The sequence below is a fragment of the Lissotriton vulgaris genome, unplaced genomic scaffold (genome assembly GCF_964263255.1).
Source record: "Lissotriton vulgaris unplaced genomic scaffold, aLisVul1.2 SCAFFOLD_211, whole genome shotgun sequence".
Lineage (NCBI taxonomy): Eukaryota > Metazoa > Chordata > Amphibia > Caudata > Salamandridae > Lissotriton > Lissotriton vulgaris.
In genome coordinates, this window is record NW_028251874.1 from 1,569,264 (window position 1) to 1,641,352 (window position 72,089).

General features: G+C 47.6%; 2 protein-coding genes across 2 annotated transcripts; both read right to left on the bottom strand.

Annotated features, from left to right (window-relative positions):
• Positions 1–23,975: 23,975 nt before the first annotated feature.
• Positions 23,976–49,178, bottom strand: LOC147662730 (uncharacterized). The gene is made up of 2 exons (XM_086950943.1): positions 49,097–49,178; positions 23,976–28,284 (listed from the first exon to the last, which is right to left on the bottom strand). Exon 2 carries the CDS (start codon positions 27,567–27,569, stop codon positions 26,301–26,303), a length of 1,269 nt encoding a protein of 422 aa, XP_086807069.1. The 5' UTR covers positions 27,570–28,284; positions 49,097–49,178; the 3' UTR covers positions 23,976–26,300.
• A 16,726-nt stretch (positions 49,179–65,904) lies between these two features.
• Positions 65,905–68,033, bottom strand: LOC147662731 (uncharacterized). The gene has a single exon (XM_086950939.1). The coding sequence runs from the start codon at positions 68,031–68,033 to the stop codon at positions 66,363–66,365; it is 1,671 nt and encodes a 556-aa protein (XP_086807065.1). The 3' UTR covers positions 65,905–66,362.
• Positions 68,034–72,089: the final 4,056 nt, after the last annotated feature.

A 72,089-nucleotide genomic window follows, 5' to 3' on the forward strand; every position in this document is an offset into this window, starting at 1 on the left:
TGGAGAACAGTAAGGTCACGATATTCCCGGACTACACCCAAGCGGTCCAGAAGAATAGGGCATCGTTCCTAGCGGTGAAGAAGGAGCTCAGGGAGGAAAGCATCCAGTACTCCTTGCTCTACCCGGCCAAGCTGCGGATCATAATGGATGGCACTACGCACTTTTTTCAGACTCCGGATGAAGTTTGGCAATGGCTGGAGCTGTATAGAGCGGGGACAGACAGATCGCATAAAAGTAGGCGAGATCAACCTAAGCCGCCCCGGGTGAGGCAATCGCAGCGCATCAGGTCCCGCAACAGGCGCCAGCGGGAGAAACGGGAGGCTCAAATGGTGGCGGAGAAGAGGGATGCACTCGCAGTGACGGCGGCCATTACGGGGTCGCAACAGACCAGTGAACTGGCAGAATCGGACTCAGGCGGGGAAGGCAGCAGAACGGGAGGAGAACTCTCAGAGGCGGAAAGCTCGAAGGGGCCGATAGTGACCCCACAGACATCGGATGGCATATTTTGCGGCTGAGACTGCCTTGGGACTTGATTGAGACTTCATGGTAGGGTGGTATCCTGTTGGTGGAGGGCGGGTTGCCGGGTGGGGGGGCTGAGTGCTTAGTAGGGGATGAAGACGCGGGGCGCGGGCTCCGCTAGCTGGGGTCGGCGGTGACTCACCCCCCTTGGGCCCTTAAGGCCGACTGTGGTGGAGACCACAGGGTAGGAGTGTGGGACGTTGGATAAAGGTTTGGATGGGGGCTGACATTGGGTTTGTGTGCTCTGTCCTGGGGAGTGGGGTTTGGGGAGTTTTTCTGTTCTGGGTGTGTTCGGGGGGGGGGCAACTGCATTGGGGGGACTATGAACATACGTTATTTGAATCGGACTGCTCGAAGTTGGAATGGGGACATTACCTAATTTGAAATGCCTGACGTGGAATGTCCGGGTGCTGCGAACTATGATAAAACGCCACAAAGTTCATGCGTACCTAGTGCGTAGGGGGGTTCAGATTGCTATGCTACAAGAGACTCATCTCACCAAAAAAGAGTGCACTGCTTTGCAGAAAAGATGGCGGGCCAGGTGTTTGGTACCACTTACTCGGCGTATGCCAGGGGGGTGTTGATCTGGGTGAGGGCGGGGATACCCTTTCAAGTGTTGAATCAAATGGTGGATCCAGATGGCCGGTTTGTGGCGGTGGAGGGGAGGTTATATGGAAGGGATGTGGTTCTCTGCTGTGTGTATGCACCGAACACTGATCAAGCTCGGTATTTTGATGGCCTCTCGGGGTCCTTGGCCTCTTTCCTGGCGGGCCCGATAGTGTTAGGGGGGGACTTCAACTCGATCACGGATGTGGCTCTGGATAGGTCCCATCCCCCCCTGGTGGACTCCCCGGTGCGCAGTTTGGCCGCGCACAGGAAGGACTGGCAGGATAGATGGGGGTTGCTGGATGTCTGGCGGGAGCGGCACAGGGACGCCAGGGATTACTCCTTTTATTCTGCTCTCCATGATCTGCATGTCAGGATCGATTCGGTGCTCTGCGGTGGGTCCCTAGCCCCATTGATCTCTCATACGGAGTACCTGGCTAGGACCATCTCAGACCATAACCCCCTATTGGTACATATTCAGTGGCAGCGGGAGCGCTCAGCGATACCAACATGGCGGCTTCGGCCGGAGACGCTTGAGGATTCTGTGTTCACCGATGCGGTTCAGCAAGGCTATTTCGGAGTGAATGAGGGCACGGCCACGAGTAGGTCCACTGAATGGGATGCAATGAAAGTGGTGGTGAGAGGGGTGTGTTTGGGTAGGTTTTCGAATGCTCGGACGACTGTGTTGAATGCACTCATGAAAGCGGAAGAGACTTTGAGGGACCTGGAGCGCCGTAGGCCGGCTAGGCCGGATTTGCAGACCCAGTTATTGGAAGCGAAGGAAGTGGTTGCCACCGAGACAGAACGTTTAAGGTGCTACGACTACAGGCAGTATATCATCAGGGCACATGCGGAAAGGGACAAGGTGGGCACCCTCTTGGCCAGACTAGCTAACCCGGAACTTAGGGGCTGCCCGGTCCTCAGTATTAGTAATGCGCGGGGGGAGATGGTGTACTCCCAGGCAGCGGTGTTGGAATGTTTTAGGGGGTACTATGAGGAATTGTACCAGAGTCAGCTGGGGGTGGGGGTTCAGGACATTGCGGAATACCTAGGGGAGAGGCAGCTTCCGGTCCTGGACGAGGAAGACGAGAGGGAGCTGGGCGGCCCGATCACGCTTGCAGAAATACGGGTGGCCATCAAACATATGGCCCGTAACAAAACGCCTGGGGTGGACGGACTGCCGATTGAATTTTACCAACAGTATGTAGACAGCTTGGCTCCCAGGCTTCTGGGGGTGTACACGGAAGCTTTTGAGGCTGGCGAATTGCCTGGGTCCATGCGAGAGGCCTTGATTGTTCCGCTCCTAAAGCCTGGCCGGGATGCGACGGATGTAAGGTCCTATCGCCCGCTATCCATGTTGACGGTGGATTACAAGATTCTGAGCCGAATTCTAGCCACCAGGCTGGCCCCACACATGACGGGTTTGGTACACAGGGACAAGGCCGGGTTTATACCCACGAGGAGCACGGCACTGAATATTCGCCGCCTGGTGGGAATCATGGACGCCGTCTTGGACGGGGAGGGAGCTCCGGCGGCCCTGTCCGTGGACATTGAGAAGGCCTTTGATAGTTTAGAGTGGCCTTTCCTGGATGGAGTGTTGGAGAGGTTTGGCATGGGCGAGGGGTTCCGCAGGTGGACGAGGGTCTTATATACCTCGGCGACGGCGAGGGTGCGTTTGGGTGGTCTGGTGTCTGCAGCGTACCCGGTGGGCAGGGGCACGCGACAGGGGTGTTCCCTTTCCCCCCTATTGTTTGCTCTGGTGATGGAACCTTTGGCGGTCCATGCGAGGTCGGGTGACAGGTACGCGGGGATAGCCAGCGGCGGGCAGTGGCACTATATATCGCTATATGCGGATGACCTGCTCCTGTACCTCGCTGACACGGCGCGGGCACTGGACGGGGCGATGGACCTGTTGTCGGAGTTTGGCCGGCTATCGGGCCTTAAGGTCAATTGGGCGAAGACCTGTGTGTTTCCACTGAGAGCGGGATCGCCCGACCCCGGCGGCGACTTAGGCGTGGTCTGGGAGCCATCTTATTTCACCTATCTGGGAGTCCGCATCTACCACGCGACTGCGGACCTATTGGAGGGCAACATTGGTCGATGTGTCCGGGCACTGAGGGGCAGCTTGTCCTTCTGGTCGACCCTCCCGCTGACGGTGCTGGGTAGGATCGCACTTCTAAAAATGGTGGCGCTCCCCCGCTTCCTCTACTATTTCCGGACGCTGCCTGTCTGGATTCCTCAGGGGGTCTTCAGAGACCTGAGGTCAATGATTATTGGCTTCCTATGGGGGCAAGGACGCTGAAGAGTGGCCCTGAGCACGCTACTTCGCCCCAAGATAGAAGGGGGCATGGCTGTGCCCGATTTCGAGCTGTACTATCTAGCGGCGCAGTTGCAGGTCCTTACGCAGAATGTGGCTAGGGTGTTTCGGGGTCCAGAGGTGGACCGGGATCGGGGGATACAACGCCACATACTGTCCTATATTATCATGCAACAGAGGCTTGAGTTGCGGGGCCTCACTATGGAGGAACGGACACTCCGGCTGTGCTGGCAGAGAAGCCTTCGGAGAGCGAAGGCCTCGCGGCCTTATGCCCCGGAGATCCCGATCGGCATGCTGACGGCCTTGCCGCACGGGGGAGATTGGTCCCCATTGCTGGATTGGGAAGAGGCGGGACTACAGGTAATAGGCGACCTATACATAGACGGGGCTTTGGCACCGTTCGAAGCGCTCCGGGACCAGTTTGGGCTGCCCGACGGGGGGTTCCTCCTGCACGCGGCGGTGGTGGCTGCCATACAGAAGCACTGGAAAGGGGGACTCACGGAACCGACAACGACTATGGCGTGCCAGTACGTGGTAATGGCGGCAGGCACGTTCAAAGCTGTGACGTGCCTCCATGGTAGGATGCTGAACGAGGGACTGGAACCGCTCCAGGGGCTCAAGTCTAAATGGGAGGAGAGTGTGGGCCGGCCCATACCGGACACGGCGTGGGGCCATATCCTGCGGCGCACGTGGAAGGGCACGAGAAATGCGCGCTTTCAGCAAGTACATTTCTATGTGCTTCATAGGGCCTACTTAACCCCTGAGAAATTACAGCGGCACTTTCAGGTACCGGATGCCCGATGCCCACGGTGTTCGTCTCTGGGAGCAGACATGGACCATTTGTTCTGGGGGTGCTCGCACTTGGAGGCCTACTGGGCGGAGGTAGGGGACCTCCTGAACGAAGTGACTGATAGGGAGGTGGAATTCGATATGGCGGCATGCCTGCTGCTCTGGTTCCCGCACACCAAACACACCAAGGTGACGAGCAAATTCATCGATCTGGGCCTGATATTGGCGCAAAGGGAAATATCATGGCATTGGAAGTCCAGGGGGGGACCCTCACTGCGTAGATGGAAGAATGAATTGCTGCGGTGGTCTGACTGCGAGAGTGTGCTCCGGATGAGGCAGGCCGTCAAGATGGGGAATGAGAAGGCATTGGATGCGGCACGTGCATGGGAGTTAGTGGTGCAGGCCTTGCGTGATTCTATGGTGGAAGATGAGGACGGTGAGACTTAAGCCGGTGGACACCGCGGGGCGAACACAAACAGTATCATAACTCGCACTGTAGTGGATCCATCCAACTTGTTGGGACGAGGCATACACCTTAGCAGTTGCCAGGGGGGGTTTGGGGGGGTTGGTTGATGGGAGTTTGGGGTGGGTCGGAAGCCGTATGGATGGTGGCCCGCCAGGGCACCTTGGAATTAATAGGTTGGTGGGGTACTGCGTGGAATGAGGAATGGCTGGGGGGAGCGGCCAGGCAGGATAGATATACAGCACCTGGGGCGGGTCCCGACAGGGGCGGTACCACTGACTACCACTGGGATGGCTGACGGGAGCAATGTTGAGGGTGGGGGGGTAAAAGCAGATACGTAAAACGACATATCAACCATGGTCCCTATGGGACGTGCACCGTGATGTTTTCCTCTTGAGTGGAGTATTATGCCGCCCGGCCTCCGGGATGCGGGCTGAATGGCTGTGTACGATATGTGTTTTACTACTGAACGGGGGGATGTCACGAGTGAACTGGCTGACTAATTGTATCCTGTGGTTTATAACTCTGCAATAAAAATATATTTAAAAATAAAAAAAGTATTACAGTTAGGAGAATTAAGCACAGCAACTTACTTCTATGGGGCAACAGACGGGCACCGTTCCCGCTCGCACTCGTGGACTTTCGTTGCAACCAATGCCACGCCACAATCTGGCTAACAGACTGACTGGACTCAGATTAACCACTCCTGCAGCCACGGTCCGTGCTTCATACTTCGTGACCCTCAGCCTGCTTGCCACCTGTGTCGAGTGGGTCGCGTCAATGACATTCCTTAGCATAATTAATTAATAAATACCGCCGCTGTGTGAGTGGCTCTTTCATGTTGCCAGCAGGAGGTACTTTCACGAGGAGTCTGCCCTGGAAAGTTCTGGATAATTATCACGCTTCAAAAGAGTTCACACTTCTGCTTCAAGCCCTAGTGGGAACCCCCTCTTCTCAGGGCGTGCTGCGCCACAGCACCCACCACACCGTTCGATTGTAGGGGCTGAGCATAATTATCTATTTTATTTCTTTGGACTGTCTTTGTCTGTTGTCTTTAGCCATGCTGGACCTTGTACATGTATTTATATAGCGCAAATCACCGACCCGGTATCTAAGCGCTTGCTTAGGCAACCCGTCCTTGTATTCCCCTGTGAGATAACCCCGGCAGGGTATCCACAAGGTGAAAGCCAGGCATCCCACCGTAAGGGGCCGTTGTGGAGATTAAGCAAGCTATTGCCCAGAGTCGCAGAGTGTGAACCCGTGAGTCGAGTAGGCACCGGAGCGAGAATTATCGAGTCCGTGGAATTTTGAGCCCAAGACCCGCCGAGGCGGGGAATTGAACCCTGGTCCAGGGCCGATCTCAGCTTCCGGGTCTGCCGCCTCTAACCCCTGAGCCACACTTCTCCACTACACTTCTCCACACTTCTTCAATACTTTGCCCCTAGCTGACAGTCTGCAGTCTGCAAGCGCCTTAATCCACGTGGTGCCCCGAGTAGCCATCTCCAATGGGGCGCCACAAGGACCCGACACAGCTCAATGTTCAATACAGTTAGGGGGCCCCCCTGTCAGCCCCAGGCTGCCACACCATGGTCCTGTCTCGGGGGCCCTGCCAAGTCCCAGCACTCCCACCTCTCAGGTACCATGGCCCGGCCTCAGTGCTGGTTAGACTTACTGTGGATCCGGACCATAAAATATTTGCCCCAGTTGAGGCCTAGTGACCTGTACATGGGTCATCTTCAATTAGTTTAGCCACCGTGCTTCAGTCAGGCTATGTGGGACACAGCTCGGGCGGGGTACTCTCTCCCCTCTGGGTGCCGCTTTGCTGTCCTGAAACTCCTTTCGACAGCCCCACCCCGTGCTCACAATCCCTGGGCATCAGGGATCTCCAGCGGCGGCCTGGGGCTCTGGTTTCACTACGGTCCGCGGTGCCTCCATCGGGCTTCACTTCCGCCCGTAACTTAAGAAGGCTCAGTCCAGCATCCTCGTGGTCCATGTGTTTATTTGCGCAAGACATTCATGACTTCCAGTTTCAAAATGTCTGTGCTGCGGTGCAAGCAGTAGTGCCAAGACTTGCTGCAGTTCCACTCGTCTGCCTACTCAACCATGACCCCCGCTTGCTCCAAAGGTGTCAGCAGAACGTAGCGTACGTACTGCCCAGCCCCTGACGTCAGGCTGTGACAGTGGCGCAGCGGTGGGCGGGAATGCACTTTTAAAAAGATACATTGTAGCAGCCTCACTGCTGTGCTACTGGCAACGCACGCCCGGCCTGGCAAGTGACTTCTGTGGGAGCAGGCGTGTATGCAAGCTAGCAGCCTCGAGTGGTCAGTAGTGTACTTTAAGCTTTTGTGTGACAGCAGAGAGAGTGGCATAAAATGTGTGACAATGCATTGCAGTGCGGTGATGCGGATCACCATGCTGAAATGCGTTAGTGTCACATCTGATGCGTGATACTTGACAGGACTGATACTTAGGCGAAGAAGAAGAGGAAAGCATATAAATATCAGAAATGACACCCATCTGAGCAACAAAAACTAAAACGTTAAGTGCTGCAAAGCACCAGAAATGAAAGGGAACTAATCTGGTGCACTTGTACAGTCCGAGGCACAACACTACTGTTAACTGCTGCGACTATTTAAAATATCTAAAACAATTCATAAGCAATAGCTGTGTCACCTATGGTTTCACCATTCCTTTTCGCCATGCGTGCCATGATGTAAAGCTGTTTCTGTGATATCGACTGAGGGAGCTAAATCTGTTTGTCTATTTCTGTATTACACATGCAGCATCAATGGTGTAATTCATAAAGATTCATGCGGACTGCTGTGATTTCTGTCTCGAATCAGGAGGTACGCTGGACGTGAGAGGAGCTCCCTGAACAGGTGGATGTCACCAGCTTCAAAGTACTAGTGTTGCCAGGCGACAGCAACAGTTCCAAGGGGCCCGGGCAGGTAGGAAATTGAACTAGGGACATGTTGCCACACCCTCAGATACCTGCTGGAGGATGGGCCGGGGGAAACATCCTTTACAACGCAACTTTTACCACGCAGTGCTTTTACAACGCAGGCTTTTCAACGCAAGTCATTACAACGAATTGCGCTGGGGGGGGCACTCTCGGATAGGTAATAGTTTAATTTACTATCCAACACCTTCCCTACTATCCACGGGGACTGGAGTTGGAATAGTAAATTAAACTATTCACTATCCAGCCCCCCCCAACGCAAGTCGTTGTAACGACTTGCGTTGAAAAACCTGCGTTGTAAAAGCATGCGTGGTAAAAGCATGCGTTGTAACAACGTACATCCATGGGCCGGTGTTCTGCGGGCACAAAAAGACGGGGAGCTCAAATCAACGTTACACTCGCAGAAAAGCAATTAGTCATTCCAGCTTTCACCAGCCTTAGTACACCCACTGGGCCCTAGGCTTTTTGCTGGCAATCAATCGAGGTAAAGGAGGAACATCACTGGCCAGGCGGCTCTCTCTGTCCCGCACGGGACCCGGGTCCAGTCTTGTAGGATGGGAGAGGCCCAACAGAGATCTCCGCTGCCTCACCCTTCATAATTATAGTCAGCGAACAGCAGTCTAGGTCACAGCCTGGAAAGCTGCTGATTTTCAAAAAACACTCACTGACAACTCACAGAAGCAAAATAAAAATCACTCATTACAGCTGAGATTCCGACTGCCACGTGAGCCGGCGCGCCACGTGCCCACGACCTCAGTTTAGTTGCATCACTATGGCCAGCCCTGCCACGTACCATGCATCAGGCATTAGACTAACGCATTTAAGTGTGGTGGTCCGCATCACCGCACTGAAATGCAAAGTCACGCATTATAGTGCCTCCTCAGTTGCTATAATGCACCATGGCTGAGTGGCAATGCATGTTGCGCGCTGTTCCCGTTAGGATTCAGGGACGGGCTCATGATCTGCTCCTCGCAGCTCTCTGCTTTGTTACAATGGATTGGGACTGGACACACCACAAGCTGATACAACGCGGCATCACTGAGGAGTCACTACCCAATGGCTTGCCTACTTAGATACTTAAAATATGATTGTGAAGCCTTGAGGCATTTTAATGAGTGGGGGGCTGAGTCATGGGGTCAGTCCTGCAGTGTTGCCGGCCCTCGCTACCTGCAGCGTTCCAAGTGCGTGGCATTTCAGGAAGTGTCCACTGACACTTGTCAGTGTGTTGGGCAAATTAATGGTAGCTCAGGTCCTCTTCGCCGCTCGCACCACGGCATTGTGGATGAGGATCGATTCCCGGAGCCAAACAACTGAACATGCTGTGTGGCTATAGAAAAAACTTGATGAACGAAAACGTAGGAGAGACACGAGTTAATGCAAACCTTAGTTGTAAGAACACAGAAGTACCATTAGATGCCAGAAATCCAATACAAGTTTACTACACACTACCTAGAGGAACACCACAGAGTAAATGACCTATCCTGGACGGTGCTGAACTAACCCAGAATCAAACCATCTACAGAAGATAAAAAGAGATGACTCCTGATGAGGGAACAGAAGTGGGTGTACAGACTAAAAAGCCACGTGGTGGGATTGAATGATGATATCCATTGGAACACCCTGAATATATAAAGTTGACCACTATATAGACTCCAGTTTTGATTAGCAGCCCCCTTGACCCATGAGCATCTATCTGTAAATAAAACTAAATAAAATATAAGAAATACAAACAACTAAACATGCTAGGCGGCAATAGAAAAAACTTGATGAAGGAAAACGTAGGAGAGATACCCGTTAATGCGAACCTTAGGTGTAACAAGGTACCCTACATTTAACATTATCTATGTATTATATCGGTTTAAACATGTATAGGAATTACCCCCTTGTTAGTTCGACTAATAGACTTAATTACACATCAGGTACAGTTCTTATAATTTATAACACTACAATGGGTCACCCCCAGCCAGAAACAACATTCCTCCCTAAGGGAATCTGTATATTACATTCACGCTTCCAGCTGATCATAATTTATCAGGAATGAGCTGGGGTACATATATGTTTATATATCGCCATGCAATCTTGAGTAATAGACAAGCATTCAATATAGTTATCTTTCCAACAACCTGTAAAAAAAAATCACAGTATAGATCTGAAGATCGGACGCATAACGCCATAAACGTTGAGATCATTAGGTCCCCCACGTGACAAAACGTCTCCCGTCTTAGGGTAGGAGTAGGACAGCAACTCGCCACCTACATGGAAAGAGTTTGAGAATGTCCAGGAAGAGTACCCACCTTGATGAAGTAAGGAGCTAGGGGTAGGATTCTGTGGGATGGAACATCTACAAGATGTGGACATAGATTACGGTACTGGGTGTGCAGATACACAGACAAAGTAAATACATGATCGCTTACTTTAATCATGACTATGTGTGGTGGTATACGCATGTATATCATGAACTGGAGCATTTCCACTGGAATCCAGGCGTTTTTCCAGCATCATGACCCTTACGACTGTGTGAAACGACACTATGAGTTACTTCGGAATTAATTTATTTTCCACCTTTATACTGGGTGTGCAGTTACACCGACAAAGTATAAAAGTGAACGCTTACTTTAATTTTGACTATGTGGGGTGGTCTACACATTTATATTGTGAACTGGAGCATTTCCACTCTAATCCAGGCATTTTTTCCCCGAGTCATGACCCTTAGAACTGAGTTAAATGGCACTACGAGTTGCTTCCAGATTTATTGATTTTTCCCATTTAAACATATCAAATAATCATGCCTATTTATAACACCATTATGTATATGTTTTATCTCCTTATAGAGCTTGACTATAGAAGGTCACTCCCAACCCCTCGCTAATTCTAGCGATTCACATGTTGAAACTCAGTAACTGAGATTTTCTTGCGCAGCATTAGTGGGTGCATTTGATTGAAATCGTTTTCGGTGATGGTAAAAGCATTTTCCTGAGTGTTATGTGGTGCGGACTCTGTTCCACGATGAATGTTTAGACCGATTTGGACGCAATGCTTGAAATATTATTCCAGTAGGGTACTGTGAGCTTTGAGGGAAGAAGTACCCAGGGGTTTGGATTTTCCACTCCCTGATACTTTGTGGAGGATCAAATGAAATCTAGTAATAATTCTCTCCCCTTCATGTGCTTTTCCCACAGATTACGAAGTGTGCGTGAAATAGGGAACTCCATGTGGGAAGGAATTAATTCCATGGATACCTAAGCCAGGATTAGAGGGTACTACGTTTTGGGATCCGGAGGGTCCTGATGAATGCCGGAGTGACCTGACTGTGTGGGCACGATTTAAATGGCAGAATCATGTAGACGCCTTGGCAGTAAGGAGGGGTGAAGGAATCTTAATCTTCTCCTGTCACCACCATCCTTCACGTTTTAAAAACTAGCCAGATGACCCAGGAATAAAGTTTCGAGTGGGTACACAACCAAGCTAGTTTTAACCTTCACTAGCTGCACTTTTCTTCAGTGATCCCAAATTTTCATTGTTTGTATTGCTTTCCCCTCCCCTTTGCTCTACCCCAGGCGTTGGTCTGCGCAGGGGTGTTATTAACCAACCCTATGATGAAGCATGTCACAATTTTGTGAGTGAGAGCATTTTTTTCTCTACCTGTGCACGTGTCACCTTTTATTATCCACTTTCCCACTCCTTTGTGCATGTTGCAGTCATAAATTGGGGAGGTCGGAGTAGGGATTTCACCTCTCCCCCCTTCAGGTTGTGTTAAAGTGAGTACTGTCACCATCAGTGTGTGTACAGTTGCACATGACCATGAATCATGCAGGGGTGGTGTTGGTTGCACCACAGGCCCGGGAGTCCACGACGAGTTGTTGCAGGCTGGCCATGCACGGGGTCCACCTGTTGCAGCAGCAACAATGTTCCGTTGTAGAAGTTAGTAGCTGAGAGCGAGCCAGCATTCATACGTCTTCATGTAAACTTGTTCCAAATCTGTTATTTGCTTTTAAAAGACTATCCATACATACCTACCAAGGTTTCAGGTTGCTATATGTGACATATTTCATATTTTCTGTGTAATTATGAATGACATTTCAATGACTATGAGTACCAGGTCTCTAAGGATTGGAGGGCCTGATCCTTGCAAAGCTTTAAACACGATGCAAAGGGATTTAAATTTTATGCGAGCTCGGATTGGAAGCCAATGCAAGGCCTTGAGAGCAGGCTTAGCTGATGATCTTTTGGCAGTACCAGTGAGCATTCGTGCAGCCGCATTCTGAGCTCTTTGGAGCACATTCAGAGTGGATTCTGGTGAGCCAAGGAATAAGGCATTGCTATAATCCAGCCTTGACATGACTAATCCTTGCACCAGTAGTTTCCGGGAGTTTTCAGGGAGTAGCGGGAGGATCTTCCGTACTGACCTAAGCAGTCCATAGCAGGTCCCTGCCACTCGTTTAGCTTGAGTGGTCATTGACAGTTCAGGTTCTAGCCGACCCCCAAACTTTTTATTGCTTCTTTGGGAACTGGGGGGGCACCTAGACTATCCGGTCACATGGATCTGGGGAGTGTTGAACATAGATTGCCAAGAAGCATCAGCTCCGTTTTCGTCCCATTTAGTTTGAGCCGGGAATCCGACATCCATGACATGATGTTAACTAAACATGATGCGAACTTTTCCCCCTGGCTTTCCGAGAGGGACAGCGAGACGATCAATTGAGTGTCGTCTGCGTAGGTTGCGATTTTCACCCCGAAGGGTGAAACCACCGCCTCCAGTGGGGCCATGTAGATGTTAAAAAGCGTAGGGCTCAATGAGGAGCCCTGCGGTACTCCACACTGAAGGGGGGTAGGCAGAGATCGAAGATTGCCTTCGCAGACCTGATAAGTCCGGCCACTCAAGTACGACGCGAGCCATTTGAGGGCCGACCCTCTCACTCCAATCTTCCCCAAACGGTTGATCAGGATATTATGGTCAACCGTATCAAATGCAGTGCTTAGATCCAGGAGGACCACCGCAGCGGATCCTCCCGAATCCAAGATGCATCTGCCTTCCTCCACCATTGAAATCAAGGCCGAATCGGTTCCCTGGCCAGGCCGAAAGCCCGTCTGAGTACGACCCAGTAGATCATTAGATTCCAGGAAATGCGAAAGCTGGCGATTGGCAAACTTCTCGGCGATCTTATTCAGCCCGGGCAGAAGCGAGATGGGACGGTAATTCGCCAAATCGGCCGGATCAAGGCCTGGCTTTTTCAGAAGGGCCTTGACAATGGCTTGCTTCCAACTAGGTGGAACAATGCCATGGGTGAATGAGGCATTCAGCAGGTCGATAGCTGGGCCTGCAATGATGTTCGTAAATTGCTTGAGGATCCGAATGGGCATGGGGTCCGAAGGGGAGCCGCTCTTCAGGGCTGAAAGCTCCTCACAAAAAGCCTCCTTTGAGATGGAGGGGAAGCTATCAAACACCTTTTCATCCAATGCGGCCTCTGGAACTGCTTTGTCTACCCTACCGGTACTCAGAGGAAGGCTGGCTAAGATGTTCTGTATTTTGACATCAAAAAACTGGGCCAGTTGATTGCATTTATCAGAATTTACCTCATGAGTTACCGGGGGAGTGGGGACAGTGAGAAGCTCTTTAAGGATCTGATAAGTTTCTCTAGAAGAGTTACCTGCCATTCTGATTCTTTCCTCAAAATGGGCGGCTTTGGTCAAATTGCAAGCCACCTTGTATGGCTTCACGATAGTTATCTTTTTTGGTGGTCGCCCAGTTCTTCCGCCATTCTCGCTCCAGCTTTTTACATTTCTTTCTCATACATCCCAGTTCAGGGGTGTACCAGGAGGACTTGGGGCCGCTCCTTTTATTTGAGATGGCTATGAGAGGTAGTTCCATATCTAATGCTTGGCGGAGCCAGTCATGGAAAGCAACATCGGCTACCAGGGGATCGCATCCAGATGGGGGGACTGATTGTTCAAGAATAAGGGAGAGATTCTCAGTTGATAGTCGTGACCAAATTCTCTTAAAGGTACGGGGTGCCCTAGGACCGGGAGGAGGAGGAGGATCCCTCATAAAGTTCAATTCAAACGGCACCAGGAAGTGATCCGACCAGGGCATAGGGAGAGGAGGGCTCGTCTGAAGATGTGAGATATTAGAGAACACACAGTCTAACAAGTGTCCCTTCACATGTGTAGGTTCCCGATTGTGGAGCCTGAGGTTAGCTGTCATAAGTTCCGATCTCAGGTCAGATGCTATTTTATCCTCCTGTAGGTCAAAATGAAGATTCAGATCCCCCAGTAGAATGAAATTGGGAGAGGATGCGGCTAAGACGGGAACATGGTCCAGAATGGAGGTGGAAAACTGTTTTATTGTCCCCGGAGGGCGATAGACCAAAATACACGAAAGGGAATGATTCGGCGATGACTGGATCCGAAAATAACAGCTTTCTGCATCTTGGATGGGCCCTTTATCTATTCTGCAAGACAGCTTCTCCCTGTGAATTATAGCTAAGCCACCTCCCTTTCCCAATGGTCTATGGAGGGACTGAATGAGATAGCCAGATGGAAGGACACTAACTAAGTCAAAATCAGAGTCAGCCGACGTCCATGTTTCGGTAAGAAACAGGATGTCTAAGTTAGTGTCTTCAATCAAATGTAGGATTTGTAGTTCGTGTTTAGGCAGGGACCTACAATTCAGAAGCCCTAGCCTAAGGGGGTCTTTAGTAGGAGCTTTGTTTCCCCCAACCTGGTCCCTAAATGAACAATAGACACATGGCATGAATAGAGCATCAGCTCCTAATCCATGATGACAGTAACGCGAGTTTGACGGCTTTAAAAGGACTAATTCCTCTTTCGTGTATATGATGGTAGTAGCTTCAGACACAGGCAGGGTATCTGGCCCTAGGTCCGTCCTGGCCCGGACGGGCACAGACGGGTTTGCCTCTGGCGCGCCTCCGGCGCGCCATCGGCGCGCCCGCTGCGCCTGCCCGCTGCGCGGGCGACGGATGGTCGCTATTTATGAAGCGCGAGGTGCAGGAGACGCCCTCGCACTAGACCGCTACCAGTCTGAAAGCCTACCCAAGATGGCGGCCGCAGTCGGCAGAACCAGTGGTCAGCCCGACGTGACAACAGAGGCCCCAAGAACCGCTCTGAAATGCCCCCAAGCCCCCACAAGTAAGAGCAGTGAACAAATTACTAAGAGTAAAATTCTAGTAAGAACACAGTTAAGTTTGTGAAAAATAAAAACGATGCTTTTTTAAAAACAATTAAAGGCTCACAAGAGCAGAGGGGTGTGTGGCCAGACTCCCTGTGTGTGAGGGGAGCAGCCTGTGTAGACCAGTTGTGAGTAGCCCCGTAGCTTGTCCCATCTCTCCTCAGTGAATTGTTTACTCTATGTTTCCTCCTATGTTCTGCATTTGAATCACCTGGTATCATCATTCAGTCACAGCCTTACATCCAGTGACCAACATACAGGTGGGCTTACTGGTGGGATTTTAGTAGGGTATTTGTCACACAAAGGCATTTTTTGCTTAAAAAATCATTAGTATTCCACCAGAATCAGAACATTCGATAGGTATGTGTCTGTTCATTGGTCAGCGCATTCTGCCATGTCGTCTTCCGTTAATTTCAACCTTCCTTGAAGCATGCCATGTTACTTGTGTGTCCTTCCATTGTTTGGGTTGTGGGATCTACTTTTCCCTGCTCCCTTGATGTCTGCTTACAAACACTTTTAGCCTCACAGGGATACTCTGCGTGAATGTATTTAGTTACCAGAGGCTTTATTTCTCTTTTTAATAATTCATTTTATAGTTTTCTTTTAATGATATTCATGTATATGTTTTAATCTTGCCTTGTAACTAGCCCTTAGCAGATGCACATCCAGACCGCATACTTTAAATACTTTGCTCAACATTCTTTGTTTAAGTCTTAATTTCAATCAGACGTACACTTTAAACTCTTCCTGTGACTGTAGGTCATTGACAGATGCACATCCTAGACGCATACATTTCTGTCAACCATTTAAAATAAATGTTCATATTATATATTTTTACGGACTTGAATTGCAACAGATTTTTACTTTTAAATATATCTACTTACACAGCTAACCAGACTTATAATGCTACATCTTACCCCAGCACCCATACTACCAACCTGTCGTAAGAAAATACAGAGCTATAACGCAGCCAGTGCTTGCCACGTCAGAGCTCTTTTTTCCTAACTGTACTATTTGGTTTAGTTTTTCGTGAAATCGGTTGATGTTTGCACACATTCAAGACAACAGTGTTGCATAATACAAGTGTTTTTCATAAACTGATATATGGTTTCTTTGCTGCTATATGATAACTTAAGTTTGTTTGACAAACTCAATATATTTTCAAAAGCTCACAAAGTATTGCAATCTGTTCTTTCACAAACTTTTCCTTTCATTATTTTAACTGACCTTACTGCTGCAAAGAACCTGAAATATAAGTAAGGGCACTCGTGACAGGCCCCTGCGGTGAGCGGACCTGAGCCAGCTTTATGAAACTAAACAGAAGTCAACTAGTTGTGCAGACAGTCAGTGACTGCAGAGCTCTGAGCATGTCACTTTCACAATTGCTTTAGGAGCTCCCAGCTGTGAAGTTACTTTGTGCAGCTGTCTGCATACAAGGAAATGCAGAGCAGCCTCTCAGCTAAACTAACACTTATGGGCGGAATAACGAAGTGGATTTGGCATCACGTGCTGCAGGAGACAGTACGGGCTACAAATCAGGTTGAAGATGCAGTCCCTCCTCCAGCAGACAACAGGTCTCCTGGGATTTGTAGTCACTTTAACAGGCAGCTACAGTGGTTTGGAGTCCTGCACTGTGGGACATAGTACAGGGCTATATTGCGCATTGAAGATATGGTCCCTTCTCCTCCCCCAGCAGACAACAGGTCTCCTGGGATTTGTACCCTTTACCAAGCAGCTGCAGTGGTGTGGCGTCCAGCGCTGCATTTGTTAGTCCCGCCCTATATAGCGTGTAGAAGATGTGACCCATCTTCCTCCAACAGCAGACAAACAGTTCTCCTGGGACTAATAGTCCCTTTAGCAGGCAGTCTGTTGACAGTGTGCATGGCTCTTTGTTGATAATTAATGCTTGTCACAGTGGGGTGCTCTCCAGACCAGGCCGAATGAGGCTTTACGGGTGGTCAGTCATAGCTCCGATCCTGTGCTTTCCTGTCTTCTCTGATTCCGTACTCTTGCATGGACACATACTGACTGGGTTGTTACTACTTTGTCCATTTACCATAGGAGAGCAGAGCCACAGAAACCACAATCCCTAGAGACTGCCTGTGCCTAGGGGCGATAGCCAGGCTAAGGTGTCAAGCACAGGAAATACATGCCTATAAGAAACACTTTGCTTCGGGGGTCATTCCCACCACTGGGCCAAGGGTTCCTTTGCTATCAGATCCAAACGAAATTGTGTATCCCTGTTGTATGGAAAGCGGATTTCATTCGCTAAGTTTGTCAGAAGTGGACATGGTCTAACTTCAGTGGGGTCTAACTATCTATACCCATGTAAATTCGGGAAAATATAAGGCAAAGTGGGCAACTACACCAATGAAACAATTTAAGTAAATATACTAAGAAAACAGTAATTGTAAAAAAGGATCCAAAAATTTATTTGTACCTCCCAATTGGGTTACAATCTAAAACACAATCAAACACAAATTAAAAAGGTTAAAAAACAACCACCATCGGTGGCATTACAATGAAATTTACAAGCAGTCAAAGATAAAACAGTTGACGCGGCGTTTCGGTGCTTTTTGGTTCTTGACACCTTCTTCAGGACATTAAAAACATTTGACTCCGTATCTACAAATTAGAAAAATATTTTCAGTATTTTATGCAGTATTTTCGTCAACCCACTTGCCTAACAAATACTTATTTATAATTTGAATCCTAGCCTATTCTAGCATGTACCAATAGCCCTTTGTTTTATACTACTGAAGTTTTAGACATTTCAATTCTAAGTAACTCACTGAATGTTGAAATTAGGTAAATTGCTATCAGTCCACTCTCTCAAACTCAGATGCCTTTTTCAGCACCTTATGTACTACAGCTGCCTCCAGGCCTCCTTCCTGTCATGCGGGTTCTCTCTCTTTTCCCACAATGTAGGATACAGACTTGGTATACATAATAACCTACCAAGTGTCTTTTCTGACACTGAAAGTCTCAGTCTTATTAAAGACAGCATTACTATTCCACTAACGTGACTTATAGTGGTAATGCGGTCCTTGTTGTTCAGAAATAAAGACTTGATAATAATTCTGTGTTCGTCGGAAGACTGCGGACGTTATCCTGACAATAAATGCGTACATTAAATAAAGGTATACTTATCTACACTAATCGTAGGCTGAGGCATAATGCAATAATTAATTATACACACCCAGTTCGGATTCCGCAGATGTCATGGCACGGAAACTGCCCTCCTAAAGGCTGCGGATGACATCAGAGCCATACGAGACCAGGGGGGGACAGCACTCCTGGTATTGTTGGATCTTTCGGCGGCCTTCGACACGGTCGACCACAAGATCTTAGTCGACCGTGTCGAAAGACTGGGGGTCCAGAAAACTGCTCTGGACTTGCTTGTATCGTTTCTGGCCAATAGATCACAGGCAGTATCTCTAGGACCCTACCAATCATCTAAGGTGTCTCTGCCGTGTGGGGTCCCTCAAGGCTCATCCCTGAGTCCGACACTATTTAATATCTACGTGTCGGACCTTGCAAGTGTCATCAAAGCATTTGGGATGAGCCTGACCTCCTACGCCGATGACACCCAATTAGTACTGGCTATCAAAGGGGACGGTGAGGAAGTGGCCAATCGATTTACGAGAGGAATGATGGCAATAGGTGACTGGATGGCCACGAATTGTCTGAAACTCAATTCAGAAAAAACTGAAGTGGTCATCTTCGGTCACCTCTCCCCGGGCTGGTCTCCTGTCTGGTGGCCACCTTCTTTCGGTCTCCCGCTTAGACCAGCCAGCAAAGTGAGAAATCTAGGCGTCATCTTTGATGTTGGCCTCAACTTTATGGCACATGCGAACAAAACTGCGGCTTCAGCTCATATGAAATTGAGAATGATTAGGAAAATACTACCTTTCCTACCGAACACAGCCGGGAAAACACTGGTCAGCTCACTAGTCCTGTCCTCTTTGGACTATTGTAATGCTCTATTTTTAAATGCTCAAGTCCGAGTGACAAATAAGATGCAGTCAATCCCAAATGCAGCCGCACGAATGCTGGCTGGGATCCCCAAGTTCGCACCAGTCACAAACATCATTAGGGATCTCCATTGGCTCCCGATACGCAGCCGTATAAAATTCAAATCGCTGTGTATTGTTTACAAGTCACTCAATAATCAAGGTCCCCACTTTCTCAAACAGAATCTTCTCCATCATGTTCCAACCCGATCTCTTCGTTCCTCTCATCAGAACTTCTTGGCTGTGCCTCGCACCAGAACAGTCACATGGGGCGACAGGCGTTTCTTGGTTGCCGCCCCTAAACTCTGGAACACCCTTCCTGCACATATCCGAGCAAGTCCCTCCCTGTTCGTATTCCACAAACAGCTAAAGACGTGGTTATTTGACCAATAGCCTTGTATATCTTCTTTACCCCAGTTGCTGATCTATGCGCTCAATTAGCGCCGAGACGCCCACGGGTATTCGCCGCGCTCTACAAATGTCAATAAATAAAAAAAATAAAAAAATATAAGTTTGAGACTCTTACATTAATTCAGCACAAGTCCGTCTCCAATAAGAGTAGGAGTATTGTCAATTAAAATAACCTATAAGAAACAGGTATAGGATTTTTCTTTTAGCAGAGTTTACATTTTTTCTCTAGAAGTTAGGAGTAGGAATTCAGAAAACTCCCGAAATCTTCGATCACTGAATTCTTTATTATTTAAATTTTTTAAAAAGCCTCAGCCAACGCCTTTCGTTCCACTGGAACTTCGTCAGGGCTCGATAATCACTTGAAGGTTAGTACATGAGATCCCAGGTCAGTCTTTTTCTGAGTTCCCGATGCGATAGCTCGCATCTTCAGGTTGAGATTGGAAGGTCACATGACTGGGGGGCCGTCCGGGTGTACACATCTTTGGGGATTATAAATACTTCTACTCTTATTGAAGACGGACCTTATTTACTATTTTCTTGAGGGCTTACTATTGCTCTTGGAGGACCACGGGCCGAATTGAACACTACAGCCCATCAGAGTCTTTTTCTTGAATTATAACACCTCATCAGTTCTCACAAGATTGCCAAAGGTCTATGTGCGAGAACTTGTGGTACCTATGATACTTGCTGATGAAATAGATGCAACCTTCCTTGTTTACCAGTAACAAGACTTGAGAGAATATGAATATGTATGGTCTAATCTGACCTGGGAGCTCATGTACTAAACTTCAAGTGATTATCGAGCCCTGAAGAAGTTTCAGTGGAACGAAACGCGTTGGCTGAGGCTTTTCTAAAGATTGAAATAATAAAGAATTCAGTGATCGAAGATTTTGGGAGTTTTTTGAATTTTGCGTCTTGGTGCACCGTCCTTTTTGGAAAACGTCCGGTATCTTTTGATCAGTGGAGCATATGTGTGGCAAGTTCCGGACGTGCTTTGCACATAACAAGGACTCATTTGGTGACTGTAAAATTGAGGTGCCTAACCAGGGTCAGCCACACGGTTTGTTTTTTGAGGAGTAGGAATTCTTATTCATTCATAAATTCTTTATTTCGGCTAGTTTCGCCATAAATGAGTACAAGATAAAAACATTGATTAAAAGGAGATTATGCATAGAGTTCATTTAAGTTGGCACAATAAGTTATACATTTCATACAACGTATAATACACGTATTCACAGTACAATAATCTTATAAATATTTAGTCATTAACATTCATTTGTGGTTAAGTGCCGTCGCTTAAACCACATGGCTAACAAGTACTTAGAAAGTGCAAATACAATGTGTCCAGAAGTATTAGTTTAAAGAATTCTAAAAGCATATATACAATGTAGAAAACGCAGATTTTTACATAAAGGTACTAGCCAATGCTTCTTGGATTTACTGTACGCTGGAGAAAAGAAGAGGACGTGGAGTTCATCCTCTACGTCACAGCTACATCCTGGGCAAGACTTATTTATAGAGGCTTGTAAAAGCTCTTAAGGGTAAAGTACCATATCTCCATTGTTTAAAAGTTTCCTGGCTAAAATCGGATAAACAACATCCATAAAATCCTCAAAAAAGTAGGAAACCTTGAATAATAAAAGGAATTGGTCAAAGTGCCAGCATGGGAGTCGTACAAAACTGAATTATGTTTTTTGTCCATAAAAATCCTAGTAAGGGACTTATCCGGAACCTCGCGACAGCCCCTTTCCGGATCATGCCACAGGGCAGGTAATCCCAATCTCTCAAATTCATGTTTAAGGAACATCAACCAGGGGATTTTTGCTGCACTATTATAACTTAGTATTTGCTTAAGCTCTAGCCTATAATTCAGCAGATCTGGCGTTGTCCAGAGTCTGCGCCAGAACCTAAGAGGTCTGAGTGCCAGCTCATCTTCTATGGGACTCAGCCCTAGATCTAGCCTTAGGGGGAGAAGCGGGGTGCTTTGCGGAAGTGTTAATAACTGTCTGATGAATTTAGTTTCCGTTTTAGGGATTTCAGACCTGAATGAGTGCCCCCATAACTCCCCACCATAGAGAACCGCAGCCCTCGCTTGAGTCTTATAAATCTCCAGTGCGGGGTTCACTGGTTTAAAGGTCGAAGTGTTGGAGACTCTAAGAATGCCCCCCGCCAGCTGGGACAGTTTCATTTGCGATTTTACTTGTTGGGGTCCCCAGGACAAATTTTCATGCAGTGTAACCCCTAAGTACTGGAAAGTCGTAACCCTTTCCAATCTCGCAGAACCCAGAATAGGATTAGGACGGGAGGATGCCGGAGGATTAAATATCATAAATTTTGTTTTGTCAACATTTATCTCCAATCCACGGCATTGACAGAAATCCCCAAAGCCGTCCAATATTAGTTGGATCCACATAGGGAAATTGGAAAGCAGGAGGGTGTCATCAGCTAACATAATCGCCGGCACCCTCCTGCCTGCCAACCGTGGCGCATCATTATTAGGGACATCATCCAGATGTGAGATTACGCCATTTACGTAGCGGCAAAACAGGGTTGGTGCCAAAACGCACCCCTGCCTCACCCCCTGTCAACTGGGAACCTAGATGATAGCGCCCCATTCCTCCCACATCTTACCTGTGCATAGTTCCCCGTATGTAACCTCATCAAGACATTCAGGAGTTGGGACGGAGTCCGTGTCTGCCCACAGGAGCGGGCAGACCAGAATGACAGGCCGGCTCCCGCGGCAGCACGCAAGCGTGCAGGCCAGTTGGGAAGTCAGCAAGAGCAGCTGGTGGTGGGCACCAGAGCTGCTCTCCAACTTACCTGGATGCAGGGTGCCCGTGTGGGAGTGGGCCCCCGAGAAAGTGGAAACGGGGCATGAGGCCACCATCGCAGTCTATGTGGCTCTCCCCGGAGTAGCAGGAGAGCCGCTGCTCAGATATGCATGTGATGGGGTGGAAAGCATCCCATATAGCCTTGCAGGGCCTGGCAAGGCCTGAAGTGAAAACCTGCTAGTTTTCAGTGCATGGTGACACCAGGAAGATGGGGTCATCACGATTTGTTGGCAAAGGTGCAGGGGGAGCTGCAGAAGCAACGCAGCCTCCCCCAGCACAAAAGTAGAACGTATCCACCCTCAGTCTCTGGGGATTGAAGGAAAGAACCCCTCAAGGGTTATTCATGTTTCATCAAGCCTACCTAATGCTGGAACTTTTGTTCTGCAGCTGGGAGCAGATGCTTATGACTACACAGAGGAGTGAAAGGCTGAACATGGATTGTCTTTGTGGAGACATCCCCTAGAGGTGTAAAGGTGCAATTGCACAAGTGGTGCATTCACATAATGTAGTTCCTTTTGGGGATGGGAAGTCACATGCAATATGCAAAATGATAAGTAAATTGGAAGTATGTTGCCATGCATTCTTGCCATGGTGCCTGGTTGTAATTTTATAATCAAGTGATTATGAATACGATGCCTTTTAGGGGCTGTGATTGACTTGCATTGATCATGTTACCAAATATGATATGTACCTGTCATTCCAAGTGATGCTTAGGCATGTATTCTTGCTAATGCGTTAGTTCAACAACCAGACTGTCAGCCACTGTGATTTAAATATGTATACTGTATGGTCAGTATGAGATGCTGCTCTGAAGACCCAGGGATAGCCAGGTTGGAGGAGATCACTAAATATGGTGGACGGTGGTCCAATGGGGTAGTGGAAGTTGTTACGCCTGCTCCTCTGGGCTACCTGTCAAACTATAAATGAGGGGGACATTCTTCAAATGTAACTCAAAATAGACGGGCTGGATTCAGAGTGTGGTGGACAGGGCACTCTATCAAAAACGCAACTAAGAATTATATCAACCAAACCAATGGTCCACCCACCAGCCCTGTTTAGAGGTGGACGGATTGTCAGCCTTTAATCAGAAATCCCATTGGGTCTGTCGATGGAAAACTTCTTCCGAAGGAGAAAGGGCTTTCGAAGAAAACCCATCAGACATTAGATACAGAACCTTAAAAAAATGTTTTAAATGTATTTGACAAATTCATGTTTAAAGCCCTTGTATGGCAGACTGCTTTCAAATACTAAACATTCTGTGGTATTTTTATGGATTATTAACAAGAGTAGTGCCAGGATACAGACATATTTTCAGCACCTCTCACTCTGAGAGAAGGCACACTGGCGAGAATAGTCCCCGCTAATACCACCTGCGGCAGACTCCTGCTGAAAGCAGTCATGCTATTGAGACTAGGCCCCTCTAATGCCATGTGCGGCAGACTCCTGCTGAAAGCAGTCATGCTTTTGAGACTAGGCCCCTCTAATGCCACTGCGGCAGACTCCTGCTGAAAGCAGTCATGCTATTGAGACTAGGCCCCTCTAATGCCGCCTGCGGCAGACTCCTGCTGAAAGCAGTCATGCTTTTGAGACTAGGCCCCTCTAATGCCACCTGCGGCAGACTCCTGCTGAAAGCAGTCACGCTATCGAGATCAGTTGACCACTCTAGGGCTAAATAAACTAGGCTCTTTGCTGACATCACAAATTATCTTTATAGTTTAGGAACTAAATCACATTTAAGATTTCCTATACAATCAACAGTCAAATACCATGTATTAAAATAAATGTGTTGTTTTATTACATATCAAAAAACATACATTTCTTAGTAATAAGAAAAATCTAGTCATGATTGTGTACATTTCATAGCATCATGATTGTTCTTGCTGTATCATAATTTAGTTCATGTAAATGTTAAAGTAAATCCTGGTACCCACCTTTGTAGTGTGGTTTCAAAAAGGCTCTTGGATGTCCATACATGGGTGGTGTTTGGATGTTTGGTTATGTATCAGCAAATCAGATCTATAAATTACTGGGTTTCAAATGTATTATGCCACTAATGGCCGTACAAACCCCTTGTTCCTGAATATAAATTGTTCAGTTTAGAACTTGTTGCTGTTGACGTGAAAGTAAAGTGAGTTTGACCCTGGAGCAAACCCCTGTAGCGTGTTATGTATAGGATGGGTGTGCTGAAGAGCAGTCTTGTTGCTGTTCCTCAATGGCTGGGTGGTGGTGGTGGTGGTGGTGATGATGATGGTCGGCAGCAGGAAGAACTTCCCAGACTCAGCACTTTGTTAAAATGAACTCAGTGTAAAGCATTAGTTTCTACTATCTTTGGCTACTGAAGATGTATCTTTTCTTCTGATGTGCACATTATATCGGTGAACTCCTTCCTCTACACAAGGCTGGGCTATCAGAGCACTGTATTTGGCAGCTCCAGCAACACAAAAGCACCTTACAGATGATTCAGAATGCTACGATCTATCTTATTTGAGGTCTGAGGATGTCCCAACTGCATTACAAAGTTTCACCGTTTGCTCACGAGGCAACACATACTTTTTATGCCCATTCATTCACCAGCAGTTTATAAAACAAGGGTATCTTTTTGCTTGTTATGTTATGTTAAAGGGTTTTATAAAGCGCTCAGTTGCCCCAACAACGGGCATAACAGCGCTAAAATGTCACTGCCATAAGCAAGCCATGAAAACCTAGGAGGCAATTATGCAGGGAAGAGGTGAGTTTTGATGTTTTACGGAAAAGAGAATGTTTTTGAATGTTTCTAATATGTGCACGGAGGGAGTTCCAAAGCTTAACCGAGGAACAACCGCTAGATGCTGGTCCTTGGAGCGCAGCTGACGGGTAGGTCTATAGGATGCCATGAGGGTAGCCAGAATAGCAGGAGATTAGAGAATCATGAGTCTGTGGGCAATACAGAGAGTCTCGGATGCATTTCTCCACCGGCAGCAAATGTAGTTTGCGGATGGAACTAGCGATGGAGCAGATTCTCGGCTGACAAAGGAGGGCCCGGGCTGCTACATTTTGTGCCTTTTGTAAACACAGTATCTCTGCCCTATTGGTCCCGATATATAGGGAGATCACATAGTTCAGTCTAGAGAGTACTGTGGCCTGAATGATTACCTGACGGATGGTAGGGTCGAAGAAACCCAGCAAAGGATTAAGCCCACGTAGGAGCCCGAAACAAACTCCAGCTACTACCTTAGTCTGGGTTTGAAAAGAAGGTCTATCCAGACTCCTAGATTTTTTACTGCCGTTTTAAGAGCCGGCAGAGGGCCCAAAGAGGACGGCTACCAGAGGTCACTCCACAGATGGATATCTTTGCCCACCACCAAGATCTCCAATTTGTTGCCATTGAGCTGAAGACAATTGGCCGTTATCCAATCTGCAGTAGCTGCCCAGAGTCGTCAGATAATGCCACTACCAGCTGTGTGTCATCCGCGTAAGATACCACAGCTAATCCTCTGCTCTTGGCCACTGTTGCCAGAGATTGGATATAGATTTAAAAAGAGTTGGGCTTAAAGCTTGTAAATGAAAACCTGAATATCATTTGTATCAAAACTCAGTATCTTTTGTGTTCCTTTACTTATGAATCCAGATTTCTTTTCCAGTGCAAAGGATCAAGAAATGTAAAGCAGCGAGTCGATATTTCTGGATTCCAAGAGCTGAATTATTTACTGCTCAAGATTCAATCTTTACCTAATCGTCAAGCTTTCAGAAACCTATTAAGAACTAAACTTTTCAAATGCTTTCTCTCTGATCAATAATGTTGCCATCATGCACGGATTTTGTCCTTTCACCAGTTAGGTGTTAGTTGGGTGATTCTCTGTAAATAAGAAAGGTCTAAAATATATTCATATACAATTAATCTGGCCGTGAATCATTTACAGTCAGTGGTGAGCCAGCAAATTTCCCAAGGCTCCAGCTTGATATTGGACACCTCTGGGGAAGTGCCACTATGGTGGGTGCTTTAACAGATGCATGTGATGATCGAAATGAGCATCTATTGCCCCGCGTCAGGGCTTCAGAAGTAAATGTTGTGTACTGCAAGTACTATTTCTCACAGTTACAGGTCACAATTTACTTTTACTTCTTCTGCCTTTGAACGTTGTTCTCTAGCAGCTGTCATTGAACCGGTTGTTGCACAAAAGGACCAAACACCAAAACCAGCTAGGAATATTCTCCAGTCTGTGCTTGTTAAACTTGTTCAAGTGTGTTGTGTTTATAGGTTTTATCACTAATCCCTGAAGTTTGTTGAAAATCCTTCCCACAACTACTTCCAAATCCACTGCAATGGTATGGTTTCTCCCCTGTATGTGTTTGCTGATGTCTTCGTAGAATTGATAATCGACTGAAGCTCTTCACACATTCACTGCACTGGAACGGTTTTTCCCCTGTGTGTGTTCGCTGATGTCTCCTGAGATGTGATAACTGACTGAAGCTCTTCACACATTCACTGCACTGGAACGGTTTTTCCCCTGTGTGTGTTCGCTGATGTCTCCTGAGATGTGAGGAATAAGTAAAACTACTTCCACATTCACTGCACTTGTATGGTTTTTCCCCAGTGTGTGTTCGCTGATGTCTCCTGAGATGTGAGGAATCAGTAAAACTACTTTCACATTCACTGCACTTGTATGGTTTTTCCCCAGTGTGTGTTCGCTGGTGGCTCCGGAGGGTTGATAAATGACTGAATTTCTTCACACATTCAGTGCAATGGTATGGTTTTTCCCCAGTGTGTGTTCGATTATGTTTTTGTAGGTCTAATAAGCGACTGAAGCTCTTCACACATTCACTGCACTGGAATGGTTTTCCCACTGTGTGTGTTAGATGATGAATCCTGAGATTTGAGGAATAACTAAAACTACTTCCACAATCATTGCAATGGTATGGTTTTTCCCCAGTGTGTGTTCGGTGATGTGATTGGAGATGTGATAACCGACTGAAGCTCTTCACACATTCACTGCACTGGAATAGCTTTTCCCCTGTGTGTGTTCGGTGATGAATCCTGAGATTTGAGGAATCACTAAAACTACTTCCACATTCATTGCAATGGTATGGTTTTTCCCCAGTGTGTGCTCGCTGATGTCTTTTGAGTTGTGATGAACGACTGAAGCTCTTCACACATTCAGTGCAATGGTATGTTTTTTCCCCTGTGTGTGTTTGCTGATGTCTTTGGAGTTGTGATAACCGACTGAAGCACTTCACACATTCAGTGCAATGGTATGGGTTTTCCCCTGTGTGTGTTCGCTGATTATCTTTTAGGAGTGCTAACTGACTAAAGTTCTTCATACATTCATTGCATTTGCACGTTGCTTCTCCTGTGTGTATTTGCTGATGGCTCTTTACCAGTGATGACAAACTAAAGCTTTTGCTGCATGTGTATGATTTTCCTTTCTTGGTCAGTGTCTCTCGGTCGGGTTTATATTTGCCTGCATCCCATGACTGCTTTTCCTGAAGAGCTAACATGGTTGATAAAGCACGTGTGTTATTCTCACATTCCCTGTATGTGTGTGGTATTTTGGATGCTTGATTTCAGATTTCACAATGAAATACAAAACTCACCAACTACATATATTATAATTGTGGCAAGTACATTTCTTTATAGGTGGGTATGTCTTTAGATTACATAATGGGTTTGCATGTTTATGGGTAAAGATTAGTCTTCCTTCAGGTCGATGCAAATTGGGACAGTCTGTTGTAGATCAGAGACCCTCTCTTTCCTTTATCCTTCAGTTGTCTGGCTCCACTCCATTGTGCTTTTTTCTTGCTCCTTATGTTTGGCCAGAAAGAGATTACAATACACCTAGCACGCTGCATGGTGGTCTGCCATCATTACAGGAAGCAGAGCAAAGCTGGATCCACCTCATACCGAACACATGATCAAAGCTGATGGTGGAGGCCTGTTTATTCAGGAGGTGGTTTGTCAGTGCTGTTGCCTTAATTTTCTAGAGGTCATTTCTTAGTCCTGTTGCGTGGAGGTGCACAGCTCAGGCTCTTGGATCCACTGAATTGCTCTGGACTGCTTCTTCCAGGATCTATCAGTTTATGTTCAGGTTCCTCAGTCTCTGACTGTGCAGATCTTTTCCTGAATATTGGAGCTCATTTTTTGTAACCGTTTTTTTTTAGATTTGCACGATTACTGTCATTATTCACGATCATTTGTGCATTCAAGGCTGGTTTCCTATTGGATGTAAAGAGATTTAAAATCACTAAATGGAAATGTAAGAGAATGGGAATACACAATATTTAACTAGTTGTATACGATATCTCTTCTTTACCACTTTTTAAAGTTACCAAGGGCTATTTCACCATACACAGATATTTAACTAAATCATCCATTGAACATGTCACTCTTACCTAATTCAGAAAAGGAGGTGATTTTCAGAGTAACTTAGTACAGAAAGAGCACTCACGGAGCGCCCTCTTGCTAGAAGTACAGCTTTACGAAGACGTACATGGCTAAGATTTCATTTAAACAAGAAGTGATTGTGGAAAAAGAGATGGACCAGGATGTGCTGCTGTCACTTCAGTTTCAGTAAGTGTATAACAGCAGTAACCCTTTCAAGAACTAAATGACAAAGAAAACTCTTCATGAAGTATATAATAAAGGTATCGCTTCAGGAATTATATAATCAAGGTAACGCTCTAGGAAGTATATAACAAATGTAGCTCCATTCACACTCTTCTTGACAATACTTTTCAGTTCACACTGGAGCAGCTGAAGTTCCAACTCCTATCTTTACTTTTCTGTTTGTTAAGTTATCTTTGCCACATTCCTAGGGATGGTTCAAGCATTTGTTGGAAGATTGCAGCATTTATTATAGAGATTCCATCACAACCAGTAATATACCTGCGATATCTCTGCTGCCAATACATGTCTGCTTTTTGTCTTTTTCTACCATATCATGGTTTCTGACAATTTTTTGCATTTGGTGTAATGATGCTTCTCTGTCGGTGGATGGAGCATTGGAAGAGTGGGACAAGATGTCCGTTGCTTGAGGGTGAGTGCAGCATTTACACCCCTGCACATTTCTTACATTCAGCTTTACCATACTCCCTGTTCATCACCTTCCATACTCCCTTATGTCTGTGTACTCGCTCAGCAGGGTTCATTGACAGCTAAAGCAGGGGAGTGACTCGATGCACACAGCAGACATCAGGTAATGGTCTGATAGTCAAATGCCATGGTTGGCAGGACAAGGATCACAAGCGTAATTAGAGAAGCTCGCCCAGGGCATACAAACGGAGGAGGTGCACAGGTAGATGCTTATGTGGTACAAACAGAGGAGGCGAACATGTAGGTACACGCTCCTTTATTTGGGTCTGTTTCAGGCCTTTACTGGGCTGGGAATTGGTGTGCACTGTCTCTTATTTCCTCTGCAGATAATGGCACTTACTGCATGGGTAAAACCACTTTGACCCTTTACAAGAAAGGAGCAGAGCCTTAGAATGCACAACACCGGGAGACCTCCTGCCTTGAGGGGAAGGTGAGGGTCCAGGTGTCAGACAATATCAGCAAGGGACATAAAAGGATCCTAAGAAAAACAGCGGCAGAAAGGCGAAATGATCAGCCTAGATGGAGAAGAGCCGGGTCTTCCACTGTTTCCGAATCAGTAAGTGATATTGAATCTTTCTAAGGTTAGGGGGCATAGAATTCCATCTGGTCAGAGCTAAGACATGAAAGGAGCAACCTCTCATTCTGGCTCTGCTATGATGAGGGATGTGGGCCAGGTTTAGATTAGCGAAGCGCAGTGTAGTGTTCTGGAGGGCATATAAAATTGCAGCTAGGCTGGGTACTCCTTGGATCTCAGTTTTTTTTGGAGTTAAGTTTTAAACAGTTGTCATGCATCCATCTGGGCAGCACTGTGTTAGACTCGGCATCTTTTGGTGTGTTTCCCCCGAGTTTTTGCTTTCTGCCCTCTTGGTTTTGACTTTGTTTTTGCTGGTATAACGTTTCTGCGCGCTTTTCGCACTGCTGATCAGTGGTAAAGCGCAGGTGGTCCTGTGGTAAATTGTGTTATGATTGGATGTGTGACTTACTTGTCAGTCCCCAGTAACAAGCACTGCGGGTGCCGGGGCTTGTGAGCCCACTGCTACTCGTAGGCCTGCAGCACGGATTGTGCCACTCGCGTACGTAGCCCGAGAAAGGTATAAGTGAAGGAAGTTTGGTAGGCCTGAACTCAGCCTCTAAAGACACAGCCTTTAGCGAGGGTGCCCTTTTCATTCTGAGTTCATAAAGGCCACTTTTAGAAAGTGGGTATTATTTTTCACAACCAATTTTATTAAGCAAATGATCATCGCAAATGTGGCATCCCCACACATCGAGAGCACCACAACAAAATCAGTTCAGCAATTACACAGGCAGCAAATAATAGAGCAGATTCAGAATAGGCTTAGTATAGAAATTCCCCAAAACCCTACCCTAACCCCCAACGCTACCTCCCCCCCGTTCTAAGAACCCCCCCCCCCCCCACCCCCCCCACCACACGTGTACATATAGCAACAGGGAAGAGTCATATGTGGGTGTAATTCCACCAGGGCGTTACGGCTGCGGACCAAGATTGTCACTGCGATCAGATGTCCTCCTCCTGCTCCGCCGGGGGGTCCAAGGACAGACCACGGTAGTCGGCCCAACGCTTCCAAATTTTGTAGTGTTTGCGCGGACAACCCCTCGCCTCAAATATCGGTCCCTCCAGACCCATGAAATAATCCAGCCCAGCCTTCCACGCCGACAAGGGGGGAGCCCTCACTGACTTCCACGCTCGGGCCAGGTCCCGCTTAGCCACGACCAACCCCAATAGCAACAAGTGGCGCTTATAAACATTACCACCAATCCCTTCCATGATATGCAAGAGGCCCAGCCGGTGAGTACGGGGAAGATCCCAGCCCAGGACCTCAGCTAGACAACTCCACACGCCCCTCCAGAACCCAGTCAATCGGCCACACGACCACACCGTATGCACCAGAGAGGCAGGCACCACTCCACAGCGCAGGCATTCCGAGGACACAATCAACCCAGCCTTCCACAACCGCTCACGGGTATAATAGGCACGATGCAGATATTTGAATTGGATCAGCTGGAGCCGGATCGCAATGGCGGTTCCACGTGGGGATTCCAGTGCCTCCCTCCAATCGTCGTCATCAAGGGGGCCCACATCCACTTCCCACGCCTCCCGAAGGGAGTGTAGGGTGGAGGAGCAATGAATTACAAGTGTCTGGTAGATCCTAGAGACCTTCCTGTCCCCCAGGTCCCCCATAAATACCTTGGCCTCTACTGGACTAAATTCCGGCAGGGAGTCGAGACCGGCGATGCTCGGGGCGAGGGCATGCCGCAGCTGGAGGTAGCGGAAGAACTGGGACTGAGGCATTTGGAACTCTGCACGGAGCTCCTCGAAAGATTTGAGGGTGGTGCCCGACACAACCTGGCCCAGCTGAGTAATCCCAATGGTCTCCCAACCCTCAAACCCGGTCAGGGCCGCCAGCTCCGGGAGCAAACCATTGTGCCAAAGCGGCGTCTCAGCCGTCAACCTGCCCCACCATCCCATGCGGCGCAATGACTGTCGCCACACCGCAAAGACCACTCCGGTGACCGATGGCAATGCACGACGTAAGCGAGCGGAGTAAAGAATTGTATGGAGCGTGTGGTCGCCCATGAGCAACCGTTCCAGGGCATAAGCCGGGTCTCTTCTATCACCATACCACCAATCATTTAGGACCAGCAGGTGGGAAGCCTGGTAGTAAGAGAGGAGGTCCGAGGTGGCCAGGCCACCACTGTATGTGGACAGAAAGCACGTCTTCAACGCCACTCTGGCCGCACCACCACCCCACAGGAAGCGGCCCAGCACCGAGTTAACCTGACGGAACCACTCCAGGCCAATGGGGTATGGGAAGTTCTGGATTTGGTACAGGAGCCGCGGAAGCGCCACCATCTTGAAGATGGCCGATCTCCCAAAGATAGTAAGCGGCATTCTAGCCCAGGTCTTAACATCAGCCTGAACCCGCTCCCACACCGGCAAGACTCCACGCGCCCAGGCCACGGCCCGCGACTCCGATAGAAAAACTCCCAGATACTTTAGGCCATCCGAGGCCATTCGCAACTCAGCAGCCCAGGGGTCAGCAACCACACCACCGCCCAGCACCCACAGGGTCGATTTGTTCAGGTTAAGGTGAAGGCCCGAGACCCCGCCAAACTCCCGCATGATTTCCAGAACTCGGGGGCCCGATCGCCGTAGGTCCGTAAGGAAGAGGAGAACGTCATCCGCATACAGTGCAATCCTATCCACCAGATCCTCATTCCAAACGAAACCACGCAACCGGTCATCCGCTCGTATCCGCGACGCCAGAGGTTCCATGGCAAGGGCAAACAGGTACGGGGACAGCGGGCAACCCTGCCGAGTACCACGACCCACATGGAAGCGCCCAGAGGTAGCACCGGCCACGCGGACCGAGGCCGTAACGTTGGTGTAAAGGAGACGAATGTACGACAGGAAGACCGGCCCCAGGTTGAGGCGGGCCAACAGTGTGAACAGATATGCCCAGCTCACCGAGTCAAAGGCTCGGTCCATGTCCGCTAGGAGGAGTGCCGCTTGCTCATCTCTAGCCCCCATAGCATCCACCGCCACCTGCGCCCGCCGAATATTATGTCGAGTGGCCCTGCGAGGCATGAAACCAGCCTGATCGGGGTGCACTAGGCCAGCCACGTGGGGCAGGAGGCGGATTGCCAAGGCCTTAGCCAGAACCTTGGCCTCAATGTTGAGGAGGGAAATCGGCCTGTACGAGTCATGCCGGTCTGGTGCCCTGCCCGGCTTCAAAAATACCACGATTTCCGCATGTCGCCAATCTGGTGGCAGCTCTCCCCGAGCCCGCGCCTCCTCCAGAGCACAGCGATAGTGGGGCCCCAGCTGAACGTGAAACCTTTTGTAGAATTCACTTGGGTAGCCACTCGGGCCGGGCGCCTTACCCGCGTTCAGTTGACCAAGAGCCTCTCCGAGCTCCTCAGCCGTAAGCGGGGCGTCCAGTGCGGTTCTGGTCTCATCGGGGACGGCTTGCGGCAGTAGGTCGTCAAGGTACGCGGAGATCTCGCTCGCCTCTAAACGATCCCGGGGAGCGTATTGCGCCTCGTAGTAACGGGCAAAGCTAGCCGCCAGCAAGTCCGGGTCGGTCATGACCGACCCGTCATCCGCGGTAAGGCCCGGCAACACTAGGGGCTGGAAGGTCGCCTGGCACAATCTATGCAGCATAGTACAGGACTTGTCGCCCCACTGATACACCCTGCTGCGCGTGGCGAGCCACGCCTGCCGGGCTTCTTCATAAAGAACAGAGGCGTATGCTTGCTGGGCCTGCAAGAGCTGCCTCACAATGCCCTCGTCGCTCCCAAGCCGGCCACGCTGCTCCAGCTCCTCCACGCGGGCCGCGGCGGTCACAATGGCCTCCCGATGTTGTCGTCGAGCAGCCACGCACCAAGCTATATCCACGCCCCGAAGCGTGGGTTTCAGCGCCTCCCACACCACCATCGCACTCACATCTCCAACCAAGTTCTCGCGCCAGAAATGATCAATCGCCACACGCAGGTGATGCACATACTCAGGCCGCTGCAACTGCCAAGAGGACATCCGCCATCGAAACGGCTGTCTCGCGGTGGGGAGGGTCATGGTAGCTAGGACGGGGGAGTGATCTGACAGGCCCCTGGGAAGTATCATAGCATCCTTAACCCGACTCAGACAGGCACCCGGCACAAACAGATAGTCCAGTCTCGAGAAGGACCCATGCACCGCCGACACATACGTGAATTCACGCACAGCAGGATGAAAGTGCCGCCACACATCAACCCAGCCCAGGCCACTCGCAGTCGCACGCAGTTTGGTGGGGGCAATAGTGGGGGGGGGATCCGACACCACAGGCGCCCGCCTCAGACGATCCAGGCCAACATCCATAACCTCGTTCCAGTCGCCCCCCACCATGGTGAGGACCTCCGGAATCTCATCCCACAGCGCAAACAGCCGCTCAGACAAAGCCCACTGCAGAGGGGGGGGGGCATATACGCTACCAAAAACCACTTGTTCAGCACCCAACCGGCCCTTGATGAAAATATATCGGCCCTGTGGATCAATCCACTGCTTGTCATGCACATAAGCCAACCTGCGGTGCACTAAGATAGCCACCCCCCTAGAACCCCTGGTAAAGCCCGCATGGTACACCTGCTGAAACCCGAACCTCTGGAGGCTAAGGGCCTTAGAGCCCAGCATGTGAGTCTCTTGAAGCAGCAGCACATCTACCATCTCTCTCTTCCCCCAGCGCAGCACAGCCCCACGCTTAATTTTGTCCAGCATGCCCCTCACATTCCACGTCACAACACGCAGGGTCTTTTGAGGAGGTACAGTCGCAGTATCAGCCATAATTAAGACCGTGTCCAGCATCCGGCCCCCGGCCCCACCCTGGCACACCCCACAAAGCAACAAAATCAAAAGCCAAAGACACGTGTGGTCCCACCCTCCCAACCCGAACACCCAGTACCCCAAAACCCACCTGGCCACCTCCGGCCCCGGCCTCCCCAACCCCCAACAAGAACACAACCCCCCCCTGCACCCCACTCCCCCCACCCCAATACCTCAGAAAACAGTGAAGTATCTGTCGCGGCATGGAGAGACCCGGGTCCAGAACAGAGAACCCAAGGCCCACCATACCAATGGATCCCAACACCCCCGTTAACACTCACTCACCACCCCCCCAACAACACCCACTACTCGTGAGGGTCTAAGGCCCATAAAGGCCGCCACCCGAGCCCCGCAGTGGCTCTACCCAGGGCCTCAGAGTGTTTTAGAAGCATACAGAGAAGCTCAGGCAAATTCACATGGAACAGTCTCACCAGTCGGTCCATGTCGGGCAACACCAACAGCCAGGCACCACCAGAGTTCAACTGCCAGCATCAGAGTGTTCAGAGTCAATTGTGCCGTTTGTCTGCGTCGCACTGGCGGAAGCTGACCGTTTCTTAGACCTGGACCTCCGATGCCGTCCTTTCCGGTTGGTGCGGTCCGTCCGCTCCGGTGACGATCTCTGGGACCCGCCAGGATCCAGCCCCGGCTGGGCATGGGGCCGAAGTCGCACCGTCTCATCGGTCCAACGAAAAACCTCCTCGGGTGTATCGAAGAAGTGTGTCCGGGACTGGTGTACTACCCGCAGGCGGGCCGGGTACAGGAGAGAGTATTGAAGCTTCAGGCCCCGCAACTTAGCCTTGGCGGCCACAAAGGATTGTCGCTGCTGCTGAACCATTTTCGTGTAATCCGGGAAGATCATTATGGCATGATTCTCATATGTAAGCGAGCCCTTGGTCCTCGCCTCCCGCAGTATGGCATCCCGGTCATGATAATTCAGCAGCCGAGCAATGACCGGCCGAGGACGTTCCCCCTCAGGCGGCCGCTGAGTCAGGGCCCTGTGCGCCCGCTCAATCACAAAACACGCCGACAGCGTCCCCTCTGGGACCCAGCTCTCCAGCCAGTGAGTCAGGAAACGTTCCATGCCATCCTTCTCGCACCGCTCCGGAAAGCCAATGAAGCGGAGGTTATTTCTCCGTGCGCGCCCTTCGGCATCCTCCACGCGGGCCGCAAGCGTCTTCTGGACGCACTCCACCTCCGCCATTCGTTTCTTTAGGGCGCCAATGTCTGTTTCGGTCACCGACACTCGAGATTCAGTCTCAGTGATCCTCGCCACTGCGTTCCGGAGGTCCTGGCGAAGCAGTGTAACATCCGCCCCCACCGCCCCTATTTTAGCGTCCAGCATGTCCCGGGATTGGGTAATGGCCGCCAGGATTGCAGCGTTGTCTGGCCCTGATCCGCCACCTCCACCAGACGCCCCGGCGCCACCACTGGGCCCGGCAAACTTGTCCATGGGGCCCTGCTTGGGCGGGCCCCCTCCGCCACCCCTGGTCATGGCCGCTCACGGACACAATGGATCAGCACACTGGACTGGACAGGTAGGTTCCGCAGGCCCGGGGCAGTGAGACCACAACAAGAAGCTCAGGACCACGTTCGGACAGCGGGTCCGGTATCCGCACAGGAGGGGCGGCGGGTCAAGACGACTCCAGCGGCACGACACACAAGGCTCCGGACCAGACCGGTCCCCACGATGCCCACAGGTACCTCCAGGAGCCAGAGGGGGCAGGGCACCTTCAGTAGTATCCTTATGTAGCGGCGCCCCCAGGCTGCAGCAGTGCCCTCATGCGACAGTGGCCCAAGAATACTGCAGTGTCCCCACGTAACGGTGGCCCGGTAATGCAGCAAGGTCCCCACTCACCAGTGGCCACCGGGTGAAGCACTCGGCCAAAGTCTGCGCTGTTGACGCCGCTCGCAGCGGCGCGCCCACTGCCACCTCTCGGCTGTCCCAAAATCGAGGTCCCGGCCCACAGCCAGCCACCAGGCCGCCGATCGCCGTCAGCGCCACAGGGTCCCCGAGGGAATGGAGCCGCCAGAGCCTGGCACCGGAGGAATCAGAGCCACTCACGGACCGACGGCGCCCGCCCGGCACCAACCACGGGCTCAGGATCCAAGCGCTGCAGGGACGTCCGGGATCCGCACCACAGATGGCACCCACAGCCGCGCTCCGACAGCCGCCGCACGGCGTCACCAAAATCGAGGTCCCCGGCTCGCGGCCAGCCACCAGGCCACACACTGCCGTCGGCGCTTCAGGGTCCCGGCGGAGACAGAATCGCGGGATCCCGCCACCGGAGAGGACAGGACACACTCCGGAGTCAGCAAGACTCGCCAGGGATCTTCTGCGGGCTCGGGGGCCAGGATAAATGTCGCAAGGAAGTTCGGGCCGGCGGGAGCTCTGCTAAGCTGCGACCGCCATCGTCGCCCGTCAAGCCACGCCCCCAAGTGGGTATTATTTTGCTCAGTCATCCCATGTGCCCCTATGGAATGTGGATTGCCTGTCTGGTTTTTGGACGACAGATGGCTAGGGAGCATGGGTCTCCCGATAGTTTAGGTAGGTCAGGAAAAGGCAAAATAGCCCTGAGTTACGACGGGGGAAGAGGGAGGAGATTTCCTTACACCTCAAAGGGCCTGGTCTGCCTCTGACAAAGCCGTCTCCACTCCTGCCAGGAATTCACGCAAGAGAAGGCCCAATTGGTTCTGGCTGGACACCCGCTGCCTTGCAGGTCAAAGGATTTTTGTGGACAAATCCGGGGTCCCAGACCCCTGAACTTTAGAACTCATTTGGATCAAGAAGACTGCACAGAAGGAGAGCCGAAGAAACTGTCAACCAGCTCAGCGAACCCCAGCCAGGCCGCCGACAACCTCACGAAGTGGATCAACAACTGTGCGGACGAACTCGCCCCACTGAGGACCCCGCCTAGCAGACCCGGCAGCAAGAAGGCCCCTTGGTTCACCGACGAACTCATGAGCTCCAAGAAGAACTGCCGAGCCCTCGAGAAAGCCTGGAGAAGGGAACCAACACCGGACAACATGACCGCCCTCAAGCTTGCCACCCGGAAGCACCACCAACTGATCCGCGCCACTAAGAAAACTGCATTCAAGGACCGGCTGGACAACAACGCACACAATAGCAAGGAACTCTTCAACATCGTCAAAGAGCTCTCCAACCCCAACGCCGGAAACAACGACATCACCCCATCGCAAGACCTCTGCAACTCCCTCGCCTCCTACTTCCACAACAAGATCGCGGACATACACAACAGCTTCAGCACTCAACCGACGCACGCCACGACCGAACCACCGCCCCCCACCACCACCCTCCGCACCTGGACTCCGATCAGCACCGAAGACACCATCCACATGATGAACTCCATCCACTCCGGATCTCCGACCGACCCCTGCCCTCACCACATCTTCAACAAGGCCGACGCGGTCATCGCACCCCACCTGCGGGACATCATCAACACCTCTTTCGACACCACCACCTTCCCGGAGAGCTGGAAGCACGCCGAACTCAGCGCCCTACTAAAGAAACCTACAGCGGACCCCACCGAACTCAAGAATTACCGCCCCATCTCGCTCCTCCCGTTCCCAGCCAAAGTCATCGAGAAGACCGTCAACAAACAGCTGGCCGCCTTCCTCGAGACGAATGGATCCCTCGACCCCTCACAGTCTGGCTTCCGAGCCAACCACAGCACCGAGACCGCCCTCATCGCTGCCACCGATGACATCCGAGCCCTGATGGACAACGGAGAAACAGCGGCTCTCATCCTCCTAGACCTCTCCGCGGCTTTCAACACTGTCTGCCACCGCACCCTAGTGCAGCGCCTCAGCAACGTCGGAATCCAGGAGAAGGCACTGGAATGGATCATCTCGTTCCTCGCCGGAAGAACACAGAAAGTCCGTCTACCACCGTACAAGTCAGAGGCCACCGAAGTCATCTGCGGCGTCCCTCAAGGATCCTCGCTGAGCCCCACCCTCTTCAACGTATACATGAGCCCCCTCGCAGCCATCGCACGCCAACACAACCTCAACATCATCTCCTACGCTGACGACACCCAGCTGATCCTCTCCCTGACCAACGACCCCGCCGCCGCCAGAGCCAACCTTCACGAAGGGATGAAAGACGTAGCCGAGTAGATGACGACCAGCCGCCTGAAACTGAACTCAGACAAGACGGAAGTCCTCATCCTGGGTTCCTCGCCCTCCGCCTGGGACGACTCCTGGTGGCCCTACGCCCTGGGCAGCGCACCCAAACCGACAGACCACGCACGCAACCTGGGCTTCATCTTGGACTCCTCCCTCACCATGACCAGACAAGTAAACGCTGTCTCCTCGTCATGCTTCAACATCCTGCGCATACTACGGAAGATCTTCCGGTGGATCCCCACCGAGACAAGGAAGACGGTCACCCAGGCCCTCGTCATTAGCCGACTGGACTACGGCAACGCCCTCTACGCCGGAACCACCGCCAAGCTCCAGAAGAGACTCCAGCGGATCCAGAACGCCTCAGCCAGACTCATCCTCGACATCCCACGACACAGCCACATCTCCGGACATCTGAGAGACCTGCATTGGCTCCCCGTCAACAAAAGAATCACCTTCCGCCTCCTCACCCACGCACACAAAGCCCTACACGATCAAGGCCCTAGCTACCTCAACAACCGCATCAACTTCCACGTTCCCAAACGACATCTCCGATCAGCCAACTACGCCCTCGCCGCCGTCCCCCACATCCGGAGAACGACAACAGGAGGAAGGTCCTTCTCCTACCTGGCCGCCAAGACCTGGAACTCCCTCCCGACCGACCTGCGCCTGACCCAAGACCACCTCTCCTTCAGGAAGAAGCTCAAGACCTGGCTATTCGAGCAGTAGCAGCACTCCCCCCCCCCCCCCCCCCCCCCCAGCGCCTTGAGACCCTCCGGGTAAGTAGTGCGCTATATAAATGTCTGTGATTGATTGATTGATTGATTGATTGCCCTGTAACCCCAGGTCAGTGAGAGAAGTTAATATTATTACATGTGAGACAGTGTCGAAGGCCGCACTTAAATCCAGAAGGTACAGAGCCTGGGATTTGCCAGCATCTGCTGTACAGCAAAGGGATTCAATAACTGTGAAAAGAGCAATTTCGGAGCTGTATGATCTAAATCCATTTTGCGAACAATCTAATATTTCATTATGTTAAAAAATGTTGGTTAAGAGATTGTTTACATGTTTCTTCACAACCTTGGACAGAAACAACAGAACAGAAATGGGTCGATAGTTTTCTGGCTGAGTGGCATCTAGTGCAGAAAGGGATAACCTTGACATGTTTCCATGATATTGATACTTCTTCAGTGGCTAATTCTAGAAATATGGGTGTGACGCTCTACTGAAATTGAAAAATATAATCAGGTTTAAATGGGTTATCCGGAGATCCAGATTTCACTTGACGCATTAAGGTGTAAATAGAATCTGTGTCAAGTAGAGCCAATTGCTCCAAGGTAGCCCATTGAGAGTGGTAGGTCCCTGTCTCAAGAGAGACAGGTTTGACTCTTTTCCCACCCCTATTAAAGTAAAGATAAAGATCATTGACCAAGCTTGTTGCAATGGTTATTAGAAGCTTTCGCTAATCCAGGACTGGAGGTGAGTTTAATCAGGTTGTTCACAATAGAGAAGATTTCCTTATAAGGCTTACAGTTGTTTTTGATTTATCTGCAAATAATTTGACATGCGCTCTTTCAATCAGTTTCTTGTAGCATTTAATAGCTCTCATGTATTGCATTCATACTGCAGCATCATAGGATTTATGCCAAGGGCGCTCTCGTACTTTGAATCCTAAGGGCGTAACCACAACAGATCCAAGGTTCACTCTCTCAAACTCAGATTCCCTTTCCAGTGCCTCTGGGACTGCAGCTGCTTCTAGGCCCCCATCCTTTAATGCTGGTTGTTAGATTTGGGGGTGTCTAGTTGGCAGAGGTAGGTACCTTTGATCAAATAGGGACCCTTGCGTCTAGTCAGGGTAAGGGGCTACACACCCAAAATAACCCCTGCTCACCTCCTTGGTAGAATGGCACGAGCAGGCAGGCATTTCTCAGCGGCAGTGTGTAAAGCATTTGTGAACACATACAGTAGTACAGTGACACACTACAGATGGACAGCACACAGGTTGTATATCAAAAATAAGTATCTTTATATAGACTTAACACAAGACCAAAAACGACAAAAATCCACAATACTGTACTTTAGAATGGTAGAAATAGCTTAGTTCTCTTTAGATGGTAAATGCAACACTTTACGTTACCTTCAATGTACCTTTGGATGCGTAATGCTATACAACAAAAGAGTTGCAGGGAAGGTGATGCGTCTGTTCCTTACACGCAAGAACAGTGATGCGTCAGTTCCCTACTGCTGCGTAGGGGACGGTGATGCGTGTAGAGGTGATGCGTCGGTTTCTTACTGCGCTTCTGTGGCGATGCGACCCGCAATGCCGTGATGCGATGAGGATCCAATGCAATGAAACAAAATGCGTCTTCTTCTTGATGCAACATCCATGAGGCGATGCGTGCACGCCTGACAGCCGTGCGGCATCTCAGTGAATCTTCTGAGCCGCGACAGGCCCTGTGACATGTTTCTCTGGTGATGCGACGGAATCTGTTGCAACGGCGACACTCTTCTCCGTTGATGCGAGGCACTTCGGTGATGCAATGAGACAGCGGCAACCGCGGCACCCTTCTTCAGTGATGCGACGACAGCAGCGGCGACACGCTTCTCCCGTGATGCGACGGCGTATGCTGCAACGGCGACACCCTTCTCTGGTGATGCGAGGCGCTTCGGCAAAGCGACAGTGGTGGCACCCTTCTTCAGTGATGCGAAGACAGCGGCTGTGGCGGCATCATGCTTCTTCTCCACGAGTCGTGCTTCCAGCTCCCAGCGACACGTAGTCTCTCCGAAGGCCCAGCACAACAGCAGGCACTTCAAATTCCCAGCAAGGGAACTCAGGGGAGCTGGTTCGTGGAGTCTGTTTTCCCAGAGACTTCAGGAGGAGAAAAGCTCAATTTCCAAGTCCTTGGAGATCCTTTACAAGTTGAAGAAAGTAACACAAAGTTCCTTTCTACTTTATTTGGTAGTCAGGCAACCACTGCATACCAATCCACCAAACAGCACTCAGCTTAGGGATAGTCTCCTCCTTCAGTTTCTCTCTGGTTCCTCTCCTCAGCAAAGGTTCTTCCTGTTTCCCAAAAGTGATCTACATTTCTGGGCTCTGAGTCCCCTCTTTTATACACCTATTTTCTTTGTTCTCTGAAGGCAGAGAGTGTCTGTACCTAGTCCAAACCAGATCTGGTCAGTCCTGAAGCACTTTGTTGACAGTGTGGGCCAGGGACATCAGACGCACCACAGGAGGTGGAGCCAGCATTGTGGAAAGCAGGAACAGCCCTATTCAGGTCCCAAGGTCATCCCCATTTCTCACTCTACATGCAGATGGGTGTATTCAGCCCTGTGCTGACTCACCCTGTCTCCTGGAACCCTCCAGTCCCTGTCACTCAAACTCCAGACAAGGAATACACAACCTAGCAGAGGCAGGCTTGGATAGTTAGGCAAGAAAATACCTACTTTCTAAAAGAGGTATTTTCAAACACAGAATATTAAAACCAACTTCACTAAAAGATGTATTTTATCATTCTGAGTTCAGTAATACGAAACTCGAATTTCTTCCTAGTTCCCTGAGTCAGGTAGGATTACAAAATGTTATAATCAATCTGCCCATTCTGGCCTATGGGGAACAGGTAGCCTTGCAATAGTGAAATACAAAAATGGCTGTAATTCACTATTAGGACATGCCACACACATCAGGGCATGGCCTACCTTTTACCTACAATCGACCCTGCCCTAAGGCCTACCAAAAGGGTGACTAATATGCAGAAAAGAAAAGGTTTAGGGGCTGGCAAGTGGGTGCACTTGCCAGTCAACCTGGCAATACCAGACTGCACACAGGTTCTGCAATGGCAGGCCCAAGACACACTTTACAGGCTGCTTCTGTGGGTGGCACAACCATTGCTGCAAGCCCACCAGCAGCCCTGGGCACACACAGTGCACTGTACTAGGGTTTGGCAAGTAAACCAAGTAGGCCAATCATGGAGTAACTAATCCATACATTAATTTATAATAGGCAGAGCATATGCACTTTAGCACTGATCAGCAGTGGTAAAGTGCCCAGAGTCATATATAACCAACAAAAACAGGTCAGACAGAATACAGGAGGAAGGCAAAAAGTTCAGGTATGACCCTGCAAAAAGGGCCAAGTCCAATACTGGTTCTCTCTGCTACAAAATTGGTTGCAGACTTGAAGATTGATTTGAATTTTAGCAGCCTGGTTATTGCATCACAAATGTGACAGATATCCCAGTCCATCTTACTACAATTGTCACTGGATTAAATGCACTTCTAATGTGGCGGGCGGGATAATCGTCATGCTTGTGAGAGAGTAACCTGTCCACCAAAATCTAAATGAGACCCTTGGTGTATATCATGTCCAGTGTCATTTAAGTGTCAGACCAAGCAGAGACCACCATCAAACCGTCCCCCTTTCAGCTAGTCACTGGTAGATCAATTCCGAAGCCAATACCTTAGAGCAGAACCAAACTAAGCGCAGAGTCCAGCTCCGAGGCCTAAGGTAATGAAATGTATCTATATCTCTCTGAACTGACCAAAACTTGCAGACTCCTCTCTAAACAGGTTACCCAAAGGAAGGCGGTGCGCACCTCCGTGGGTCTACTCTACACCATACCGCAGCCCGGGGACCGAGTCCTGATCCACAACTTTCATCGCCATGGGAAAGAACGCAAGTTTGAACAGCTCTTCAAAGTAGTCTTTTCAACCCCCAAATCGGTCAAGGTCAAAGGGAAAGAGTCATGGTACCACTTGCCAGATATTCGCTCATCACTACAACAACCATCAAAGGAGTCATCATTACAAACTTTTTCTAATATAAACTATTTACACTTTGGGGACAGAAGCTCCCGTGGGGCTTCCACTGGACCTTGCGAACACTTTTCAGATAGGAGCGCCCCAAGGGCTACCCCCGGATATTACATCGACTCTTTCATATCCCGACTAAAAATATTCACTGTAGGAGAGTAGGATCTGCTTACTATGGTTACCCCCATTTTTTGCTGGTGTTTCACTGTTTCTCGACTTTAGTCTGGCTGGGGCCCTGCTATTCAGTACCCCAGCCGAGCTGCTTCATCTCTAAAATTATTGCATGTACTTTAGGTACACTCCAGATTGGTTACTGGGATACCCTTGTGAGTCCCTAGTATATGGTACCTTAGGTACCAAGGGCATAGGTACCCCAGAGGCCTACCAGGGGCTGAAGCATGTATTATGCCACCGCTGGGAAGCCTTCCAAAATGGCACCATAGGTCTGCTACTGCAGCCTGGGTAAGGTGGTGCATGCACCCATTACCAAGATATATGCTACCTATATCTACATTTAATCACTGACACACTGTCACTCCTATGGCAGGCCTTATGAATCCTGAATGCAGAGTGCTTGGTTTTGTGTGAGAGGGTGCCCATGCATGAGCTGGACCCCTCTGCAGCTTTCGGAGCCTATTCTCTGAGGCGGTTCTGTGATGCAGCCAGACCATATACTCTTAAGTGCATTATAATCTCGCGGTAAATGCTAACTTTTGAATGGCTGCTTGGAAACATGTCATGTTTGGTGTCAAACATTTTGGAATCCTACCCCACTCCCCCCCCCCCACCCCGGCCAGTCCTAGTTTAAAAGAACCCTAGCATCACAAAACGGATGCTGCAGCCACAGACACAGGTCTGACCTCCTGCTGCTTGACGAAACTCCGGCAGGGGAGGCCTTGGCAATATGTTTTCTGTCACAGGGAGGTATAACCACTTCCCAGGCAGGCTGTAGTGTATTGGGGTTGGGTGGGTACATTCAGAGAATGCTTTTCAGACAGTGCTGGGGGCACACTTGGTGTCCATGTGCACACCTCTGTTCAAACCAGTTGCAGGGGCACCCAGCCCCTGCTCTGGTGCGAAACTGGACAAAGGGAAAGGGGTGTAACTACCCCTTTTCCTAGACCCTCCCATAGGTGGGTCCCCAGAGTATGTCCAACCCCTTTCTTTAGTATAAGTAAGGGACCCCTGGCAACAGGACTTTAGATTACACCTGGATGAAACTCCGATACATATATCCTGGAATTTCGACATTCTACACGACTAGAAGACGGAAGAATCTCCCTTGGGATCAAGGAGTGACTCCCCTGTTCAAACAAGCACCAAAGAAGCATCTTGCTGGTCTGCATTTTCGAAGCTCCTGCTGAAATTCGAAGTATTTGCGACTCAGGACATAGACTTCCAGACTTCTCTGAGGCCGACACGAGATCCCAGTAAAGCTGAGACCTTCAGCCCTCACAAGTGACGTGGGACCGGAACTCCTAGACACTGTGCACATTTGCTAGTACATCGACTTCCCGAGCTTTCCTGAAGTTGTGCATTGGGCTACCTGTAGTCCTAGCCCAGAGTACCATCTGCACCGAAGATTGTGGGCCTACACTCCAAAAGTGTTCCGTGAGCCCGCTTCTAGCATTTCTGCTCGAGGCCGATGCGCGATCCCTGGTCCGTTGACTGGTGGGTCCCCATGAAGGTAACTCTACTTTCCTTTGGGCTTCCCAGGTTGCTCCAGACATGCCCTGACTCCCCACCAAGTGGTGACTCCCTCAGACCATGCTGGTCTGCACCAAAGCCAATCTCTGCTTTTAGCATGGGTTGCTGTTGCCAAGGCTTGTTGGGTCCAATCCGGAAACCGACACCGCAGCACTCGACATTCTTCGTGGGACAGCTCGAATCCAGTACCTGGTTGTTGTTGACGCCTCCTGGTCCTCGTGGCTGAAGACGCAGCGTTACCTTCTTCACTTCCAAGTACCCGACATCGGTGGGCGTACGCTCATCGCCTTCCTGGTCACTGGCAAGTGACCCAGACTCTGTCCCCTCTGCTTTCAAGTTCTTCACATCTCTGATCCAGCCTTGGAGTCACCTGGACACTTTCCACTTGGACGCCAGCAGCACTTTGCAGCAGATCGCCATTGAAATCGACGGCGAAACCCAACACGAAAAGACACCCAAGCATCCGGCTTCCCGGGGTGAGCTAACTCGAGTACTCCGGTGCTCCTGTGGGTGTTGACTCTAGAACCTCCTAGTTCTAAGGGGTTTGCTCTAAGTCCTCTTCTAAGTGTCCATTATCTCTAAAATTCCAACAGCGACTTTCCCATAGAAGTTAATGGTGATTTGCTGCTGTGTTCCCCCGTGGGTCCCCTGTGTCACTACCTTGGGTGGTTCCTGGTGGCCCCAGGAGTTCTACAGGCTCTAGGCCTGGTCTCCATGTCAGTCGTGGTTCTTATACCACTTTCTTAATATATGGTTTGGTATGCCCCTAGGGCACAACGTATATTATGGTAATTTACTGTGTGCTAATTAAGTTTACTGAATGTACTTTTGCCTCTAGCCTCATAAAGAGACTAGAGGGATGTGTTTAGAATAAATACATATATTTTATATATATACATGGTGTGGTTCTCCTTTCATTTGGTCATTCACAAGATTATAGACTGGTAAAACAAGCTGCTTTACATTCCTTCAGGACTTAGCCTGAAGGTTGCTCTCCACAGCTAACACTAGGATAGCTTTCTATAAAGGTTGTTTTAAATTTACCATCAATAAGGGTCCTTTGAACTGGTGCAAGGTGCCCACTCGAATAGTGGACAGCATATGCCAGGCCAACTTCTCACATTCACTTGTGTATTGTTTTTTGCCCTATGTGCTTTTATGTTTCTTCAGCTATGAGTCACAGTACAGGAACAGGACAAGTTTCAGCAAAGGAAACCAGGTAAAGTGGTCCAGCTTGTGCCTCAGGATCTAAACCATTTAATATAGAACTTCACCACATACAACGATTACATAGCACACTACTACAGCACACCTGGTGTCAACACATGATTTCAGTGGGGAGCAAAGCATCTCCCCAACTCCTGCTATGTTTGCTCATTCACACCCCATGCAGTGGGTTCAGACTATACCTGTCCCAGGAGGTACCGCCCAACACAGCCTCATGCTGAATAAAAGCCAAACTCCAGCCCAACACTATAGCACCACAGGAAGTCACAGTGAACCTAGCCAAGTACGATATCAAACCTGAACTCCTTTACACCATGACACAGCAGGATGAGATCCAACCCAATGTAGACAAACTCAAGAAAAAGGGGCAGACATGGTCTTAGAACACAGGGCCTATACCCAGCCTCTATAAGGGGTTCACAAGTCCTCAGCCCGTGCAATAACGTGTCTGCACAAGTACCAACCTGTGGACCAAGGCTAGCCCTTAGTGTAACTGGAGCTGTGTTTATGAACATCATGTGGAACCCCAATGTTCAATTCACCTGCAGAGCCATCAATTGGGGGAACAAAAGTGACAACAGGTCCTGTGGAGTCAGGTTGAATGACACTTTCCTGACCTCATGCCAAGACTCTTGGAAATCAGAGGTAGGAGTTACACATGGATAGAAGGTAAGAGGAAACCCAGTATAGTCAGGAAGCTACCAGTGTATTCCTTGTGTTTTAGGGGAAGGTGACAATACCCGTTGGGGTGAAAGAGCAAAATGCAAGAGTATAACCGATAATAATGATATGCAGTGGGGCACATCCACCTTGATGGATTACTAATGGTAATGCAGTGACCACGCCTACACCCAGCTGGGCCCAGACTGGAGAGGGGTCTGCTCACTGGTCACCGTCTACATGCCAAAATTGGTCATACCCGGAGAAGATCTTTCTGCACTGCATCCCCACCGCATCAGCAAAGGCACCACGCTTCTACACCAAGTATGCAAAAAAAAAGGTCAGCAGAATACTTTGGATTAGGATTAGGATTGAATCCTAGATCCAAAGCTATAAAGTTGGTTCAAGTATTGGTACCACTAAACAGCACATTACACCTATAACACTTGAAGACTCATTCACGTCAAACTTAAATCAAATTTATAGCTCCTAAAATATAATTCAACTTTTGGCAATCTACAAATAATGTTCATTACATTTCTTTTCGTGGCCATCTTTTAGAAATCTCATTCCCTCCCATACAATTTTCTTTCTTTCATATTTTGTCCGATATCTATTAATTACTTTACTCCACCCTTCGTGTGTTTTCTCTCTGTATCCCTCTGATTTCTTTTCTCTGGCCTCTTCTTGCTTTTTCTGCTCGCTCATCTTGTTCTCCCCTTCCTGCTGAAGTGACAACTAGAGCAGAATGACTTCAAAAGTCTCTTGGAATCCTTCATGTACGCTTCATATCCGAGCACAATCCTCATCAACACACCGTTGACGAGAGAGCGCAGCAGCCCCTTGTAGCATTGACATACAAGTAGCCTTGGGTGCTTGTGGCACTCACACATTTGGAAGTCGTGCTGAAGTCTCACTCAAACCTGTCTAATTCTTCCAAACTATGGGGAAGAACTAGAACTTCACATGTGACTTTGCTCAGACATCTGCCGTGTGACGAGTAGCTCCTGACTATTCTGCACAGAGCAGACCCTCTTACAGCCAGAGATCCTAAAGATTCCTGTACAGAGAGGAGAGGCCAAGAAGAGTGACTGACAGTCCCGCCAACATCTGCTAAGACAGACGTCCTGCAAAAAGACTCACTGTAGACGCACCTCATAGACACACACACACAGCCTGCAAAGACAACTCTACCCTGTTCAAATGCACACACATCCAACCTGCAGATGTACATCAAAAACACAGACATGTATGTTCCACTGCTTGAAAGGTCTCCGACCTGGCAGACCCAAGGTCAGTGCGCGCACACACACAATCCCTGCAGCAGACACATAACCTCTGCAGCAGATAATGCTGTTAGCCAACTTATGCCGCTGGAACCTATTGCAATGACTGAGGTTTTACCTAGATTGAGATATGAAAACAGGGGCCAAGGGGCATGGGGCAGCACAGAAACCGTTCAGCTGCCTGGGGGACAAGCTTCGGGCACAGGGGTACAGTTGGGCAAGTCAACAAACTGATAGTGAGAGCCGAGCAAAGAGTGTGCACAGATTTCTCATAGAGCGCTAAGATGCAGTGCAATGTGAACAGATTTTTCACAGTGCAGTAAGATGCAATGCAGTGGCACAAATTCCTCATAGTGCATTAAAGTGCAGTGTGCACAGATCTGTCACAGTGCATTAAGATGCAGTGCAGCGTGCACAGATTCCTCTTAGTGCAGCAAGATGCAGTGCACATATTCCTCACAGTGCAGTAAGATGCAGTGCAGCATGCACAGATTTCTCATAGTGCAGGGAAATGCAGTGCAGTGTGAACATATTTCTCACAGTGCATTAAGATGCAGTGCACAGATCCTCTCTTTAAAACAAATGATGACCACAAACACCCCCAGGGTCGGACGGAAAGGCCCCCAGAGGTCCCCGGATAGAAGAGCCGGGCTCCTGGCAGAGAGTTCTTTCAGGATCATTCAGTCTATTTCTACAAACACAGCACAAGGTGCTGACAATCTCCTACCTGAGCAGAAACCAGTGAAGACATTTCCAGGCTCTCTCCTCCTCCTATGGCTGGGGTGGGGCAAGTACAGACTAGGGGTCTGGGGTAGGAGGGGGGGTCTACGAGGGTCTGAAGATGAAGATAACTGCATAGAGGGCCAGGACATCCTTCCTCCACTGCAACAGGCTGGACACAGACGGAGAGGCCGGAAATGATGTCAACATCTGCTGCTGGTGCTGTCTCTGCCACCGCTGACCTGAAACAGGAAACCCTTTTCCCTTTCATGCAATGTGCTCAGTGGATTCGTCTCAGGAGGCGATGCGCGCCCTCTGCTGGCCACTTAAAGAACCTTCACATCCAGTCCCTAGGAGTGAATATACACAAATAAGCATTTTGTGGCAAGAAATGTCTAGATTTTTAGATGTCACAGAAATAAATGTTTTTAAGAAACACACAGTCCACGTCCTTGGTTGCTGCTTTAAAAAACAATTTACAGCTTCACTTCACATGAGCATTTTCAAAACACTGATGCAGAGGACTAAAGAGTATTTACAGAAAGTTGTCAACTGGAAGCAAGTTTATATTTCATTTAATATTTGAGAATATGTGTTAGTGGTGCAAATAAACTGGGCATCTTATTCATTTTTTCATTTTATTATTTAAAACGCTTTATTTATTGGGTTTTTCAAATGCACATCATGATACATAGCAAAGTAAATAGAGAAAAATACCATTCAATTTTATGCACCAGACCAAATACAGCATGGCATAAGTCATATGTCAAAGCGAAAATTAAAAGAACAGACTTTTTCTAATCTTCCTGTGTTTTTGGGTTATTCCTTATCATAGCTGCCAAGATCAACAAGAAACTAAAAAGTTAAGTGCTGCAAAGTACCAGAAATGGAAGGGCACTAACCTAGTGCCCTTGTAAAGTCAGAGGCAAAACACTACTGTTAACTGCTGCAACTAGTTAAAATATCTAAAACACTCCTAAAACAATTAATAAGCAATAGCTGTCACCTATGGTTTCACCATTCCTTTTCGCCATGCGTGCCATGATGTAAAGCTGTTTCTGTGATATCGACTGATGGAGCTAAATCTGTTTGTCTATTTCTGTATTACACATTCAGCGCAAATGGTGTAATTCATAAGGATTCATGCTGACTGCTGTGATTTCTGTCTCGAATCAGAAGGCACGCTGGACGTGAGAGGAGCTCTCTGAACTGGTGGATGTCACCAGATTCAAAGTACTGGTGTTGCCAGGCGACAGCAATAGTTCTAGGGGCGTGGGCCGGTAGGAAATTGAACTAGGGACATGTTGCCACAGCCTCGGATACCTGCTGGAGGAAGGGACGGTGTTCTACGGGCACAAAAAGATGGGGAGCTCAAAACAATGTTACAACCGCAGAAAAGCAATTAGTCATTCCAACGTTCATCAGCCGTAGTATACCCACTGGGCCCAAGGCTTTTTCCTGGCAATCAATCGAGGCAAAGGAGGAACATCACTGGCCAGGGGGCTCTCTCCCGGGTCCAGTCTTGTAGGATGTGAGAGGCCCGATACAGATTTCCGCTGCCTCACCGTTCATAATTATTGTCAGCTAACAGTAGTTTAGCTCACAGCCTGGAAAACACACTCACTGACAACTCTCAGTAGCAAAATAAAAATCACTCATTACAGCTGAGATTCCGACTGCCACGTGAGCCGGCGCGCCACGTGCCCACGACCTCAGTTTAGTTGCATCACTATGGCCAGCCCTGCCACTTACCACGCATCAGGCATTAGACTAACTCATATCAGTGTGGTGGTCCACATCACTGCACTGAAATCCGAAGTCACACATTATAGCGCCTCCTCAGCTGCTATAATACACCATGACTGAGGGGCAATGCGTGATGCGCGCTGTTCTCGTTATGCTTCTGGGGCGTGCTTGTGATCTGCTCCTCGCAGCTCTCTACTTTGTTACAATGGATTGGGACTGGAAACACCACTGGCTGATACGACGCGGCATCACTGAGAAGTCACTACCCAATGACTTGGCTACTTAGATACTTAAAATATAATTGTGAAGCCTTGAGGCATTTTAATAAGTGGGGGGGGGGTGGAATTGGGGAGGGGGGGTGAGTCACGGGTTAACCCTGAAGTGCTGCCGGCCCGTGCTACCCACAGCGTTGCGAGTGCGTGGCATTTCAGGAAGTGTTCACTGACACTTGTCAGTGTGTTGGGCAAATTAATGCTAGCACAGATCCTCTTCGCTGCTCGCACCACAGCATTGTGGATGAGGATCGATTCCCAGACCCAGAGTTGTCCAGGCCTTACTTGACATTTTGGTGAAGCTGGCCAGCAATGCCATATGCTCACCAGCACAGCGGTATGGATTCCGTGAGTTACCATGTCACACACAGGCTGAGCCCACCAGCACCAGCAATACAGCTGATGCCAGTCCGAGCAGCCTGCCCCCCTGCCAGAGTGAATACTGTCACCCCCAACACACACAAAGGAGTAGGAATGTGGATAATAAAAGTTGGCACGCACTACTTGAAAAAAAATTGCCCTCACTCACAAAATTGTGACATGCTTCATCATTGGGCTTGCTTACTAACAACCTTGTGTTCCATGATGCCCCCTTGCCCCATGAGCATCTATCTGTGAATTAAACTAAATAAAATATGAGAAATACAAACAAATGAACATGCTGTGTGGCTATAGAAAAGACTTGATGAAGGAAAACATAGGAGAGACACGAGTTAATGCGAACCTTAGGAGTAAGAACACAGAAGTACCATTAGATTCCAGAAATCCAATACAAAGTTTACTACACACTACCTAGAGGAACACAACACAGTAAATGACTTATCCTGGATGGGGCTGGACTAACCCAGAATCAGACCATCTACAGGAGATAAAAAGAGATTACTCCTGATGAGATGACAGAAGTGCGTGTACAGAATAAAAAGCCACGCATTGGGATTGACTGATGATATTCCTTGGAACACCCTGAATATATAAAGTTGACCACTATATAGACTCCAGTTTTGATTAGTGGCTCCCTTGGTAACTTGAAGAATAGACAAGCGTTCAATAAAGTTATCTTTCCAATAACCTGTAAAAAGAAATCACAGTATAGATCGCCATAGACGTCGAGATCATGTGACTCCTACGTCCCCCGCGTGACCTGAGCTTCTCCCGGCTTAGGTTAGGAAGAGGACAGCAACTCGCCACCTACATGGTGAGAGTTGGAGAATGTCCAGGAAGTGTACCCACCTTGAAGAAGTAAGGAGCTAGGGGTGGGGTCTGGGACAGATCATCTAAAAGATGTGGACATAGATTACGGTACTGGGTGAGCAGTTACACCGACAAAGTAAATACATGATCGCTTACTTTCATTATGACCATGTGTGGTGGTATACGCAAGTATATCATGAACTAGAGCATTTCCACTGTAATCCAGGCATTCTTTCAGCGGTCATGACCTTTACGACTGTGTGAAGTGGCACATTGAGTTGCTTCCAGATTTATTTATTTTCCCCATTTTTACATATCAAATAATCATGCCTATTTATAACCCCTTTATGTATATGTTTTATCTCCTTATAGAAATTGACTACAGAGGGTTCCTCCCAACCCCTCTCTAATTCTAGCGATTCACTTGGTGAAACTCGGTGAGTGAGATTTTCTTTTGCAGCATTAGTGGATGCATTTGATTGAAATGGATTTTGGCGATGGTAAAAGCGTTTTCATAAGTGTTATGTGGTGTGGACACTGTTCCACGATGAATGTTTAGTCCGAGTTGGATGCAATACTCTAAATATTATACCTATAGGGTACTGTGAGCTTTGAGGTGGTCCGTGGGTGTGGTGAATAGAGGGAATAAGCGCTCAGGGGTTTGGATTTTTCACTCCCTCATACTTTGTGGAGGATCAAATGGCAATCTAGTAATAATTCCCCCCCCTCCATGTGCTTTTCCCACAGATTATGAAGTGTACGTGAAATAGGGAATCCCAAGTTAACCCCTTCAGCGCGGCGCAGATTCCTGCGCTGTGCTGAAGGTTCTAATGAGCCTACCGGCTCATGACGGAACGGTTCCGTCATGAGCACAGCTCAACCGTAGCTAATGACGGAACCGTTCCGTCATGAGCATCGAAGGGGTTAAAAGGAATGCATTCCATAGATACCTAAGCCAGGATCAGGGGGTACTACATTTTGGGCTCCGGAGAGTCCTGATGAATGCTAGATTGACCCGACACTGTGGGCACGATTTAAATGGCAGAAACATGTCGACACATTGGGAGTAAGGAGGGGTGAAGGAATCTTAATCTTCTCCTGTCACCATCATCCTTCAGGTTTTAAAAACTAGCCAGATGACCCAAGAATAAAGTTTCGAGTGGGTACACATCCGAGCTAGTTTTAACTTTCACTAGCTGCTTTTTTCTTTGGTGATCCCAAATTTTCATTGTTTGTTTAGTATTCCCCTCCCCTTTGCTCTACCCCAGGCACTGGTCTGCGCAGGGGTGTTAGTAAGCAAGCCCATGATGAAGCATGTCACAATTTTGTGAGTGAGGGCAGTTTTTTCTCTACCTGAGCACGTGCCACCTTTTATTATACTCTTTCCTACTCCTTTGTGTGTTGCAGTAATAAATTGGGGAGGTCGGAGTAGGGATGTCACCTCTCCCCACTTCAGGTTGTGTTAAAGTGAGTGCTGGAACCATCAGTGTGTGTACAGTGGCACATGACCATGAATCATGCAGGGGTGGTGTTGGTTGCACCACAGGCCCGGGAGTCCACAACGCGTTGTTGCAGGCTGGTCATGCAGGGGGTCCACCTGTTGCAGCAGCACCAGTGTTCCGTTGTAGAAGTAAGTACCTGAGAGAGAGACAGCATTCTTCGTCTTCATGTAAACTTGTTCCAAATCTGTTATTTGATTTTAACCCCTTCGACGCGGATGACAAAGCCAGCTCGTCATGGGCGTTACCTGCGCTACGCGCATGACGGGCTGGCTTTGTCACAAACCTCGCGTTTTTCAAAAATCAGCGCACAGCGGGAAAACCCGCTAGCGCGCATGCGGTTAAAAGACTATCCATACATAGCTACCAAGGTTTCAGGTTGCTATGTGTGACATTTTCATATTTTCAGTGTAATTATGAGTGACATTTCAACAACTATGAGTGACACTATCTCCGTCACCATTGACCAGAGTCACCCGACGTCAACGCCGCAGCCAAAGACACTTCTGATGCAGATAGATAAAAAATGAGCATTTGGAAGTGGCATTTCTTGAGACCAGTTCTGAGTAGCCCCGTAGCTTGTCCTATTTATCCTCGGTGAATTCTTTGCTCTATGTTTCCTCCCATGTTCTATATTTGAATCACCTGGTATAATTCGGTCAGAGCCTTACATCCAATGACCATCCTACAGGTGGGCTTACTGGTGGGAGTTTAGTAGGGTATTTGTGACACATAAAATAAAGACATTTTCTGCTTAACAAACCATGAGTATCCCACCAGAATCAGGTCTGTCGATATGGATGTTTCTGTTCATTGGACAGCGCATTCTCCCATGTCGTCTTCCGTTAATTTCGACCTTCCTTGAAGCATGCCATGGTACTTGTGTGTCCTTCCACTGTTTGGGTTGTAGGATCTACTTTGCCCTGCTTACTTGATGTCTAGTTACAAACATTTTTAGCCTCACAGGCTAAAAATTGACCTTTGGAACCTACTCGACACCACATCGCCGGACGTCGCCTTCCTTACAGAAACCTGGATGAACGCTTCATCAGCTCCTGACATCGCCATAGCCATCCCGGACGGCTACAAGATCATCCGAAAGGACCGCATCAACCAAACAGGAAGAGGCATCGCCATCGTCCATAAAAACACCATCCACATCACAACCAACTATGATGACACCCTCACAGCCGCTGAACACCTTCACTTCCAGATCCACATCGACCCCAAGACCACACTCAGAGGCACCCTCATCTACAGCCCACCAGGAGCTCGCACACAATTCAGCGAAGACATCACAGACTTCATCAGCCCTCACGCCCTCTCCTCCGAGGACTATATTCTACTGGGAGACCTCAACTTCCACCTGGAAAAGAACAACGACAGCCACACCACCACCCTACTGGACAACCTCACCAACCTCGGACTCAAACAACTTGTTGACACCCCCACCCACTTGGCCGGGCACACGCTCGACCCAATCTTCACCTCCAGCAAACATATCTCCTTCAATCACACCACAACTCTCCACTGGATGGACCACAGCGGCGTTCACTTCAACTACAAAAAGACCACAACCCACAACCACCCACAACAATTACCCCGCAGAAACTGGAACTAAATTACCACCGACTACCTCTTCACATCGCTTCACCAAAACCCTCCTGACAAATCAATGGACCCAAACAAAGCAGCTGCCGACCTCACACAATGGATCACTCACAGCGTTGACGAATTAGCACCCTTGAAAAACACTCATATCAAGCAAGGTAGCAAAAAAGCCCCACGAAAACCTTAAGAAATCCAAGAAGACCTGTTGCACCCTAGAGAAAGCCTGGCGAAAAAACCCAACCACTGACAACCTGTCCACCTTCAAGAACGCTACCCGCAAACACCACCAACCGATCCATAAAGAAATCAGCATTCTAGGATCGACTCGACAACAACGCCCACAACAGCAAGGAACTTTTTAACATCGTGAAAGAGTTTACCAACCCCACCGCCGGCACCAACGACATCACCCCCTCTCAAGACCTCTGCGACTCTCTAGCCTCATTCTTCCACAACAAAATCGCTGACATACATAACAGCTTTGAAAACCAGTCAACACCCCCCCCCCCTCCGAAAAAAAACCCCTTCCAACAACCTTTACGCCTGGAACCCAATCACCACTGAAGACACCATCCGCTTGATGAACTCCATCCACTCAGGATCGCCAACCGACCCATGCCCCCACCACATCTTCAACAAAGCAGACTCCACCATCGCACCCCACCTCAAAGACATCATCAACTGCTCCCTCGATTCCACTACCTTCCCGGAAAGCCGGAAACATGCCGAACTCAGCGCCTTTCTGAAGAAACCCACAGCAGACCCCACTGAACTTAAGAAGTACCGCCCCATCTCGCTCCTCCCAGTCCCTGCCAAAGTCATTGAGAAAGCAGTCAACAGTCAGCTCGCCACCTTCCTCGAATCCAACAAATCCCTCGACCCTTCACTATCCGGCTTCAGAGCCAAACACAGCACTGAGACCGCCCTCATCGCAGCAACAGACGACATTCGAACCCTACTGGACAAAGGAGAAACAGCTGCCCTCATACTACTCGACCTATCTGCAGCCTTCGACACAGTATGTCATAGCACCCTCATACAACGCCTCAGCAACGTCGGAATACAAGGAAAGGCACTGGACTGGATCACCTCGTTCCTCACCGGAAGAACCCAGAGAGTCCGCCTCCCCCCTTTTAGATCAGAGGCCACCCCAGTCATCTGCGGCATACCACAAGGATCATCTCTCAGCCCCACCCTCTTCAACGTATACATGAGTCCCCTCGCAGCCATCGCGCGCCAACACAACCTCAACATCATCTCCTACGCAGACGACACCCAACTAATCCTCTCCCTCACCAAAATGTAAATGTAAATGTACAGGAATTTATATAGCGCAAATCACTGAGCGGTTTCTAAGCGCTTGCTTAGGGAACCCGTCCTGGTATTCCCCTGTGAGATAACCCCGGCAGGGTATCCGCAAGGTGAAAGCCAGGCATCCCGCCGTGAGGGGCCGTTGTGGAGATTAAGCAAGCTATTGCCCAGAGTCGCAGAGTGTGAACCCGTGAATCGAGTAGGCACCGGAGTGAGAATTGTCGAGTCTGTGGACATTTTAGGACTCAAGACCCCGCTGAGCCGGGAATTGAACCCTGGTCCCGGGCTGACCTCTGCTTCCAGGTCTGCCTCCTCTAACCAGTGAGCCACACTTTTCCACTGACCAAAGACCCAAACACCGCCAAAACCAACTTACACGAAGGAATGAAAGAAGTAGCTGAATGGATGAAGAAAAGCCGTTTAAAACTGAACTCGGACAAAACTGAAGTCCTCATCTTAAGTTCATCCCCCTCCGCCTGGGACAACTCATGGTGGCCTCCAGCCTTGGGAACAGCACCCATCCCCACGGACCACGCACGGAACCTGGGTTTCATTCTGGACTCCTCCCTCTCGATGACCAGACAAGTCAACGCTGTCACATCATCCTGCTTCAACATCCTACGCATGCTCAAAAAAATCTTTCGCTGGATCCCCACCGAAACTAGAAAGACGGTCACGCATGCACTGGTCACTAGCCGACTGGACTATGGAAACACCCTTTACGCCGGAACCACAGCCAAACTACAGAAAAAACTCCAACGCATCCAAAACGCCTCAGCCAGACTCATACTAGACATCCCCCGCCAATTAATTGTGCAAATAAATTTACTTACTTACTAGACATCCCCTGCCAAGCTCACATTTCCGGCCACCTAAAAGACCTCCACTGGCTCCCCGTCAACAAGAGAATAACGTTCCGTCTCCTCACCCACGCCCACAGAGCCCTCTACAACTTAGGACCCGAATGCCTCAACACACGCCTGTCCTTTTACACCCCCCGCCAACTACGATCGTCCAATCAAGCCCTCGCCACAATCCCACGCATCCATAGATCCACCATAGGAGGAAGATCCTTCTCATACTTAGCGGCCAAAACCTGGAACTCTCTCCCCACCCACCTCCGCCTTACTCAGAACCACCTCTCCTTCAGAAAACAACTAAAAACTTGGAGATTCGATAAGTAAAGTATCCACCTCCCTCAAGTGCCTTGAGACCCTCTGGGTGAGTAGTGCGCTATACAAATTTCAAACTTGAACTTGAACAGGGAAACTCTGTGAATGTATTTCGTTATCAGAGGATTTTTTCTCTTTTTAATACTTCATTTAATAGTTTTCTTTTAACGATATTCACTTATATATTTTAAACTTCCCTTGTAACTATGCCCTTAGCAGATGCCCATCCAGACCGCATACTTTAAATACTTTGCTCAACATTCTTTGTTTAATTCTTAATTTCAATGGCACGTACACTTTAAACTCTCCCTGTGACTATAGGTCACTGACAGATGCACATCCCAGATGCATACATTTATTTCAACCATTTAAAACCAATTTCCATATTATATATTTTTACAGACTTGAATTGCAACAGATTTTTACTTTTAAATATATATATACTTACATACCTAGCTAGACTTATAATGCTACATCTTACCCCAACACCCGTACTACCAACCTACCGTAAGAAAATAAACAACTATGACACAGCCAGTGCTGGCCACGTCAGAGCGCTTTTTTCCTAACTGTACTATTTGGTTTAGTTTTTCGTGAAATCGGTTCGTGTTTGCACACTTTCGAGAAAACAGTGTTGTGTATTAAAAGTGTTTTTCATAAACTGATATATGGTTTCTTTGGCTGCTATACGATAACTTACGTTTATTTGACAGACTCAATATATTTTCAAAAGCTCACAAAGTATTGCAATCTGCTCTTTCACAATCTTTTCCTCCCATTATTTTAACTGACCTTACTGCTGCAAAGAGCCTGAAATATAAGTAAGGGCACTCGTGAGAGGCCCCTGCGGTGAGCGGGCCTGAGCCAGCTTTATGAAACAGAACGGAACTTGTTGTGCAGACAGTCCGTGACTGCAGAGCTCTGAGCTGTGTCACTTTCACAATTACTTTAGGGGCTCCCAGTTGTGAAGTTACTTTGTGCAGCTGGCTGCATACAGGGAAATGCAGAGCAGCCTCTCAGCTAAACTAACAGTTACAGGCTGAATGAAGACGTGCGCTTGGCATCCTGTGCTGCAGGAGACAGTACGGGCTACAAAGCAGGTTGATTTGCCCCTGCAGACAACAGGTCTCCTGGGATTTGTAGTCCCTTTAGCAGGCAGCTGCAGTGGTTTGGCGTCCCACGCTGCAGGACATAGTCCACGACTATATAGCGTTTAGAAGATGCGGTCCCTCCTCCTCCCTCAGCAGACAGCAGGTCTCCTGGGATTTGTAGTCCCTTTACCAAGCAGCTACAGTGGTGTGGCGTCCAGCGCTGCATTTGAGAGTCTGACACTATACAGCGTGTAGAAGATATGGCCCCACTTCCTCCAACAGCAGACAAACAGTTCTCCTGAGACTAATAGTCCCTTTAGCAGGCAGTCTGTTGACAGTGTGCATGGCTCTTTGTTGATAATTAATGCTTGCCACAGTGGGGTGCTCTCCAGACCAGGCCAAATGGGGCTTTACGGTGGTCAGTCATAGCTCCGATCCTGTGCTTTTCTGCCTCCTCTGATTCCGTACTCTTGCATGGACACGTACTGACTGGGTTGTTACTACTTTGTCCCTTTACCGTAGGAGAGCAGAGCCACAGAAAGCACAGTCCCTAGAGACTGCCTGTGCCTAGGGGCGATAGCCAGGCTAAGGTGTCAAGCACAGGAAATACATGCATATAAGAAACACTTGGTTTCGGGGGCGTTCCCACCACTGGTCCAAGGGTTCCTTTGCTATCAGTCCACTCTCTCTTTTTCAGCACCTTTAGTACTACAGCTGCCTCCAGGTCTCCCTGTTGTCATGCTGGTTCTCTCTCTTCCTACAATGTAGGGTACAGAGTTGGTATACATAATAGCCTACCAAGTGTCTTATCAGACAACGAAAGCCTCAATGTTATTAAAGACAGCATTACTCCTCCACTACTGTGACTTATTGTCATAATGCTGTCCTTGTTGTTCCGAAATAAAGACTTAATAATAATTCTGTGTTCGGATGTTATCCTGACAATAAATGCGTACATTAAATAAAGGTATACTTATCTACACTAATCGTAGGCTGAGACATAATGCAATAATTAATGATACACAATATAAGTTTGAGACTCTTACATTGATTCACCACAAATATTGCCAATTAAATTAACCTATAAGAAACAGGTGTAGTATTTCTCTTTTAGCAGAGTTTACATTTTTTCCCTAGAAGTTAGGAGTAGGAATTCATTTTTAAGATTCAAAGACCTCTTCTTTTAATGAGATAAATTAACAAAATGAAACTGTTCCATTTAATAGAACTTGTATAGCTACTCTAAGGAGTTAGTGGATGTGTAGGGATCGAGCACAATATATTGTTGTTTAAGTCAATTGTTTTATGGAGAAATATTAAATATGAATGGCTATATATTTAACAGAGATACATCCTGTGACATAACCTCTAGTGTCATATTGTGCTAAGAAAATAATTAAATTAAATGTGCACAGGGTTAAAAGAATATAATTTAAGTGATCAAAATAATCATGTGGAAATTTATTGTGAATTTATACTATATATTTGCGATGTCATTCTCATTTACAATTGTTTTTTGAGTGATAATTGACATTTTAATTATAAAATGTTTTGTTTATGCATGTATTATGCACTTGCAGATACGTTCTTATGTAAAGCAAAGTAAAACATACGATAACTGTTTGTGTATCTGTCTTTTTTTGGATAGAAAATATTGTTTATGATAACCCAATAATCATGTAAACAATATTGTTGTGCTGCATAAACTAGGGCTCTGGCCAAGCTCGATAGGCTTTGGCTTTCCCACACACGGGTGCCTGGACGAAGTTCAGTGCTCCCTCGCTTAAACTTAAACAGAATTCCAAGTTATTGTACCCCCACACAACCCCACAGGGCATACGTGCCGGTGTGGTGTCCGTGCTTTCTGTGCAGCTAACACTTTTGTGAAGGGGTCAGGGATGCAGCCGTAATTCAAACCCAATTGTGTTCTTTAGCATAGCACTCACATGTACTGTACTAAGAAAAGACACTATATATGTTTTAAAGTGTTTATTTCAACCGTCTAATCCTCTTGCTTAGTACATGAGTAATAACCACAGAGAATATAATTAGAACAGCACTCATGTATGTTACTAGCAGCAAGAATAACATGAACATTTGTAACAAGAGTGGAATGTTCCTAGGTGCTTAGCAACTGGAAGACTACTTCTATGTGCTACACTATGAGAGTTTGGAGTAGCTAAGTTGTCTCTAGAGCTTCTTGGGACTCTGCACACTGCATACCTGTTCACATTGGAGCAGCTGTGACTATCAGAGTTAAGTTGAGAAAGAGTGTTTCCTTGGAAGAAAATCATACATCAGCTGGGCTTAGCTCTGCTCCTCTCTGATCGGCTCTCAGCATAGGAACGAATGCTGCAGCCGTCTGGCAGGAGCTCTTCCGATAAACTGATGCAAAGACCTCCCTAATTCAGTGGTCAATTCATGAGGTACATTTAGTGTTAACCACTGACTTTCACTCTACATTGGGGGACTTCCCATTAATCCGAGACATACCTGCTATGAACCAGCATGATGAAAATATATCAAACGAGACGACATGTATATTTTTCACATTCATTGTCAGACCATATTGTAAGGCAGATATCATGGAGCTGGTAGCAGACTTGTGTCGCCTTGTGTGGTAGCAAAGTTATTGTTAGGATAAATTGAAACATTCATGAGTTCTCCGAAAGATAATGACATTCTGCATATCGGCCAAACACAGACAGGATAACTTGTTGGGAGTTTACAACAGTTGAGCGTTTAGTTATCTATTTGGAAAAATAATATTGTCTGTGATAACCATATAATCATGTAAACAATGTTTAGGTAATATATGTATTTGTATTTTTGTGATTGAAGAGTGTTGTAATGAAATATATGTGCTTTCAGAATGCTATCTATTGAATGTTCCCTAAAAATTGGACCTTACATTATGAAGCATGTAAATAAAACAAAATGCACTCCCCAAAAATATTTTAGAACCTATTTAAGGCTCTAACAGTAGATGTAATACTGTTTGAAACAAGACGGTAGGGTTATACTGGCTGGGCTGGTTGAAGTACATGCAGGGTCACTGGCTCTCTCGGATTCTGTTTCTTTCATTTCCCTAAATAGCCTGTTTTAAGATTGAAAGACACAATACATTAGAGCAGCGGTTCTTAACCTTTTCAGTTCTGAAACCACCAATGATTCATTACTGCAATCCAGTCATTATTGGAAGCCGGGGACCCTCGGCCTGAGCTATTTTTTTGACTCGGACCTCAAAACAATACTCAAAAATATAGACACAGGAATACATGAAACACGTTCTCAAATATGGAAATCTTTTGTATAATTCACAATCAAATATTGAAAAAGGTTCACAATTTTCAGTTTTGCTTCTTCATTGAAACATTCATTATTAATTTGTATTTATTAATTTTAATAATATTTAATTTTGTAAAAATGTTTGCAGACCCACTGTGTAAGCCTCGCAGGCCTTGGACCACAGGTTAAGAATCACTGCATCAGAGGACTAATTAGTGAGGGACAATACATATAAAAGGGAGTCAAACCACTATCCACAAAATTAAAGATAGTCAACTAAGTATATTTAGTGAAATTAGGACTTTCCATCATTGACGCGGGTAAAATCTGGATTTTCTTGCTAGACTGGACACTACCATTGTGCTATTTTAAAGCTCCTTATTAACAGAAGCAGCATGAAGAATTGGTTTGCAATGGAAAGTTTTGAAAGTGGAAGCTGAAACCATTAGCAGCTCTCAGAATGTTCCGTTATTGCAAACGTATAGGAAGCCATGGAACTCCTAGTGGAATGACCCCATGAAACCGGTTCTATCAATTCTAGATTGTTTCATGGACCACGTAACCCATCTGGAAAGAGTAGCAGAGAATACAGGACAATGAAGTTTCCTAAAGTAAATAAGGATTTGAGAATCAAGCATTCTGAGACCCGATGTTCAAGCCTCCTACTCTTTAAGACATCTTGCTACTCAGAGACTTGTACGCTCAGGAAAGGCAGGATAGTCCACTGCTGTTAAAAATGTTTTGTGCAGCTGGAAATTGAGAACAGAATTCCAGGAGAACACTGCCTAGCCGAAGCATCATTAGGATTGCTGTCTGAAAAGCAAAAGCATGGCCAATTTGGTGATAGACCTATCAGAGAGATCGGGATTCTCAGGTCAGGCATGGTCAGGCATTTAACACAATAAAGACTATGTCACCATATCATAACATTTGATATTTCGTCAAAAGAGGTCTACTTTTCTACTTTTTTAATAGTCAAATTACTGGATGCTCCCCCACAGTGTCGATCTAAGTGTGTTCACCATTCTGTAAGATGTAGATGAGGACGCTAGGTAGCTTAGTATATTTGCCACAATAGTGACAGAGCCACAGAATGTAATTGAGCGTGTCAGTTTGACTGAATTGTAACTTGTCATTGTGACCTGTAACATTTTAATAACAACACATTATTAGTGAATCCTCATACCCTTCTTTCTGCAGCTCCTGCTTCTGATATTGATGGCAACAAACAGATAGAATCCCAGGTAGAAGGTGGACACTATGAGGCATCAGTTGGCTGCAAGTGTTGTACATAAGGGTTTATGCAGCGGAAGAAGGCTGCACACTACTTTTACACATAATCTGACTCAACAGCACTGCCTCGGAGGGTGGCACACTGCTTTTACACAACATTTAATGCAACAGTACAGCCTTGGATAACGGCACACTGGTTTTGCACAACATCTGACACAATATTGCAAACTTCCAACCAAGGTCTCGAAGGAAGAATGGATTATAAACATAAATTGGAGAATTTTGGAAGTTGGTGAGAAAAATCTGTCACTATTCCCCTCTGTTTGACTGAGGTCAGAAACTCAGGAACCCTCACAACAATGACCGACATAGCTGGGGCAGTTGGTGTACGTACATCAGACCATCCGCCTTACTTATGGTAGGTATTCTGACCTACTTGCTTCTCTTCAGGAACATTATGTAAAGACTGGCTGTCTGAAACAGAAAAAAACTAGGTAAAAATTACCCAGACTCCCTTGTAGAATGCTCTCAGTGTATCACGTACATTATTTATTGATTTTACAAAAAGCAAAAGCAAACTCTCACTTTAGGAGTAAAACAAAAAAGTCTGTTGGGCACCTGTGTGAAACATGGCAGCCACTCAGTAAATGTTAGGTGCTTTTAGAGGCGCTCCTGTTGCTCCTCTGAAGGGATGGCCAGATTGGTGGAGATCGCTAAATATGGTGCACGGTAGTCCAACAGGGTAGTGGAAGCTGTTACGCCTTCTCCTCTGACAGACCGTGGACCCCTGTCAAACTATAAAGGAAAGGAACAGTCTTCAAATGTAACCCAAAATAGAAAAATTACTAAAGAAAGACGGGCTGGATTCAGGGTATGGTGGACAGGGCGCTCTATCAAAAATGCAACAAAACATCATACCAGCCACACCAATGGTCCTCCCACTATCCCTGTTTATAGTTGGAGAGATTGTCAGCCTTTCATAGGCATTCCCATAGGTCTGTCGATGAAAAACATCTTTGAAGGAGAAAGGTCTCTCAAAGAAAACCCATCAGACATTATTAGATATAACAGAGCTATATAAGAACCTTAAAAAACAAAAAAGTACATTTTGTATTTGACAAACTCATGTTTAAATCCTTGTGTGGCACACTGCTTTCAAGTGCACAACCTTCTGTGGTATTTTCATGGATTATTAACAAGAGTAGTGCCAGGATACAGACATGTTTTTAGCTTTCCTAAACAAATCGGGTATGGACTGGGTAGAACTGAATTATGTTCCCAAAACAGGTGTGAAGCCCAGATCTCAATATTACAGGTATCGCTTCTCTCTTCTTAAATAGAGAAGGAGGCATAGTACCATCTCAAGCTAAGAACTGCCTCTCACTCTGAGAGAAGGCACACTGGCGAGAATAGTCCCCTATGATTCCACCTGCGCCAGACTCCCTGCTGAAAGCAGTCATGCTATCGAGATTTGACCCCTCTATTGCCAAATAAACTAGGCTCCTTGCTGACATCACAAATTATCTTTAAAATCTAGGGAATAAATCACATTTAAGATCTCCTATACAATCAGCAGTCAAATACCATGAATTCAAATACATTTGTTGTTTTATTACATATCTAAAAACATACATTTCATATTAATATATAAAATATAGTCATCTTTGTGTACATTTCATAGCCTCATGATTGTTTTGATAATGTTAAAGTAAATTGAGTTTGATCCTGGTACACATCTCTGTAGTGTGGATTTTAAAGGCTCTTGATGTCCATACATGGGTGGTGTTTGGATGTTTGGTTATGTATCATTAATACAGATTTATAAAGTATTGGGTTTCAAATGTATTATGCCACTAATGTCTATACAAACCACTTGTTCCTAAATATAATTTGTTCAGTTTACAACTTGTTGCTGATAACGTGTAAGGAAAGTGAGTTTGACCCTGAAGCAAACCCCTGTAGTGTGTTATATATAAGGATGAGTGTGCTCTCATTCCTGTTCTGTGGTGGTATGGTGATGACATTGGGACACGTGGAGTGGTGTGGCTCACTGGTTAGAGGAGGCAGACCCAGAAGAATAGAATGGCCCGGTACCAGGGTTCAATTCCCGGCGCGGCAGGGTCGTGGACCAGGGTCAGCGGACTCGATAATTCTCACCTCGGTGCCTACTCTAACCAGGGATCACACTCGGCAACTCTGAGCATTAGCTTGCCTCATCTCTACAATGGCCCCCCACATTCGCCAGGGATGCATGATTTCACCTTGGAGATACCCAGTAGGGACCATCTCACAGGGATAGCCAGGACGGATTCCCCAGCGGTCTACAGCCCCAGGACGCCTCAGGGCAGCAGTGCGCTTTACAAGACACATACATTTACATTTACATTTACTTGGTCGGCAGCAGGAAGAACTTCCCGGACTCATAACTTTGTTAAAATGAACTTGGTGGAAAGCATTCGTTTCTACTATCTTTGGCTACTGAAGATGTATCCTTTCTTCTGATGTACATATTATATCGAAGAACTCCTTCCTCTAGGCAAGGCTGGGCTATGAGACCACTGTTTATTTGGCAGCTCCAGCAACACAAAAGCACCTTACAGATGATTCAGAATGCTACAATCTAGTGTGTGTTCACTGATGTCTCTGCAGAATTGATAACATACTAAAGCTCTTCATACATTCACGGCACTGTAATGGTGTTTCCCCTGTGTGTATACGCTGATGACTTCTCAGATTTGAGGAATCACTAAAACTACTTCCACATTCATTGTAATGGTATGGTTTTTCCTCAGTGTATGTTCGAATATGTTTTTGTTTGTCTGATGACCCACTAAAGTGCCTCACACATTCACTGTAATGCTATGGTTTTTCTCCTTTGTGTGTTTGCTGATGTTTTCGAATATTTAATAACACCCTGAATCTCTTCACACTTTTATTGCAATGGTATGGCTTTTCCCCAGTATGTGTTCGCTGATGAATCCTGAGAGCTGAGGAATGACTAAAAATACTTCCACATTCACTGCAATGGTATGGTTTTTCCCCAGTGTGTGTTCGCTGATGTATTTTGAGGTCTGATAACCGACTGAAGCTCTTCAGACATTCACTGCAATGGTATGGTTTTTCTCCTGTGTGTGTTCGCTGATGAATCCTGAGAGCTGAGGAATCACTAAAAATACTTCCACATTCATTGCAATGGTATGGTTTTTCCCCAGTGTGTGTTCGCTGATGTATTTTGAGGTGTGATAACCGACTGAAGTTCTTCACACATTCACTGCAATGGTATGGTTTTTCCCCAGTGTGTGTTCGCTGATGTATTTTGAGGTCTGATAACCGACTGAAGCTCTTCACACATTCACTGCAATGGTATGGTTTTTCTCCTGTGTGTGTTCGCTGATGAATCCTGAGAGCTGAGAAAACACTAAAAATACTTCCACATTCATTGCAATGGTAGGGTTTTTCTCCTGTGTGTGTTCGCTGATGAACCCTGAGAGCTGAGGAAACACTAAAAACACTTCCACATTCACTGCAATGGTATGGTTTTTCCCTAGTGTGTGTTCGCTGATGTATTTTGAGGTCTGATAACCGACTGAAGCTCTTCACACATTCACTGCAATGGTATGGTTTTTCACCTGTGTGTGTTAGCTGATGATTCCTGAGAGTTGAGGAATCACTAAAAATACTTCCACATTCATTGCAATGGTATGGTTTTTCCCCAGTGTGTGTTCGCAGATGTATTTGGAGCAGTGATAACCGACTGAAGCTCTTCACACATTCAGTGCAATTGTACGGTTTTTCCCCTGTGTGTGTTCGCTGATGTCTTTTGAGGTTTGATAACTGACTGAAACTCTTCACACATTCAGTGCAATGGTACGGTTTTTCCCCTGTGTGTGCTCGCTGATGTCTTTGGAGTTGGGATAATTGACTGCAGCTCTTCACACATTCAGTGCAATGGTATGGTTTTTCTCCTGTGTGTGTTCGCTGATGTCTTTGAAGATTTGATAACCGACTAAAGCTCTTCACACATTCAGTGCAATGGTACAGTTTTTCCCCTGTGTGTGTTCGCTGATGTCTTTGGAGTTGGGATAATCGACTGAAGCTCTTCACACATTCATTGCAATGGTATTGTTTTTTTCCTGTGTGTGTTCGCTGATGTCTTTGAAGATTTGATAACCGACTAAAGCTCTTCACACATTCATTGCAATGGTATGGTTTTTCCCCTGTGTGTGTTCGCTGATGAACATGGAGTTGTGATAACTGACTGAAGCTCTTCACACATTCAGTGCATTGGTATGGTTTTTCCTCCATGTGTGTTCGCTGATGGTCTAGGAGTGCTAACTCACTAAAGTTCTTCACACATTCACTGCAAATGCATGTTGCTTCTCCTGTGTGTGTTTGTTGATGGCTCTTTCGTAGTGATGACAAACTAAAGCTCTTGCTGCTTGTGTATGATGTTTGTTTCTTGGTTAGTGTCTCTGGGTCAGGTTTATAATTATCTGCATCCCATGACTGGGTTTTCTGAGGAGCTAACATGGTTGATAAAGCCCTTGTGTTTTTATCAGATTCCCTGTATGTGTGTGGTATTTTGGATGGTTGATTTCAGATTTCACAATGAAATACAAGACTCAAAAACTACACATATTATATTTGTGGCAAGTAAAGCTTCTTTGTAGGTGGTTATGTCTTTAGATTGAGAAATGGTTTTGCATGTTTATGAGTGAAGATTAGTCTTCGTTCTGGTCGAAGCAAATTGGGACAGTCTGTTGTAGATCAGAGACCCTCTCTTTCCTTTGCCCTTAGTTGTCTGGCTCCACTCCCTTGGGCTTTTCTCTTGCTTCTGTGGTTTGGCCAGGAAGAGTTTACAATACACCTAGCGTGCTGAATGGTGGTCTGCCATCATTACAGAAAGCAGAGAAATGCTGTATCCACCTCATACCGAACACATGATCAAATCTGATGGTGGAGGCCTGTTTATACAGGAAGTGGTTTGTCAGTGTTGTTGCCTTAATTTTCTAGAGGTTATTTCTTAGTCCTGTTGCGTGGAGGTGCACAGCTCAGACTCTTACATCCACTGAATTGCTCTTGACTGCCTCTTCGAGGATCTATCAGTTTATGTTCAGGTTCCTCAGTCTGCAGATCTTTTCCTGAATATTGGAGCTAATTTTTTTACCACTTTTTTCAGATTTGCACGATTACTGTCATTATTCAGGATCATTTGAGCATCCAAGGCTGATTTCCTATTGGATGTAAAGAGATTTAAAATCACTAAATGGAAATGTAAGAGTATGCAAATACACAATATTTAACTAGTTATAAAAGACCATTTATGAAAGTTACCAAGAGATATTTCCCCAACACAGATATTTAACTAAATGTTCTATTGAACATGTACATCTTACTTAATTCAGAAAAGGAGGTAATTTTTCAGTGTTCTCACAGTAACTTAGTACAGAAAGAGCACACATGGAATGCCCACTTGCTAGAAGTACAGCTTTACAAAGACGCACATAGCTAAGATTTCATTTAAACAAGAAGAGATTGTGTAAAAAGAGCTGGATCAGGATGTGCTGCTGTCACTTCAGTTTCAGGAAGTTTATAACAACAGTAACCCTTTCAAGACTACATGACAAAGAAAACTCTTCATGAAGTTTATAATAAATGTAACTCTTCAGGAACTATATAATAAAGCTAACGCTTCAGGAAGTATATAATAAAGCTAACGCTCCAGGAAGTATATAATAAAGCTAACGCTCCAGGAAGTATATAATAAAGCTAACGCTCCAGGAAGTATATAATAAAGGTAACGCTACAGGAAGTATATAATAAAGCTAATGCTCCAGGAAGTATATAATAAAGCTAATGCTCCAGGAAGTATATAATAAACGTAACGCTTCAGGAAGTATATAACAAATGTAGCTCCATTACCACTCTTCTTCACAGTACTTCGAAGTTTACACTGGAGGAGCTGAAGTTCTAACTCCTGTCTTTACTTTTCTGTTTGTTAAGTTTTTTTTTGCCACATTCCTAGGGATGGTCCAAGCATTTGTTGGAAGATTGCACCATTTATTATAGAGATTCCATCACTACTAGTAATATACCTGCAACATCTCTGCTACCAATACGTGTCTGCTTTTTATCTTTTTCTGCCTTTACCGGGGTATCTAACTAAATGTCTTCCGTTTGGTGCTAGCATGCTTCTCGGTCAATGGATGGAGCATTGGCAGAGTAAGACAAGATGTCCATTGCTTGAAGGTGAGTGCAGCACTTACACCTCTGGGTATTTCTTACATTCAGCTCCCTTATGGCTGCGTACTCGCTCAGCAGGGTTCATTGACAGCTAAATCAGGGGAGTGACACAATGAACACAGCAGACATCAGGTAATGAAGTAATAGACAAACGCCATGATAGCGTAGAAGGATCAAAAGCATCTTTAGAGAAGCTCGCCGGGGACATAAAAACGGAGGAAGTGCACAGGTAGCTACTTATGAGGTACAAACAGGGGAGGCGAACATGTAGGTACATGCTCCATTTTGGGTCTGTTTCAGGCTTTTACTGGGCTGGGAATTGGGTGCACTGTATCTTAATCCTGCGGCTGATAAAGGCACCTCCTGCAAGGGTGTTACCACTTTGACCCTTTACAAGCGCGGAGCCGAGCCTTAGAAAACACAACACCTGAAGGCTGCCTGCCCTGAGGGGAAGGTGAGGGTCCGGGTGTCAGAAAATATCGGCAAGGGGCATAAAAGGATCCTAATAAACACAGCCCCAGAGAGGCAAAATCGTCAGCCTAGATGAAGAGGAGCTGGGTCCTCCACTGTTTCCGGAACAGTAAGTTTTATTGAATCGTTCTAAGGTTAGGAGGCATAGAATTCCACCGGGTCGGAGCTAAGACATGGAAGGAGAAACCTTTCGTTCTGGCTCTCCTGTGACGAGGGATGTGGGCCAAGTTTAGATTGGATGGAGCATAGCGTTCTGGAGGGCATGTAAAGTCTCATCCAGGCAGCTAGGCTGGTTGCTCCTTAGAGCTCTGTTTTTTTAGTTAAGTTTTAAACAGTTGTCGTGATTATATTTGGCCAACGCGGATACACAGTTTTTAGATGTGACACAAAAGCCAGTTGACTCTGCCGACAGGGAAATAATTAGCTGAGTGTCATCAGCATACAGCACTAAAGAGATATTCCATAATACTTCACTTCCTCTGCCAGAGGTCTGATGTAAATATTAACAAGCATTTGCAATGCAAATAGGTCTCACATTTGTGAGTTAGAGCTATTGAAGTTTTGAATGGGATTTTTTTTTTACCTACACGGTTTATTTTTAGAGTGAATGTATGTAGTGTGCAAAATCCCTTAGAAAGGGCCTGCACTTCGTAATAAATATATTGAAACAGACGCAAAGATGGATTGTGTCAACAATTGCTTGGCAAGTACCTCATGGGTGACGTGTCGCCACACATGTACACCGTGGTGCTTTACTAATGAGAAACTCATTAATAAAAGTAGTGCTTACAGACTAACCAACGCAATCGGAGCATGAGAATCCAAATCTCGGCTTCACTTTCATTTTCTAGACTATTTGATTCACTCTCCCGTGTCTTGGATATCCCCCAAACACTTGGAGGCAATGAAGTTGGCAAAGGGCATGGGGGGCAGGGCGGCATCAGGGGTACATGAAAATGTATTCATTGCCTAGTTGTCAAAGTTAGCCCGGTGCTATCAGTTAAAAGTGTGCAGATATCATTAGGATTAGTTTACTCGCATCTATGAGAACATTGACATTAATTATACAAAATGCCAGAATCCGTGTCTGTGTTCACAGTGCTGGTTGATTAGCTTCATTGCATTAGTTTTTGTATTTAATCTTTTACATAGCATCCAAAGTAGGTTACCTAACCCCAAAGCCCCGAGTTATTAAATGACCCAAAGTAGGAAGTGTTTTACAGTTGAGAAAATGTGTCCAAATGTAATTTTGGTAGTGCCATGGAATGATCAGCCAATGAGGTACTCGGTGAGCAGGTATTTAACGACAAGTTCAAAATGTTCAAAATGTACGGTATTGTGGCTTTTGTTTGTTTGTACACAACCACCTCTGTGAATGTGTTTATTAACACAGAACTCCATCTACCAGACAGTGCTCACTGAGGGGCGACTAAAGCACAGAACAAAATGTATTCATTTATCCTGAGTGTGAAGGCACCCGGAAGGTTTAGGTGCCCGTCCTGAGAAGCTAGGGATCCCTGCACTTCTACAGACTCTGCCATGCTCCTCTGCACCAGCAGGGCACAGCTCAAAATCTGCTGCTTGTGCTAAGCTAAGACTAGGTAGGGGGATGAGGTTGGAGCATGCAGGAGTTTCCAGCAGATTTCCAGGTTATTGAAAGTGATGATTCTGACATGAGGCAAAGGAGTCTGACTTTGTCTGTTTGCCTGCACCAGTCTATTTCTCTACCATCTACGGGGCTCACTGTCATGTATTCATTCTTCTCTCTTTGTTAAGAGGTGCGTGAGCCAATATATTAATTAGCAGGTAGAGCCAGCCCGAGACAAGCCAAAGCGTATACGAGGCAGTGGGCGAACCGTGAAAATGATCGGC

Coding starts and splice junctions, on each gene's coding strand:
- LOC147662731 (XM_086950939.1), bottom strand. CDS start 68,033: ATGTTAGCTCCTCAGAAAACCCAGTCATGGGATGCAGATAATTATAAA.
- LOC147662730 (XM_086950943.1), bottom strand. CDS start 27,569: ATGTTAGCTCTTCAGGAAAAGCAGTCATGGGATGCAGGCAAATATAAA.